The 71,065-nt window shown below is 40.3% G+C and overlaps 6 protein-coding genes and 1 long non-coding RNA gene across 7 annotated transcripts; 5 read left to right on the forward strand and 2 right to left on the reverse strand.

Moving 5' to 3' along the window:
- Window positions 1-6,745: 6,745 nt before the first annotated feature.
- LOC115012740 (cathepsin D-like) lies at window positions 6,746-11,993 on the forward strand. Its single transcript, XM_029438522.1, is given in 10 exon segments — window positions 6,746-6,935; window positions 7,286-7,371; window positions 7,374-7,438; window positions 8,309-8,432; window positions 9,027-9,145; window positions 9,450-9,649; window positions 9,879-10,001; window positions 10,512-10,656; window positions 10,818-10,916; window positions 11,276-11,993. Coding segments are annotated over 10 exon segments (1,191 nt in total). The 5' UTR covers window positions 6,746-6,867; the 3' UTR covers window positions 11,438-11,993.
- A 365-nt stretch (window positions 11,994-12,358) lies between these two features.
- Window positions 12,359-16,834, reverse strand: mief1 (mitochondrial elongation factor 1). Its single transcript, XM_029438516.1, has 5 exons — window positions 16,698-16,834; window positions 16,304-16,457; window positions 16,023-16,203; window positions 15,347-15,618; window positions 12,359-15,222 (listed from the first exon to the last, which is right to left on the reverse strand). The coding sequence occupies exons 2-5, from the start codon at window positions 16,448-16,450 to the stop codon at window positions 14,383-14,385; spliced, it is 1,440 nt and encodes a 479-aa protein (XP_029294376.1). The 5' UTR covers window positions 16,451-16,457; window positions 16,698-16,834; the 3' UTR covers window positions 12,359-14,382.
- Window positions 16,835-32,260: 15,426 nt separating this feature from the next.
- On the reverse strand, window positions 32,261-35,956 carry LOC115012761 (uncharacterized). Its single transcript, XR_003832723.1, has 3 exons — window positions 35,904-35,956; window positions 35,709-35,784; window positions 32,261-35,632 (listed from the first exon to the last, which is right to left on the reverse strand). It is a non-coding gene; the product is annotated as an uncharacterized LOC115012761 (long non-coding RNA).
- LOC115012749 (thiosulfate sulfurtransferase-like) lies at window positions 35,894-39,599 on the forward strand. The gene is made up of 2 exons (XM_029438531.1): window positions 35,894-37,333; window positions 38,887-39,599. Exons 1-2 carry the CDS (start codon window positions 36,745-36,747, stop codon window positions 39,180-39,182), a joined length of 885 nt encoding a protein of 294 aa, XP_029294391.1. The 5' UTR covers window positions 35,894-36,744; the 3' UTR covers window positions 39,183-39,599.
- A 125-nt stretch (window positions 39,600-39,724) lies between these two features.
- On the forward strand, window positions 39,725-42,269 carry mpst (mercaptopyruvate sulfurtransferase). Its single transcript, XM_029438530.1, has 2 exons — window positions 39,725-40,349; window positions 41,510-42,269. Exons 1-2 carry the CDS (start codon window positions 39,761-39,763, stop codon window positions 41,806-41,808), a joined length of 888 nt encoding a protein of 295 aa, XP_029294390.1. The 5' UTR covers window positions 39,725-39,760; the 3' UTR covers window positions 41,809-42,269.
- A 1,664-nt stretch (window positions 42,270-43,933) lies between these two features.
- Window positions 43,934-48,754, forward strand: LOC115012755 (SUMO-conjugating enzyme UBC9-like). Its single transcript, XM_029438540.1, has 7 exons — window positions 43,934-44,247; window positions 44,506-44,591; window positions 44,763-44,846; window positions 45,472-45,544; window positions 46,230-46,339; window positions 46,606-46,685; window positions 47,241-48,754. The coding sequence occupies exons 2-7, from the start codon at window positions 44,526-44,528 to the stop codon at window positions 47,302-47,304; spliced, it is 477 nt and encodes a 158-aa protein (XP_029294400.1). The 5' UTR covers window positions 43,934-44,247; window positions 44,506-44,525; the 3' UTR covers window positions 47,305-48,754.
- Window positions 48,755-56,799: 8,045 nt separating this feature from the next.
- On the forward strand, window positions 56,800-64,969 carry il2rb (interleukin 2 receptor, beta). Its single transcript, XM_029438501.1, has 10 exons — window positions 56,800-56,941; window positions 58,119-58,216; window positions 58,542-58,686; window positions 58,887-58,953; window positions 59,149-59,242; window positions 59,601-59,746; window positions 60,351-60,537; window positions 61,352-61,460; window positions 61,638-61,707; window positions 62,774-64,969. Exons 1-10 carry the CDS (start codon window positions 56,937-56,939, stop codon window positions 63,551-63,553), a joined length of 1,701 nt encoding a protein of 566 aa, XP_029294361.1. The 5' UTR covers window positions 56,800-56,936; the 3' UTR covers window positions 63,554-64,969.
- The last annotated feature ends 6,096 nt before the right edge of the window (window positions 64,970-71,065 follow it).

Here is a 71,065-nt window from a genome sequence, read left to right on the forward strand (position 1 = left end):
GTCAATCAGTCTTTATGTCAGTGTTTGTGTTTCCTGTGTTGGGGATTTCATTTAAAACTCGTCCAACGGGCCAAGTGAGTGTCTGTTTTATGATCTTGTCTGTGAATGCTTTCATGCTTTGTCATCAGCCTGCAGAAAGAGCAATGTGGTGAAAGGTGGCTTGGATGACTCATCTCATGACTTGAATTTGAATATGATTTGAAACTGTTTATCATTCATAAATGCATGTTACTACTGAGTGCTTGAGAAAGTGTATTCAGCCCCTGAGGAGAAGACTGACACCACAGGGTAAAGTGAAGCTAGAGTCAGCAGCTGGTTAGCTTAGTTTAGCATACAAACTGCAGGGAAAGAGCTAGCCTGGTTCTGTCCAAAGATAACAAAATATGTCTACAAGAACCTCTTAAGATAGATAGATAGATAGATAGATAGATAGATAGATAGATAGATAGATAGATAGATAGATAGATAGATAGATAGATAGATAGATAGATAGATAGGTCCATAAATATTTGGACATTGACACAATTTTCATAATTTTGGCTCTGTACACGACCACAATGGACTTGAAATTAAACAATAAATATGTGCTTTAAGTGCAGACTTTCAGCTTTAATTTGAGGGTATTTACATCCAAATCAGATGAATTGTCACGGCCACGCCTCCTGTCATTCCTTGTGTTTTCCCTGGGTCACCTGCTTGTTTCTCTCTCTGTGTATGTGTCTGTGTTGTGGGCGTGTCGCCCCCCTCACTCCCTTGATTGCAGTTCAGTCAACCCACCTGCTCCAAGCCTCACTCCTGCCATCCATTAACTCATCAACCCAGCAGTATATCAACCCCAGTCTTCAGCCACTTGTCGCTAGATCGTCTACTCAGCTACAGTGGTAGTTTGTGGCGCTGGCTGCTTGAATTGTGGATTCAAGTACATTTCCTTGTGTGTGTTGTATTAACTCTTACTGGTTTTTGTGCTACAGGATCCCTGGCTTCCTGTCCACCCGCCTGCCTGCTACCCACTTCACCCTCTGCCTCCACGAGCTGGATGTTCTCCGTCCCCTTTTCCTGGAAACTTCTTCAATAAACCTACCTATTGCTCCAAGTTTGTGTCCTGCGTTTGGGTCCTTCCCTTGTTGCACACGTGACGGAATGGTGTTAAAACACATTTTATACGTGGTATCCCCTTTTTAAGGGACCAAAAGTCATTGGACAAAGTAACAATCATAAATCAAATTGTCACTTTTAATATTTGGTTGCAAATCTTTTGCAGTCAGACAGCCTGAAGTCTGGAACCCATAGATGTCGCCAGACGCTGGGTTTGGTCCCTGGTGATGCTCTGCCAGGCCTTTACTGCAGCTGTCTTCACTTCCTGCTTGTTCTTTCGGCAGTTTTGTCTTCAGGAAGTGAAATTCATGCTCAATTGGTTTGGGGTTAGGTGACTGACTTGGCCATTGCAGAAAATGCCACTTCTTTGCCTTAAAAATCTCTTTGGTTGCTTTTGCAGTATGCTTTGGGTCATTGTCCATCTGCATTGTGAAGCGCCGTCCAATGAGTTCTGAAGCATTTGGCTGAATATGAGCAGATATTCCCTGAAACACTTCAGAGTTCATCCTGCTGCTTTTGTCAGCAGTCACATCAATAAATACAAGGGAACCAGTTCCATTGGCAGCCATACATGCCCACGACCATAACACTACTACCACCACCATGCTGCACTGATGAGGTGGTGTGCTTTGGATCATGAGCAGTTCCTTCCCTTCTCTATACTCTTGCATTTTAGCAAACTCTAATCTGGTCTTCCTGTTTTTGAGGCTCACCAATGGTTTACATGGTGTGGTGAACCCTCTGTATTTACTCTGAAGTCTTTTGATTGTTGACTTTGACACAGATACGCCTACCTCCTGGAGAGTGTTCTTGATCTGGCCAACTGTTGTGAAGGGCTTTTTCTTCACCAGGAGAATAATTCTTCTGTCATCCACCAGTTGTCTTCCATGGTCTTCAAGATCTTTTGGTGTTGCTGAGCTCACCAGTGCGTTCTTTCAGTTAATTTGGCCACACCTAATGTTTTTGCTTTTTCTCTGAGTTTGTTTTGATGGTTCAGCCTAATGATGGCTTGCTTCACTGATAGTGACAGCTCTTTAGACTTCATATTGAGAGTTGACAACAAATTCCAAAAGCAAATGCCACACTTGAAATGAACTCTAGACCTTTTATCTGCTCCTTTATAAATGAACTAACGAGGAAATAAACACACCTGGCCATAGAACAGCACAACAGTCAATTGTCTAATTACTTTTGGTCCCTTAAAAAGGGATACCACGTATAAAATGTGTTGTAATTCCGCCACCATTCATCTGATTTAGATGTAAATGCCCTCAAATTAAAGCTGAAAGTCTGCACTTAATTAAAGCACATATTGAGTGTTATTTATTTATTAGTCTATTGTGGTGGTGTACAGAGCCAAAATGATGAGTGTCAATGTCCAAATATGTATGGACCGAACTGTATATACAGAAAAAAAGAACAAATGTATATATATTTTTTTTTTTACCTTGACAGAATAAGAGGCAAGAAACAGGCAATACGGGAAAAGAGGAGGTATAACATGCAGCAAGGGTCCACACCTGGCCCTGTCCGGCCCGCATGAGGACAATCGTAAATTATAACTTTTTTTAAAACTGCACCCTTTTCAAAATAAAAGCAACACTATTGTATTGCGTGCATGGTGTAAATAACTAACTGTTATTTTGAAAAGTGATGCTGGCCGGCTAGCCCTCAAAATGTCCGCTCATGCCAAAATAAGAAAGATTGATACAAAATGCCACTTTTTCAAGAAGACATGGACTGTGTGGAAATCATGAATTTATCATCAAACTTAGTATTGCATGCTTATTCGTAGAATCATGAATTTATCATCAAACTTAGTATCACTTGCTCAATCTTAGATGTACACTGCACTTTTATACTTTGATTTATGTACTATACACATTACTATAATGGTGTACTTTTATATCTTGATTACATACGCATTACTATGTATGATGTTATATTCTTATACTTTTGACATCTATTGCACGTCTGTCCGTCCTGGGAGAGGGATCCCTCCTTAGTTGCTCTCCCTGAGGTTTCTTCCATTTTTCCCCATTTAATTATGAGGTTTCTTCTGGAAGTGTTTCCTTGTGCGATGCGAGGGTCTAAGGACAGAGGGTGTCTTTTCCTGTACAGTCTGTAAAGCACACTGAGACAAATGTATAATTTTTATATATATATATATATATATTAAAAATAATAATAATTAGATTTCCTCACACAGTGAGTTGAACTGTGGCACACAGGGTGCAGGGAACTAACTTTGTTTAGACTATAACCAGATAAGGGGTGGGGAGGCCCCTTCCGCTATCATAGCAGGTGTTGTGTTGAACAGCAGTATCCCAAGGCATGAGGAGACGTTGAAGATGTTATGGTAAAACTTTAGCACCCTGTGTCAGGCTGAGACACAGACCAGAGATTTACTGTTCAATATGCATGTAGTGTAAGTTCAAGCATGTATACTTAATGTAGTGTAAGTTCCCAATAAATATAAACGGGTACCAAATCAGGACATCAAAGATGAAACTGTGCCAAGAGGCATGATTACGCCTACCGCACCAACAAAGGCTACCATTGGATGGTGGCCTACAACAACCGCAGCTTCTCTCAAGCCAAATGGAGGACAACATTCTCACCCACTTGCCAACACTGAAGGAACCCACACCATCAGCTGATCACCTCCACAGGTACTCATCCATGTTAGAAGCACTGCATGGTGTGTTTTGGAGGCGATTTCAAGACTTTAAAACAGTTGAGAATTAAATGCACATGATTTTTCCTTATTTACATGCAATGTGGATGATGCACCCAGTGATGTTCAGCTTGAACTCATTGACCTGCAGTCTGACACACTTCTGTCAGAGCACTTTGGGTCAGTCTCACTGCCTGAGTTTTATTCTTCCCAGAAAGAGAACTTTCCACACATGAGGAGACATGCTCAGAAGATTCTGGTCCTCTTTGGATCTACAGTATATCTCAAAAGTGAGTACACCCTTTAGATTTTTGCAAATATTCTGTTATATCCTTTCAGGGGATAACATTATCCTACTGAAACTTTGATATAACTTAAAGTAGTCAGTGTGCTGCTTGAATAACAGTATAGATTTATTGTCCTTTGAAAATTACTCAGTACACAGCTGTTAATGTCTAAACAGCTGGCAACAAAAGTGAGTACACCCCATAGTGAACATGTCTAAATTGTGCCCAAAGTGTCAATATTTTGTGTGACCACCATTGTTATCTAGCACTGCTTTAACCCTCCTGGGCATGGAATTCACCAGAGCTGCACAGGTTGCTTCTGGAATCTTCTTCCACTCCTCCACGACGACATCACGGAGCACACGGATGTTGGACACCTTGCACTCCTCCACCTTCCTCTTGAGGATGCCCCACATGTGCTCAATTGGGTTTAGGTCTGGAGACATACTTGGCCAGTCCATCACCTTAACCTTCAGCTTCTTCAGCAAGGCCGTTGTCATCTTGGAGGTGTGTTTAGGGTCATTATCATGTTGGAAAACTGCCCTACGGCCCAGTTTCCGAAGAGAGGGGATCATGCTCTGCTGCAGGATGTCACAGTATATATTGGAATTCATGTGTCCCTCAATGAAATGCAGCTCCCCAGTGCCGGCAGCACTCATGCAGCCCCAGACCATGATGCTGCCACCACCATGCTTGACTGTAGGCAAAACACATTTGTCTTGGTACTCCTCACCAGGGTGCCGCCACACACGCCGGACACCATCTGACCCAAACAGGTTTATTTTGGTCTCATCAGACCACAGGACATGGTTCCAGTAACTCATGTTCTTGGATTCATTGTCTTCAGCAAACTGTTTACGGGCTTTCTTATGCATCGGTTTCAGAAGGGGCTTCTGTCTGGGGCGACGGCCATACAAACCGATTTGATGCAGTGTGCGGCGTATGGTCTGGGCACTGACAGGCTGACATCCCACTTCTGCAACCTCTGCAGCAATGCTGGAAGCACTCGCACGTCTATTTTTGGAAACCAACCTCTGGATATGACGCTGAGCACGTGGACTCAACTTCTTTGGTCGACCCTGGCAAGGCCTGTTCCGAGTGGAACCTGTCCTGGAAAACCGCTGTATGATCTTAGCCACTGTGCTGCAACTCATTTTCATGGTGTTGGCAATCTTCTTATAGCCAAGGCCATCTTTGTGAAGCGCAATAATCCTTTTTTTCAGCCGCTCAGAGAGTTCCTTGCCATGAGGTGCCATGTTGTCCAGCATTCAGAGAGAATTGTGCCCAAAACACCAAATTTAACAGCCCTGCTTATCATTTACACCTGAATCCTTGTAACACTAACGAGTCACATGACACCAGGGCGGGAAAACAACATCATTGGGCACAATTAGGACATGTTCACTATGGGGTGTACTCACTTTTGTTGCCAGCTGTTTAGATATTAACAGCTGTGTACTGAGTAATTTTCAAAGGACAATAAATCTATACTGTTAGTCAAGCAGCACACTGACTACTTTAAGTTATATCAAAGTTTCAGTAGGATAATGTTATCCCCTGAAAGGATATAACAGAATATTTGCAAAAATCTAAAGGGTGTACTCACTTTTGAGATATACTGTACCTACATATGTGAACAGACATTCTCAGTGATGAAGTTCAACAAATCCAGATACAGATCCTCTATCACTGATGATCAGCTGTCCTGCGCATATCCACCTCCAGACATTCAACCAGATTTCAGTGCATTTGTTCGAGCCCAAGACAGACTGGATTTTTCTTACTGAACAAATATATATAAAGTGAACTGAAAACATCAAAAGCACTTATTGCTTTTTGTATAAAGTTGATTAATTGCTTATCTTTACATACTGTAAAACACCTTTTCAGTATTGGTTTGTGAAGAATACTGATGTAATGATTGATTTGACTGTTTATTATTTCTCTAGGAGTATTTTCCTATTTGACCCACTACACAATTTCATATAGTTATTGGAAGAGAATACCCTTCTTTTGATTACCAGTAGCAGCTAATCAAAATGATGTACATCTTGGGATTTGAGGCAAATATTTTTAAAGGAGTACTCTATTGGGGGATTTTTTTTCCAGTAGCATGTGGACCCCACTGGACCCCAATTTGCAATGCAGGGTTGTTATACAAAAGTCCAAGCGAGTCACGTGACACTACTTGAGTTCTCCTACTTTTGATTAAAATACTATAATATTTTTAGAATCTGTTTCTCAGTGTCAAAATGTCAACCCTAAACCACTGGACCTCTTTAATTTAATTTAATAGGTGGAGTGGCATAGTCATTCATTAGGCTTCACCAAAAGTGCAAGATTTGATTTAGCCAAGGATAAAAATATACTGATATATATATTGTACCTTACTGAATTTATTATCTGTAAGCAGTCTGTGTGTTAGGTTTTTAGATTATCTGGGCAATGGTCTTCAGTAAACTGTTAAAAGAACATAAGAAACGTTTTTTTCTCAGCTGGAGTTTTAAACATTGACCCAATGTGCTAGTACGTGCCATTAATTTCAGTCACAGCACAACTCGTGACCCTGCAGAGACCTAGTGCACCAGTGTGTAATGCTAGCTGATGGCCATCCTCTTCCACCAATCAGAATGCCTTGCTGATTATTTTTCCTCCAATCACTAAGCCACATAACGAGAAAAACCGAGTAAATGCGGACATTGCCGAAGCGCTTTCACTTAGCGTTCTGAGTCAGTTGAAAGTTGTCTGTTTGTGCGCTCGTTAGTAGCGCAATACTGAAGTGTGAGTTATTTTAATACGAAGACAGAAATGACACGGCTAAAGATGTTTTGTATCATCGGGGCGCTGCTGATAACACAAAGCGCCGCCATCTTCAGGTAAATACTGTTTGTCAGTTGGTGTTTTGGCATCTAGAGTAAGATAATATTACGTTTCAGCCTAAATGATCACTTCATTGCAACAGTGGGCTTCATTGCATGCAGGTTAATGTATGCTCCCGCGCTTATGTTAACTTCCTTGTTTTGTTCTAGAAGCCGCACGTGTTTCAGTGTTCAAAGTGTTCTCTGTAATGATGAAATGCACTTAGAATTAGGTTTAAACATAGCTCAACTGTTTGTACAGTTACACATTTTGCTTGAAAGTGCACACGAGCGCTCTGTATCTGGAAGCTTTTGCGCGCATGACGCACGCGCATGTTTATATTTAATTTCATAGTTCCTCATTTCAGAGTTCCCCTTCATAAAACCAGAAGCCTGCGCCGCCTAATGACCGACAATGGGTTGTCTATGGAGGAGCTTCGAGCTTTATCGAGGAGCAGCGAGCTTCGGACAGCGCTCCCTCACCTGAAGTGCCCGTAGAGCGGCTGACTAACTTCATGGATGTGTGTATAATACTGTATAACCATAATTGAGGGAGGTATACGAGTTTGAAGCGACACAAGGCACTGTGGTTAATATAAGGTTAATATTTAAGTAGTATTGCCAGTGAGAAAATATTGACATGGGTTGACTTCAAATTGGGTTTTCTTTGCCTCAGTTTTTAAATATATTTGAAAGGGACATTACATGTAGGCATTGTTACATTTAAATATAGTGTAACAGATGCAGTGTGTATATAGGACTTCTAGCCTTAGCCAATTTGCAGACATCCCTGTTAATAAGGCTTTTTAGAAATAAAAACACATGATTCAACAATCTTATACAGGCATGGAAACTAACAAAACAGACAAACAGCCATTACAATACAAATGGAAAGAAGGACTTAAAATATGTATACTATTTTTAAACTCATGCATCTCAGTTTTCACAGGTTTTAAGCCATAGTTTTGCCTCAGTATTAAACGTTTTTCAAATCTGATAATGTTTCTAATTATAATGATAAATTATAATACATTTTTAACTGTAAAAGAGGAATATTGTGTTGCTGGATTGGCTTCTTATCCAATATTTTCAAAGGTTGTTTGTATAATGACATGTTTCATCAACTTGTAATGAGGTTGACATGGAATTTATACCGTTTACAGCCTTTATGTCTTTTATTCCTTTGTGTTAACTTTAGTTCTGACTTTTTATGGAGCTGAATGGACAACTTTATCGTTTCAAAGTTACAATAGGCGTTTTTCTCACCGCTCAAATGCTCCTGTTTAAACTATGTTATTAGTTACGCTGGTGAAAGTTTTTTATGTGAAAAAGTGCCTACACTTAATCTTTCTTGTGATGCAGATGTAGTGTGTTATCTGTTGTCTCCTCAGGCCCAGTACTATGGGCTGATCAGCATTGGCACCCCTCCACAAGACTTCAGTGTGCTGTTTGACACCGGCTCCTCCAACCTCTGGGTCCCCTCCATTCATTGCTCTTTCTTCGATGTGGCCTGCTGTAAGTTTGGGGACCTGACTCATTCAGCATGCTCTAGAAGTGTATTTGTGTATCTGTTTGCTACTTCCTGGAAGACATTTGCTTTATCTACCAATCGGTCGTAACTAAAATATCACACTTTTTGTTTTGACTTCTTCAGTGTAATTTTCATTAACTGTTTTTAGTAAAACTCAAGGAGTGTATAACTAACTTAACTATACTAGTCAAATCACAGTACTGTCTTCTAACGGTATGGAAGACAAGTTGTCATATGGCCAGCAAATTGAATCTGCCGTAGGGGTGGGTATAGTAACTTTTGGATGGTCCCCCCCAACACTTAAAGTGACACAGAACAACCATGTCTTGTTTTATGTCTGCTTGCAGTCCTTTTGACTTTCCAACAACAAATGTTCACTGTCACTTCATACTAACAAGCTAACAAGCAGCTAGCACCTTCTGACTCTGGCCACTCCTGAGGTCCTCCCCACAATCAGATTCCAGGTTGGCTGTGTCCCCCCTCTGGCTCTTCAAATCATGTACTATGACTAACGATCTGATTTCTAAATCCTCAAAATCTTAACATTTTCATTCTGATCGACTGTCCCCTCTCATTAGGGATTCATCATCGTTACAACTCGAAGAAGTCGAGCACATTTGTTCAGAATGGCACAGCCTTCGCCATCCGGTACGGCAGAGGCAGCTTGTCTGGCTTCATCAGCGGGGACACTGTCTCTGTGAGTTTGAGAAACACTCACTCACATTCCCTCGCTCACTCACGCAGCCCTTCTGTTTAACTGCATTCCTCAATTTAAGTGGTCACGTCGTTCCTATCATTTCATTAAAGGGAAACGTTGCTGATTTTCAACCAAGGCTTTGTATTGCATTGTGGGGGATCTGTGCAAATGAACAATGTTTGGCTTCCCTCTGTGTTACTGCCACCCGTAGTTCCACGCTTATTCCCCGACCGAGAGTCTGACCTGATGACACTGAAATCATCAAAGTTTCCCTTTCTAAAAGACTTCTCACTGCTGCTTGTAGGTTGCAGGTCTGCCTGTTCCGGGCCAGCAGTTTGGTGAAGCGGTGAAACAGCCCGGCATTACATTTGCAGTGGCACGGTTCGATGGGGTCTTGGGGATGGCCTACCCCTCCATAGCAGTAGCTAATGTCACCCCAGTGTTTGACACTGTCATGGCTGCCAAGCTGCTGCCCCAGAACATTTTCTCTTTCTACATAAGCAGGTTGGTGTCTGACAGAAGAAGCATGCATTGTATTAATAATAGTCAGCCAGCCTTCTGCTTTGGTTTAACTGTTGGTCAGAGAGACTTTGTTGTTTGTTATCAATCTTTCTCTTAACTTTGTCACTGCTGCTGCCAGTTGTTAATTCAGCCTCTGTGAGGTTTTCACAGTTGTAAAATGTAACACTAAGTTATGCTTCTGGCCACCCTGTCTTTTTCTTTTTCCTTTTAGAGACCCAAAAGCGGCAGTAGGAGGAGAGCTGATGCTGGGTGGGACAGACCCCCAGTACTACACCGGAGAGCTGCACTATGTCAATGTCACACGAAAGGCCTACTGGCAGATCGAGCTGAGCGGGTGAGAACAAACCTTTTGTGGCTTCATTGTTACAAGGAACTGAAAAAGTGCAGTGGAGGTTAACTCACTTTCTGTTCTGTGTACAATTCTCACTCTTTGGTATTCATTCCTTTTTTTTTTTTACCTGGTTTTTATATCTCACGTCGTACAGAATGATTTTTCTACATTGTTTCTACACCCAGAGCCTCCTCACAGAAAGCATGCCAAGTGTGAAGGATGCCAAGGTGTCAAAATGCTAAACCATGCCAATGCATGATCATGCATTCCTAGAATGTCTGATAAATGTCTACCGCACATAAAGCAGTTGAATGCATGAAAAGATCATTTCAAATAAAATAAATAAGGTATTTTTTGGGTAGCGTAAAATCATAATATAGTTTTAAATGAGTGTTGTCTTGGTCAGCATTAAAGTAGCATGACAACCCCTTTCTAAGCAGATGTTGGAAATAAACAAATGCCCTTTGTCTCTGCCCCATCCTGCTGCTGCGCCCTCTCTAACCCGCCCTGCAGAATTGGAGTTGGCAACCAGCTGACAGTCTGCAAAGCCGGTTGCCAGGCTATTGTCGACACAGGAACGTCCCTGATCATAGGTCCTGTGGTGGAAGTCAGAGCCCTGCAGAAAGCCATCGGAGCTCTGCCCCTGCTGATGGGAGAGGTAGAGCTGACTCGTGTGAAAACAAAGCTATTTGACAGATGTGGTGCCTTTTTAGTTGCACTCCTGTATCCCAGATGTAACTTTATTAAAACCATCACTGGAGGAATTGGGTCACTGTGGTTTCCTCTTCATCTCAGCATATTGTCCTCTCCCTCCTCTAGTACTGGATCGACTGCAAGAGGATCCCATCTCTCCCCGTCATCTCCTTCAACCTTGGAGGGAAGCTGTTTAACCTGACTGGAGAGGATTATGTCATGAAGGTACCAAAACTAACAAAGCATTGATCCTTCTATAACACAAGCAGTGAAAGTCTAATGTAGCCTTTTCCAGTGTGCCACAGAGCTCCATAAAACTCATCAATTAGTCAAACCATTGCGTTGGGTGGCAGTCTTTACTACTAATGCCACACTGGGAAAATACTGTTGCAAGTAAAAGTTACTTAAGTAAAAGTATGTACGTAGAATTGGGAAAATGTATTAAAAGTACTTCAGAAAAAATAAATAAAAGCGAGTACTTGACTGGTTACATTCCACCACCTGCATTATGATGACAGGTTCTGTCTCCCTGGTGTATGGAGATGTTGCTAAACTTAATCTATTTTCTTTTGATTTTGACACAGGAGTCCCAGATGGGTCAAACAATCTGTCTGTCAGGCTTCATGGCCATGGACGTCCCGCCTCCTGCGGGGCCCCTGTGGATCCTGGGAGATGTCTTCATCGGGAAGTACTACACTGTGTTCGACAGGAACGCCGATCGTGTGGGATTCGCCCTCGCCAAGTAGTTCACTGAACACTGTGTGAAACGTGTTGCACTTCTCATTTCTAGTGATTATTTGACTTTCACGGTCGCACCAAGCAAAGCTGAATTTCATCAGTTGCGTTATTTCCTTTGCAGCAATTTATGCATTTAATGGTTGTTGTACATCACTGCCACATGAATCTCCCACATCTGCTTAGAATAACAAGGTTTACATGCGGATGCTGCATTAGCCATTTCGCCACATTTAATGTCGTGTAGATGCTTTGTGCCACTGAACAACGGGACTGCTTCCCTCCCTTTTCTGTGGAACTGCGTTTGTGTTTGAGCGCCATCTTTTGATATGGCAGGATTCAATCACAGCTGTGTAGTTTAAATGTTTTGCAATGTAGATGCTTGGAGGGGAACAAACTAAAACTGTGTAATTTGTTAATTTGTTTAATTCCCAACAATTGAACATTTCCAGTTCCAAATGTCTTAATAGGTATAATTTAGGATTCTTAAGTACACTGACATCTCAGGATGTTTGAGTTTTTATTATCATGTCACTAAATAAAACATTAAATGTTGTCAAATTTGAATGGATGACACTGTGTTTACATTGCAATGTTAAAAAAACAACAAATCTACATTATCATTTGTAATATTTAATGGAAGTATACAAAGTGCTGCAATGTTCAACTCCAGAGCTGAACTAAAAGAGGCTGAGGGGGGGGGGGGAAATGCATAGCATGCAACAAAGCATATGGCTAGTATGAACGCCACAAGGTAGAGGTAGTCGTCTACTTTGGGTTTGTCTTTACAGTAACATTACACATGTGGCACAGTGACCCGTTCAGCAGTCGTGAGGAAGGAAGACTCTTCATCTTCAACCTGATCTCCTGTGGATTAATTTTATATCCAGAACAAAGCACTTAATGAAGCACAATAAGTGATACTTTACATGTTGACTTGAATGCAAATAATATCCAGCTCTTTATTGTTTTTGGTTAAAAATGTACAATAAATACAAAAATATTCACCTGTATCTCCGTTATCTGGATGATTAACTGAACGCATAACAGAACTATAAACCCAAATCCCTCCATATTGTACACTATACAGTGGGCTGGGGGGGTTGAGGGGGAATTGCTCCATATTACTGCATTTATTTTTCATTCTAAGGCTAAAAGTGAGAACAAAAAGCAACCATGTGATTATTGTCGGACATGTTTTGGGTAGTCATTTCAGAGTGAGACATAAGCCTCACTTGACAGTCTGGGAGCTATTGTTCTATTGACTCCACCTGCTGTCACCTGCACTGTAGCAGGCTAATCTAGCATCAGAAACTTTGGCCATCAAAGCTGCTGTTATATAACCGAGGATCTGAGAGTGGATCCCTCTCGATCAGATCACAATGTAAAAGATTAGCACCTGTAATCTATAAATATACACGTAAACTGGACAGGAGTGTCACTACAGGTCATGTACAGAACTTACATTTCCTAGTGTACTGCACTGATTCAGGTCTGGCTACCTACTCTAAGCTAGGCACCAATAAGATAAGGGTTTAATGTGGATTTAAAATGTGCACACAGACACAAATACCATGCTCTAACTGCCTTCAGAGCAGGAAGTTAATACTGAGACTAATTCACCTAAGGACAAACCGCTAGTACCATGTTTACAGCAGTGTGTTGTGGGTAATGGACTTCTCAAACTGCAGAGGGACCGTGGCTGAAAAACTGAAGTGTCCAGCCATTGGTTTTGTTAGTGTATGCAACAAATGTTGAAAAAAAAGTCAATACTGAAGGTAATGAGCGTGAGGAAAGTGGGATTTAAATGAAAGCAGAATGTCCTGAGACACTTTGGACCAACTCACTAACATTTTGACAGACAGTGCAAAATAACCTCAGGAGGTCGTAAAAGTTTCTTCTTTTCAAAACAAACAAAGAGCAGCTCTGTATTAGACAGACACACAGTCACATGGAAATAGCTTCCGTTCTCGCCAAAATAGGTGTAAGAGAAAATGGTGGCGCTGTATCGTTTTGTTTTTCATGATCACCAACAAATAAGAAACATCACATTTTCCATAAATGGTAGCATGTTCCATTTATGGACGTATATTTAGCTGTACATCATATTCATAGTTGAATGGTGCGAGTTGCAAATACAAGTTGTATATTCCCTCGTTTGATTTCTAATCAGGTAGATAACACATGCGAGCTGCACGCATTCCAGTCACAGCCCAATGTTTGTTTTTGCAGACCCCTGGAAAGCATTCAGAAATCTTGTACCCAGCCACTGTATTAATGAAGTTCTTACAAAACCTTGCTTTCAACACTAAAAGTATTTAATGTGACGACAAAAGGAGCATGAAAGGACAGTTAGCTTGTCTCTTTAGGCTGATGAACAATTTATTAGAGTCGGGTTGGCATATACACACACACACACACACACACTATCCCTTGACACAGGGGTGTGGACCCATCTCAAAACAGAGTAAACTACTTTTAACTGCATTGGACCGCCTAAAACTCCCCCAACACATTAAAAAGAGCTCGTACAGAACATCTTCACCTTCCATTTTGACATGGATCAACCAATGCGGAGTGCAATACCGCCACCCTAATGTATAACAGCAGGTCTACTCTCAACTTCATTAATACAATGGCTGAAGTGAGAGCCGTGAACTCCAATTGGCCTTCACTTTCATCTGAGATTAAAATAGCATTTGCATGATCCCACCACATACAGCTTTCATGTTGAGACTCGTACAGAGCTCAACACTTAATAACTGCTACTGTTTGTATTACATTTTCTCACTGATGGCGTTTAAGACTGAAGAGACAGAGTGTTTCAGACGATTCCATGCAGTTTTTTTTTTCTCCCCAGGAACCTCGTTATGGCTTGAAGTCACCATTGCCCACTAAACAGTGGTTGACAAGTCAACGCCACGCAGCCGTGTAGTAACATCCCATCGCGAGGTTGTCAGGGTTGGTGCGGCTGTTCCACGGCAGTTCTCAGGAGCCCCTCAGGATCAGAGAGGGCACAGTAGAGTGTGTACCCCAGCTCGTCCACTTCCTGTTCAGTCAGCTCACAGAATAAGTTAACTTTCGGGCTGAGGGCGCACGACAGCCTCCCGGCCTCTAGGTGTCCCACAAGCGCTCGTAGCAGCTGGAGGAACCGGTCGGCCAGCGCTTCCCGTGTCCAGTCGCCTTCTTTTTCGCACAGCAATAAGATGCTGTTGGTAAGCTGGCTGGCGTTGAGCCGGTTGAGGGCGGGGTTGAGCTTGCACACAGCCTTCGCCAGCTTCAGGCAGGCGCATCGGCAGCCTCCGTCCTCCTGGTCCAGGGCCCTCAGTCGTGCCGTCTCAGCTACACGGAAGCTCTGCCGCCACAGGTTTTCGTGGCGCTCTGCAGCGAGTCGATGTGGTTTGGCGATCAGTGAGGTTCCGTCTTCCATCACGAGTAATGGTAGGAAGTCTACGTACAGTTTCCGGTCCATGTCGTACTGCACCTCCAGGGTCAGTGTCTCAGAGGGAACCACAGGATGAATGATGTAGTCGAGGACGCTTCCTATGGCTGGCCAGTTGATAGAGCCCGCCACAAGCTTGTCGAAGACCTCGAGGACCGATTTAGGGGAGAGGTAGCCTCCGACCATGCAGCGGTCCCAGTAGCTGCTGTTCCGTGGGAAATACTCCAAATTCTCCCTGCGGATAAGCCAGAAACCTGGGACATTCATGATGGTGTCCTCCCCGGGGATGGACGACCACAGGTTCTTCTCCAAGATAAGAGGCACCATGAGCTGCGCGTGGTCTGCCGTCACTACCTAAAAGATGGAGGGAGAAGATAAAACTGAACTTTTACGAACCAATTATTTTTCTCAAAATGACACAAAATGAATAGTCAACTAGATCGTCTTAAAGTAGAACCAAATGTGTGCAGCGTCTTACCTGCAGGTCGTCATACAGACTGCCACTCAGGTACATCTCTCTGAGCGGCATGTCAGGCAGTTTGGCGTGAAGGAACACTCGGAGTTCTGCACAGATGTCCAGCGCTGCCCTCCTCGCCACAGCCTGCTCCTCAGCGGGGATGTTGACATTATTTTGGTAGAAGTCCCACAGATGTTCTTGCAGGGACAGACGCATACGGGCCCGCTGCAGGTCCGACTGGGTGGAACCGCTGCCTCCCAAAGCAGATCGACCCACAGCCCTCCGCAGACAGTCTGAGGAGATTAGAAGTTAAAATATACATTTGTGTGAAATGACGTTGATAGATTGAGGAAAGTTGTGTGACCTTCCCTCTTCCACCATTTCAAAATAATGACTACAAATACTAAATTAAGAGGCTTCTACAATATCTGAGAAATAACTAAAAATAATGGTTTAACTACATTCATATCAAACTAATATAAAAGCACCTGGCTGACTAACTACTGCACTACAGAGAGCCAACACCCACTGTAAAGGAAGAGCAAGAATCCTCCAAATAGGCCATCTGTCAACAGATAAATGACAGCAGGCTGAAAGTCTAAGCCGCTAAAAACTGCATAATATTATAGGAAAAAGACATACGAGACAATGACGTGGGACAGATTTAACTTCGGTCTTAAAGGTCACTTTTCCTCACCTGGTTCGAAAGCATGTGTGGAAGTGGGCAGAGACTGCAGAGACCTGCTAACTGTGGACTTCATGTCATGGTTCAGTACCCGTGGGGACGAACCCATCCAGGCGGGCTCCTCCCAGCTCCTCTTCCCCGTCTGCTCCATATTGGTGGGGCTGTTGGGAGTACTAATGGCGCGGTCGTACATCTGCGCAACAAAGAATTGTGTGAGCACATTGTTCACGTTAGTATGGATGCTTAAGTAAGTGCATTTTAAAAAATTGGGAGACAACTGGCTTCTCACTTACTCTTTTGACGGCAAGTGTTGCAATGCCGAGCATGGCTGCTCCTCCCACTCCCAGCACAAGCTTGGCATTGGAAAGCACAAAGTCAATGGCTGTGCCAATCCCATTGTCATCTTTCTTCCCTTTACGGTCTCCATTCACCCCCGCCATCCTACCACTGAATACAGAAGAGATTAAGAAAGGGTAAGACAGAGGATAGGTTCAGAAAAGGCTATTTTGCTATAGTGATTAAATATTGCCCCTAAAGAAGGAACATCTACGAGTAGCCACACCTTACATGGTCTTACTCATGACTTTTGCCCTTTATTAAAATGTACACCATCCCCCACAAAGAATGTCTCAGATCTAAACATTTTTATTGCTGACATAAAGAATATTTTCTTATTTGCAAACCTACCTGGGTGATATACCTCCAGATGACCTTTAACCCACCTCCAGATGACCCCTTCCCCCTACATAAGCCCTCCCAATCGGCTGTTGAGGAAGAACTGGCCCCTCTTCAGTGCGTCCTCCTTATCTTCAGTTATTGTCAGGGCTTGGCAGCGGCGGAACTCGCGAGCCACTGCACAACGATAGTAATTGCGGTCAGTGTACTGAAGTTGACGCCCAGCGCGGAGCAGTGCCCGGTACAGCCCCAGCACGGCACTGCGAGACCAGCCGCCCATTAGTGACCACACATGGAGAGGGGGGACACCCTGGTACCTGGGGAAAGGAGAGCAGAGGTTATGTGATGACAGGACTGACGTTAAAGAGAAACTTTGAAGATTTTTAGTCTTGTAACCTTACAATTTGGGCAGTATATGCAAATACACAATGTTTAACTTCCTTGCTCCCCAACTATTTGCCCGCAAAAGTCCACCTAATGATGTGTTTAACCGGCTCTAGGGTTGTTGTTCAACCTACAGATTGTACTTCGACATTTTGTTTTATGCCTGCCTTCACTGAGAGAGGGGAATTGTGTAATTCTTTTAATCCGAGATTCAGAGCTATTTATGAGCCAGAAATACAGTACTGAAGAAATATGGCATATGGAGGAGGAATAGGCCGCCACAGCTGAGAGTCAAGCGCCGCCAGTTGGTGAGGATAGCGTCGTAATAAGCACAGTGCATTTTGGTTGTTGTATGTTTTCTACCTTTTCAATAAAAAAGGGAATGCCACAACCCTTTTTCTCTGGTCATGTAGCACCAATTTCAAATATATTAATATATATATAAAACCATATCTATTAAACTATTAGAAAAAGTAATATGGGCCAACAATTAAATCTGGTGATCATGCTGGTTCCATGGTGGTCGAAGGATGAAGTCAATCAGAGAGCGTGGAGAGAGAGAGATTGAACAAGAGTTTGCTACTGTAGAGATTTTCATTTATCTCATCATTGTATGCATTGCACTTAGAAATCATGCAGGAGGCTTCCGGGGAAAGCTACCTGCCATTCACTCTTGGTTGATAATCACTTTAAACATAAAACACATAAACACAAAAAACATTGTCCCAGAGTTCATCTATGACCAAAGACCGAAATAGTGTTCCATCAGTCACTGGCTTGGATGTAGTAGGTCATATATTACAATTCAAATGTAAGAGCCCACCACCTTTATGCAAGAGGTCAAACAACCTGCTCCTTTGCCAGTTTATATTTAGTCTGTTAGATGGTTCACACTCAACAACAGCACTGCCTCTCAGGGGCAGCGTCAGTTTGTAGAGACTGTAGCGTTAGCAACCATCCAAATGTGACCAGTTATCTTAAAACCGTGGCTCACCGTCTCCGTGGTGACCACCTACTGTTACGTGATAATTACTTCTACCGACTGTAAAATTATGGCAATGAAATATATCGTGCTTCAATTATGTTTAGAAAATGGCTGGCTCAACGGAAAGTCACACATTCGCTCACTCTTGACTAGCAAGTTAGCTTAACACGCTAACTAGCTTTTAGGCTACGAAAGCGCTGACCTTACCTTTAGCAAGCCTTATTGACATGACATACTCGTAAAAACACGCGGAGGATATAGTGGAAGCAAAAACACAAGTACAAACAGCATAAAAGTAGAAACCGACCAACCTACGTTTCAGAAATTAGACCAAAGATATATCTTCAGACAGATACAGAGCTCTGCTCAAGCCGGGGGTCAGATTCGACAGTGACAACCGGAAACAAATAGTACTCACATACTACATCCGGGTTATTATCATGTTGTTATATTACTTAATGATTTACTTACTTATTATATGTGTAAAGGGTCATTCATTTTACGCTTGTATTCACTTTTGTATTGCTTTTTTTTTAACACTATTTCTGCACTAGCCTAAATTATTTATTTGCCCAATCATATAGATTTACATGATGCATTCAGGAATTCATGTTTGTGTGTCTCTATCATGGAAATTGTAGGACGTTACGGTTACTTCTGGTTGTTGCTATGAATCAATTAATTAAAAGTGATGGGTGGAAAAACTTAGAATGAGAGTGGTAATATAAAAAAATGTTCATTCGGAAAACAGATATATTATAATATATAATATTTTAAAAGACGTTTCCTCTCTAACCACACCTAGCAGTGTTGTCATAGGGTCCTGGTGTACACCTTTAGATCACTACAGCAAGGTGAGAAATTGAACCACTCAAGGTCAGCAAAAACAAGAATTTCAGAGGCCGTTAAGCAGTGGTGGACGATTTACTCAGATCTTTTACTTAAAAAAACTAATTTGTTTTCCGTCTTTGTTTTAGCTGTTTTAACTTATAAATGCACTGTAAGGTGACCTTGGGTGTCCTGAAAATAAATAAAATGTATCATTATTATTATTATTATTATTATTATTATTATTATTATTATTATTATTATTATTATTATTATTATTATTATTAAGTAAAAGTAGCAATACCACAGTGAAAAAATACTCTGTTACAAGTAAAAGTTAAAAATATTACTTAAGTAAAGGTACAAAAGTATTAGCATCAAAATATACTGTACAAAGAGTAAAAGTACTAATTTTGCACAATGGCCCATTTCAGAATAATATATATTATATTATTGGATTATAATTATTGATGCAATAATGTGTTCATTACTTTAATGTTGATACATTATTTGTTGATTAATTTCTTGTAATATTAATCTTGATCTTTAAAGTAGGCTAACTAAAGTTATCGAATAAATGTAGTGGAGTAAAAAGTACAATATTTGCCTCTAAAGTGTAATAGAATAGAAGTATAAAGTAGCAGGAAATGGAAATACTCAAGTAAAGTACAAGTACTTCAAAATTAGGTAAATGCACTTAGTTAAAGTCGAGTTAAAGTTACTTTTTAAATAGTTGATAAACACTGTTAAATGAGCTAGTTGTCTTTCAAATCTGGTGCCCAGAGAACATCATAAATCAATTTCTAATCTCACCCTGTGCTATCATTCATTATCTAAAATGTAAATGTTATATTTACACGTACAAATATTAGCTTTGCTATGTGCCTATGACTGTCTGAGGCCACCTTGATCAGAGACTTCTGGGAACAGGTACAACTGACCTTGACAGTAATCCATCCAGATGATGCCTGATGTTTATTTCAAAAGTCATTATAAATTCATTAAAAAGAGCAATGATACATGACCCATATGGTTTTCAGAAGATTCTTTAAATACATAAACTGTTATAGAAATATAACAAAAACAATATATTGAGGAACAATATAAAGAATTTGCTTACATAAATAATACCACATCATTTATGGACAAAGACTTAATCATATGTGTTTCTTCACCTTTTCCTTACATAGTCTGAAAAATGTCTCCATAGTCTTTATATCCTGTAACAATTTTTTTTGTCAACACCTTTACTAAGTCTTACACCAAGAAAAGATGATACAATACAATACAAGAAACCATTCAAATTGTAGTTACACTCTTTTTGTGTTAGTACTTTGCTGTGACATTGTCACTATAGCTTTACCACTAAATAAAGAACACAACTCTTCATGTTAACATTTAAGAAACAACTGCTGATTTACTTCTTCTAACTTCAAATTCAACTTTCTCTACATTAAGTTAATTTTCTGCGATGATACCTCCGATTCTGTTGCAGTGCTATAACATAACACAAGACATTTTACTTTGAAAGGGGTGTAGGAATGTTTTCTCTAGTCATGGGCAATGCATGAAAGATCATTGGTAATGATTGAAAGACACTCAAAGCTGGATGAAAGTCCCAACATCTGGATTATTGAGGCGTTTTTATGGCTAAAATGTATACTGTATATTCCTATTTGGCCCCATTATTACAAGTATTACAAATTATATCACATGTAATGTGGTCTGTAGGCACCTGGACTACTAATGATCAGGGCATGTACTTCATTCCTTTCATCCTAGGAATGATATGTAAATCTCTGATGTCATCATGCTGAAGCAGCCAACACAAGTAGCGCTCCGTCCCCATGCCCCATCCACTGGTGAGGAGTGGTTGTACTTGACGCATGTTAATGTACCATTTGTAGGACTGCTCTGGCACCCCGTGGTGCCTGAGGGCCTCCTTTACCATCTCGGAGGTGGAATGACGTTCACCAAGACCCACAGTCTCACCCAGCCCCAGGAGAAGGTCAGCAGCTTTGGCTTTGCACCGGCCAGTACCCTCCACATAGGCCTGGTAGAAGGGAACTCCTAGATGGTCCATCTCAGTCAGCCAAACAGCGCCATCATATTTCTTTATCAAGACATGCTCTCCTTTGCGTGTTAGCTTTCTGCCAAACTGCGGCTGGCCATCTTGTACCCACTCTAAGCATTCAGCAGAGGGCATCATGGGAATGGCCTGGTCAAGAGGAACTCTTGGTAGTGGGGTTTTTCCATCCAGCTTTCTGAGCATGGCTTTGACATGTGTAAGGGTCCCAGCAGTGTTGAGGATCATATCAGAGTGTTTCTTCAACATGGACTTGGTGAGATGAGCCAAGTATCCCTCTGCTGTGGAAATGGCATCGTCCATGTCACCCAACAGCTCACACTCCACGTGGTAGAACTGGTTCAAGTGTGTGGCATCAGGATCTTCCCCTCTAAAGCTGGAAGATATGTAATATGTTCCTGGCAGTTTCTCCTGGAAGCGAAGGAAGTATTCAAGTACAAATTGCATTGAGTCAGCAAGGTAGATGTCCTGGCCAAGCATGTTAACACAAACTGGTTCTGAGTCAGATCCCAAGCCCATTGGTGAAGAAATGGTGTCTGTTGTGAGAGGGGTTAGAGCATAGGAGTACTGGCAGGAACTGTGGAAATATTCCACTGTGCTGTGGAAAAGAGTGTTTTGAATCTGGAACAGGTTGCGATACCATTGGCTCTTTATGGCAAGTGTAGAGTGAGACTGAGGGTCTTGCCATGAATGAGTGGGCCTGCACTGGGTGATTTTTGAGTGGATCTTTTTAAGGGCCTCAGGGTCAGCAGCTGGGCCATTCAGAGATGACACATATCCAGGGTAGTTTTGGAAGCATTCTGGTTGCAGTTCAGCAGGCTTTGTGCCATCTGGTGAAGGTAACAGAGGGATTAGCTTGGCATGCGCATAATCAATCTCAAAGCCCTCAAAGATCAGTGCAACACCTCGAGCTCTCATCCCCTTTTCCAGTAGTTTGGCAACTTTATAAGTGGCTAAGATCAGCGCTTTGTAGTCAGCTTCCTCCAATTTGAAGATGTCACTGGTAAGTTGTTTGCGTGGCACCACAACGGTTAGTCCAGGAGTGTTTGGGTACGGTGTCAAGAAGGCAACATGCTCACTGTCTTCCCACACTCTCCACTGTTGCTGCTCTCCACGTACAATACGACTGAACAAGTTATCATTGGAAGCGTCTCCAAAAAAGTCAAAGCAAGAAGGTGCATTTGGTGTTGGCAGTCCGTTTCTAATATTGGCTTGAACCTGGGCCAGTGCCTCATCATCCCAGCGTGGGCCACTTTTTGAGGTGCAGTAGCCAGGATCATAAATGTGGAATTCCTCTTTACTTGCCACATGGGGCTGCCACTTTGGCTCCAGTCCATGAAGCGGGAGCAGTCTGATTTGTGCTGGTTTATCTGGGGTTGGATTGAAAACTAATGCACAGCGCAGCACTCCTAATCGCTCACACAGCAAGCTCGACACAGCTCTTGCTCCTTGTAGCATAGCCAAAACATCCGGTGTAGCTAACTGGAAGATGCTGCTTGCCCCGCTAAGAGTTTTTCTCTTCAGAATGGTTGAGCCAAGAATCCAGGGGTTGGGATCCAGGTAGGCAAACAACTCATCAGTTTCCCAGATTATATCAGAGAAGCTCTTGAGGGGCCTGAGGACCTCTACTCGTGAAATGCCATCTATCATTGAGGCCACAAACATCACATCAGCATTTGTTTCAATGATGGCATCACCTTTAGAATCCAGAGCAATGATTCCTGCACAGATCCCATCTAGACTTTCAGCCATCACTTCCCTACATGCCTGCCTAAGACTATAGCCTGTGTGGTGGTAGAGACTGGCTATTTTCTGAGCAACCGTGTGCCTCAGAAATACATCTCCATCTCCAGAGCAGGTAATAGCTAACTTGTCATCAGCATATATTCCTGCCCCTACTACTGCTGTATCCCCAACTCGCCCTTTCAGCTTGCCTACTAGCCCACCTGTGGACGATGCAGCAGCAATCCCACTCCAACGATCCAAGGCCACAGCACCAACTGTCTGAGGGTGATTGTTTTTTGAGGTATTTCCAACAGTGAGCTTTGCAGTTAACTGTCTGTGACGTATATCAGTGTAGAAATACTCAGGCCCAACAGGCTTCTCCTTTTCCTCCAACCCTTGCAGAAACTCCTCAGCGCCATCTCCTACAATGAGTGAATGGGAGCTTTTCTCCATGACACACCTGGCTGCTTTTATTGGGTTCTTCACATTTTGCACACAAGCAACAGATCCTGACCTCATTGCATTGCCGTCCACAATGGTTGCTTCCATTTCATTTTTGCCATCTTTGTTGAACACTGAGCCTTTACCCGCATTAAACAGAAAGCAGTCCTCCAGAGCTTCTACAGATTTCTGAACTGCATCCAGACTCCTGCCACCTTGTTGAAGCATTTGGGATCCAAGGGTTAAAGCTGTCTGTAGAGCAAACTCAATAACTCCAATCACTTCGGTGTTTAGCATCATCTCCTCTCCAGCCCCACCATGGATTACCAGAGTGTAGTCTGTGCTCATGCCGGAGGTGGAGTCATCAGTGGCTTTGCAATTGTTTGGGCTTTCTGGGCAGTGGTATGTCTCTCCATTCATTTTCTCTGTTTGACCCTGATTCAATGGACGCTCAAGGGCTCCCATTTGGTATGCAATGGCATATCTAACTGCTAGAAGCATCACTAACTTCAGGTTTATCTTCAGACTTTCTTGAAGTTTCTCCAGTTCCAGAGCAAAGCTCCCTTTCCCATTGAGGACAATGCGAACCTTGTCGCTTTTTCCAAGGTAGGTCACAGCCAGCTGATCTTGGGCATAAACATTCCCTACTCCACACTCCACACCCTCCATCAGATCTGTACCTGTGAGGTACACAGATGGACATCCAAAGGCGTCCAGGTACTTCTTCAATGGGTTGTCAGATGGCAACGATCGACGCAGGGCAGCTAGGTGGGGACCAACTCCATGACCACTTTTAGTGTTTCTGATGAGGCTCCTATGCTCCAAAAATGCAACATGGAACAAGCGTAGCAGGTCAGCAGTGTATTGGATTGTGTTATCTGAGCCGATGCAAGATGACAAGGCACTAACTAACTTGTGAGAATGCATGGTGAGTGAGTATGTGGGATCACAACGACCATGTTTGTAGTGCCGCATATGGGTAGGTGTGACAAGCATGTGCTTGGCAGCGGATTCCCCAAGAGTCTGCCTCAGGGAAAGCTGCAAAGAGAAGTTGATCCAAGCATCATACAGGCCTCTCTGCCCTTTGAGAGTAGAAAAGACATCAGGATAGGAGGACAAATCAAAAGTGAGAAGAGGGTGTGTTGCTTTTAAGTTAGGGCTCAGTTTGGGAGTATTTACTCCTTGCAAGGGGAATGTTAGGGGAGTTTGATGAACAGAATTAACATTGTTTACTGCGACAGACTCATTTACATTTACTACATCAGTATGGACAAGGTTTAAGTCAGCAGTCTCAGACAGATTGTACACATGCTCAGTCACAAGCCCAGCCACCATCCCATCTACAGCACAGTGCTCAAACACCATCCCAGCTGTGCTGTCCTTGAACACCACCAGGTTCACCACCTGTCAAAAAATAGAAAAACAAAGATTGGTCTATTTCATTAGGCCATTGAAAATCAGTGACAACTGTAACCTCTGACCACCCCTGATAGCACTAATAGCATATGCTCAATCGTTGAATTTATATATTTCTTTACTTTAAAATGTTTGCAAAAGTAACTGCAATTTCAAAAGGAAGGAAATGTATATGGTATGGATGTTAAAATGCACCTTGAACCAAGTTGCAATACTTATTTCTTAAATTCAGAAAAGGCAGCAATACGATTATAATTATTGAATACAACAGTATGAGAGAGTGTGTGTGAAAGAAGTGAAGAATCTGATCTCAGTTTGGTTGAAAATCCAGAATATATCCAATACCTTGTCATAATATCTCAAATATAGACTGCCTCTTCCTCCTCCCAGCCTCACTGCATTGAGAGTATCAGCCAGTTCAGAGGGTGCGTTGCAGTCTTCCAGACAGAGTGTCAGCACAGCACTCTCCATCAGCCTCAGTGATGCTGCTGCGTCACCTCCTTGCCCAAGGATCTCTTCCCTGGTGGCAGCCCAGACTTTGCGCTCCAGAGCCGAGAGGCTGCAAATGGCAGAGGGATCATTCTGTTTTCTTGCTCTGGGCTGATCCATCAACTGAGCCAGTTGGTTGTAGATGTCAATAAACGGTCGAGCAGAAACTGGACCACCAGTGCAGGGACGCTCCAGTATGTCAACAGGGAACACTCCTCCAGCACAGGTGATGATGGCATGGAGGCTATCTGGGTAGACCTGGAGATAACAAAGCTACAGATTAGAAATAGAGCAGACCTCTCATATTGGTAATTAAAAAGCCCTAACTTTTAATTTTGCTTTGATACATTTTACCGGTTGTGCTCTACCAGTAATCTCACCTTAATCTCATCTTGACTCTTGCCAGGAATCCGGCTAGCTGCGAATACCTCAGACTGCTGTGTGCTCTCCATCGGCACATTGCCCTCCAGTAACATAGGCTCACTGTACAGCTTTGCTGCTGCCCAGAGCAGAGCAGCTGCCCTCCCCAGCTGGGTACATGTATTTGCTTTGGAAGGAAGAAGAACAACAGGGAGGGCAGTGGAGGTGGGCAGGGGGTCATCACAAGACAGCAGACCTCTCTTGAACTGCTCCGTCACCCAGTTCTCTTGGCCTGTAGCTTTAGTTGCAATTCTTTGCTGGGCCTCTTGAAGGAGCTCCCTCTGCTGTTCCAGCGTATTTTTGAACTCTGGGTAAAGGTCAGGACTTAAAGTGAGCTGTAGGACACGGCTCACTTCCTTCAAGGTAACATCCAACTGTGGAACAGGGTAGTTGAGGAGGGTCATCCTGTTAATATAGAGGAAGCTTGACAGAGAAGGAGAAAAAGAGAGAAAGAATGAATGGCGATGCCAGGTACTTGTTCTTTGATTGGTTATTGCATTGTAGTTGCAACAGAATTAGAAGCATATGGAGAACACAGAAAAAGACAATCATGCACCTGCATGTAAAGTATATAGCATAACAGCTGTTTTACTTGTATAGCCTACAATCTCAGCAAACAAATGTATTTAGCCTTTACAAAGAAATGGCACTTGAATACAAGCAGAAACAAAATGTCTGTACAAAGAATAGAAGCAGTATATTAGAGCGAGTGAATAATTATTTTTGAGGTTCCCTTCTTTTGTGAAATGTTAAATATTAGGATATTGCCATGAAATTTGGCACAGACATTCCTGCTCCCCCAGAATGAGTTTTAACAACCGATTGGTCATCCGTTAACTTTTCATGTAGCGCCATCTTTAGGTCAAAATTAGTATTTGTCCAATAATTAAATGTGATCAAATACCTGCAAAACTAATGGCATTTCCATCAGCCTCAACAGTGCTTTGTGTTTAGTGGTAATTAGCAAATGGTAGTATCATGGGTGGGGATGGCCTTTGGTACTGCTACCAAATACAACTCCAGATGGTTGTGTGTTCAATACCAGGGCTGTCACCATTGAGCCCCTGAGCAAGGTACTTAACCCCAAGTTGCTCCAGGGAGACTGTCCCTGTAGTTAGTTCACTGTAAGTCGCTCTGGATAAGAGCGTCTGCTAAATTACCTGTAATGTAAAAAAGCATGCTAACGTGCTAATGTAGTTATAGTAGGCCTAACTAAGATGGTGAATTGCTTATCTGCTGCATGTTAGCATTGTCATTGTGAGCATGTTAGCATGCAGACATTAGCATTTAGCTCGAAGCATCACTGTGCCTACAGCCTCATGGGTTTACTGAAATATAGTAGCCTACGTCTAAATACACCCACAATCACATGATGTCCAACCTTTCTCCCATTAGAGGAACCAATAATTCAATTATCTGAATCTTGGTAAGGGACAGCTGAGTCTAACACAGGTCACAGGAGTAATGACTGATAACTAATCCCATCTGCTCTCACGTGAAATCAGTTACACCCTTTTCAGCACGCCTCTGTATAAAACTAAAGCATGTTGTGTTGCTAGTTGTCAAGGGAATGCGTCCCTTGCTGTATGACTGTTGGGAAATTAGATTTGTCCTGATTTGTCTCACCAGTTCAAGTCCTCCACACAATGCTGGCTGTCAGTTTTCTATCTGAGGATGGATTCAGGTTCTGCAAGGATACTGGTCTTGTGATTCCAATTGTTCATTTACTGAATACAAGCAGTCCTACCAGTACAATTACTACGATGTATGACATAATATATATTTGTTCAATGTAACACTACAGGACATTTGGCTTATATTCCATAAGATTCAAATTATCAGATTTTATGGACAATAAAATTATATATTTTTTCAAACCAGGCAAAATGAAAAAAGCACAAAACATTATTCAAGAAATGTGATCTTTCTTACTTAAAGGACCAGTTTACCCAAATTGTATGAACAGATTATCTCATTTAACCCCAGTGATATCAGGCCTCGCAGATCATGCTAAGATATCCGTCTCTGAGATTTATGTCATTGCAATACATTAAATAGAGTAAATTGAATTTTTGCAACATTTCTTTCAAGGAACAACGTCCCAATTACTTGGGATAAGCCACAGAAATGGTTGTCAACAGTTTACATTTGTGAAAAAACTTTCTGCCAAAGACATAGTACCGATGAAATCTGTTCGCAGTGAGGTCTGTGGATTAACAATAGTTACTGGGTCTTCTTTTTAATATCAATCTTAATGAAAGAAAATGCACTTTTCTTGTAAAAAAAAAAAAAAAAGACAATTAAAGAACTGTGTATAATTATAAAGACAACAATATTATGTGTAAATTGTGATCATGACCTTTTGTGTTTGGGGACATATTTATACTTCCATTTTATTCAACTATTCTCAAGACCCCCAAAGCTTCCAAAAAGCAACCAAAGTCACAGAAAACTACTTTTATTTTGTACTTTTTACACCTACAGTACAAAAACAACAAGACCTTCTAAAATTTCTGATTTATCATACTTCACATGTGAGTACATCATTATAAATCTATCTTCTCTTTTCTATATTATTCACATGTTATTCACATTTATTTCAGAGAGAAAATCATCTTACCTCTGTGTGGAAATGTCTCAAAGGTCTGGCCAGTTGGTCTGATGGAAGAACAGTGGGAGGAAAACCGGGTCTGACTACAAAATCAAGGGTTTGCTGATAATATAGATGCAGTGACTCCAATTAAGCAATTCAATGTATTGCCTCTCCCTCTCTCTCTCTCTCTGTCTCTCTCTCTCTCTCTCTGTCTCTCTCTCTCTCTCTCTCTCTCTCTCTCTGTCTCTGTCTCTCTGTCTCTGTCTATCTGTCTATCTGTCTCTCACTGTCTCTCGCTCTCTCTCTCGCTCTCTCTGTCTGTCTCTCTGTCTCTCTCTCTCCCTTTCTCTCGCTCTCTCTCTCTCTCGCTCTCTCTCGCTCTCCCTTTCTCTCTCTCTCTCTCTCTCTCTCTCTCTCTCTCTCTCTCTCTCCCCCTCTCTCTCTCTCTCTCTGTTTTATACACCATTGCATGTCTGTTGCACATTCTAACTTCTCACAATCATCATGTTTAAGGCAACATTTAGACATAATACCAGGGAGTGTTGTCATGGTAAAATCTTCAACTTTATTTATATAGCACACTTATAGGAGTGAAATAACACTTACACAGAGATAAAATAGTTTAAACAAGAACGTTTTAAAAGGAGATATAAGTGAAAGATTGAAGCTAATCTCAGCAGGTAAATTGTTCCAGAGTTTGGGAAAACTGCAAAGTCACAGCTAGTAGAGCTGCATGAACAAAAATGTGATTGGAGATCCAACTAAGGCTGCAATGTGATAGTCTATATATGTTTCAAGGGTGAAGACATGCCATACTAAAACATACAGAACTTACTTTGATACATTCGATCGACAGAGGAAGCTGATTACAGCTGTTAGGGTATATATGATGCAAAAGAAAATGCACACTGTTTTGTAATCTCGGGGAAAATCATTTCAGCATATTCTCATCATCGTCTATACTTCCCCTTGCTCATGTCTTATGTATCTGATGTAGAAAAACAGGTTATCAGGTGAATCAGTGTCCTCGACCATAGACCATTGTTGGTTAAATCACCAAATCACTTCCTGAAATGCAACTCATTGTACAAAGATTCACATACTGATATGAGGAGCAGTTTGAGACCCAGTGACAAAAGGACAGGGGAAAAAAGACAAAAAATATCAATACAAAAATCCAGAGTGATAAAAGTAAAACCGCAAATATCCTCTAGTTAAATATAATTTAAATCATTTTCACAAGGCAGACATATATTTCACCCTATTATCCTATTTGCAATTAAGAATCACGTAAGACTTCCCATTCATTTCCACCATAATGGGGTAGCCACAGAAATGTATAAACAAATATAATAAATTGCCAAATAGCCCAAACCAGCGTTGGGAGTATCAAAAATAAAACAACCACTTTCCGAGTTTTATTATTGTATTATTATTATTATTATTATTATTATTATTATTATTATTATTATTATTATTATTATTATTATTATTATTATTATTATTATTATCATTACTGATGCATTAAAGGGCCTACGAAATGATAAACATGTGTTTCTACTGATGATAGTAAATGCTATTTGTGTTGTAAAATGATATGTTATTTATGACACAATGATCGCAGTATTTAATAAATCATGATTTAGTATGTCGACCACCGATGTTTACATTGCCAGCTACCGGAAACATCCGACGCCGTGTTCTGACGTCACAAGTAGAACACAGTCCACCAGTTGAATACACAGACAGCACGGCAGCACGGCAGACGTGGCGATATCGGACTCTGGCTCGGCTATTTCCACAGAATCGAGTGACAGTGAGTCGTCAATAGACTCGTTGCACCTTCAAGAAGAGGAGTTAATTGAAGAAGATGCCGGTGTCGTGGATGGAGACACAGACTGGAACATGCGGATGATAGTGACGGTGATCCTGGATTTGGCGGAGATCCTGTGCGGCAACAGAACACAGACAGGTATATACATTTGACTATAGTTCATAGAACTTCTCAATAAATAGTAAATACATCATAATAAAACGTAACATTATCCTCGATCGTAAATAGATCGCAAGCTATCCTATATCGAGTCGATAGCTTGGTTTCCTTGAATTGTTATGAATGTTATCTTACCATTCTTCTTTTGTACATTTAGGTGTACATGTGAAAACTGTACAATTATGGAAGCAATTGAAGAGCTGCTGCCAAGAAAAGGATGTCATGGAGGAACTCAATGAATATGAGGGACATGGTGCAAACATAACCTGCATAACAGATCACCCAGAATTCAAATCAAAGTGTCTGGATGTTTGGGTGTTGCAGACAGCCTACCAAAGGTATTCGAAGAGGGACAGACAACAAGCAGGTGATCAGCCACATAATGAGGAAGTTACTTGTGTGCACAAATGTGTAGAGCTCAGAAACGTTGATGTATTTATGGGAAGTCGAATGGTCACTCTGGCACAGTCACAGAATAAATAGATAAATAAGGTTGAAGTGATGACCGTTGACATGTATTATCTTGTATGTTACAGAATGTATCACTATGTGGCATACCGCCAGCTGGATGAGATTGTGCTGGGGAATACTTGGTAAGAACCACAGAAGGCCATCATGTGCCATTCAAAAGATCTGTACTACGTTTCCATCTGACAACTACACGTCGTTCAAGTATCAGCACTTTATTAGAGTCAATAACAAAACACAATGTCAGTTCAGTGATTGAATCTGCTTCTATACAGCACAACAGCATCCCCTCTTGTTTAGGTTCTTCCACCGACTGCTGAGTGGATCTGTGACTTCGAAAGGTTCCTCATCAACATTGAGTCTTGAGCATTGAGTCTCGATCAAGAGTTCAGTAACACACTCTGCAAAAAAGATGTTTTATAATTAAGCATTATATATATATATATATGTATGTGTGTGTGTATATATATATATATATATATATATATATATATATATATATATATATATATATATATATTATGATGCTGACCTTTGGAACAACCAACATGGATTGGAACTTGCAGTCTAGCTGACCTGACACGTAGCGCCTGCATGGACTTGTGGTGTGTCCGTGGAGGGGGATCCGTCTGCACAGCAATTTCTTTCTGACATGTCTGAAATGCACAAAACACAACTTTACTAATAAATCCTTCAAACCAGCTTGAAGTTGTATTGCATGTTTATACATGTCTGCGTAAAGAAAATATCTAATAACATTCATAATAAAAGATGTGGTTGAAGTGATTGAGAGAGCAATGATATCAAATTAAACAAATATATGAATGATGTACATGCATGTGGTGATTGTATGTTTAACACGTCATGTGCAGGTCTACTGGTACTACAACTGTAATGTACAGATGACGTACAGTCTGTATACTTACTGGTGTACACACAGCTTCCTCCCCAGTGTGGATGTCGCTGATCATACAGGTATCCTCAGTTCTGTCTGTGGCTTCATTCACCAATGTTTCAATACCTCTGTAATAATAGGGTGATAGTTAAAAGTTAAATAGACTCACGCTTTTACTCAAACTACAGAATAAAATGGGGAAGCCTGTTATAAACATTGAATCTATACTTAATTAAGCTAATGAAGTGTAATTAGCTAAAGTTATTAATACTACAAACAATAACACACCGATATTGGCTAGGGCCTGGTGTAAACTCGTTACATACAGTAGGCCTAGACCGATTATGGCTTTATGCTTGTGACAATAAATACATTAAACAAGTAGCACGGCTTACCTTCGCTCTCTCCCCTTTGGCGAATGCATTTCGTCGTCTCTTTGGTGGAGGACTCTGCACCGGTGGACGTGTTTGAGTCGGCGTGCTGGCTTGTGCTGGCTGGGGTCTCAGCAGTATTGTAGGCACAGCTTCTGCGTTCAGTTTTAAATTCTTTTTGAATCTCATTTCCTTTGGCGAGCATAGTTTGTTCGAAACACGATCTCTCAAAGTGCTGCCCACAAATCATCAGTTTCATCGACGCACTTGTCTTGTCCATAAACGCGACATTTTATCATCTTTTGGCCATAGAAAGCTAGATTTGGAGAAGGCCACACATCCCCATACAACACATCGCTTCACGATTATCCTTGACGAAGACGAACACTGGCGGCGACTGTACTTGTGACGTCATCGCCCGAACATTGCCGAAGTGGATGCTCCTGGCGCAGCGATCGATTGTTGTTAGCGGAAGTTATTTTTATGCTGTTATGATCGTGATTTATTACGAATACATCAATATTAAAAATATATATATGGCACATTTCACAATAGAAATGCAACCTCTATCATATACCAAGGCCAATAACACTGACAAAATATCAGTTTGTAGGACATAGGCAACATTTTACTGTTTCAGCTGGTGAAAGAGGAGCTATATCTAAATACTGTATGTACTGTCAGATAGTTTAATCTGCAACAGAGCAACATAGTTTATAAGGTTATTATGTTCTGGGGATGAAAATCTAATCTTTAAAATACCTATCAAATAAATGAAGTACTTGTGTGAAGTACAAATGCAAGAAAATGGTACTGTTTATCGTTATAGCTAGATATCAAAATATAATTTGGGTGAGACTGCCTTTTCTGAAAGTATGAATTTGGCTATAGGCTACATATAACGTATAACGTACGATTTTAACAATAATTACCGCCTCGCTGTTGTATGCACCCAGTAACATTGCAGTTTACATCCATGTCTGTCCAACATGTAATTTCTTCATAATTTTATCCCATTAGACAATTGTGTGAAGTTGTCATAATGAGCGTATGTATTCTGTTTTGTGAGGTAACAGTGACCTTGACCTTTAACCTTTTTCAAATTGAAATTCATTCAAATTTAAAGAAGTTCCATCAAGGCGTTCCTGAGATATCGCGTTAACATAACATGGGACGGACGGACAACCCAAAAACATTTATTCAATGAGCACTGCTCTCACATGATGCATGCTGCTACATTTTAATTAATTGGTTCCTTGAGGCAGACAGTGGGTGGTACGTGCAGCAGCACACTTACTATTAATAGTAAAACGTAATGTTTTTGTAATCTCTGACTTTGAGCTTTGACATTTATTCAGATTGTGCCTTTACAAACACATGGTTATAGTCAGGGACACCATTAATATGAGTGGATTGGAAATGTTTGCTAACTTATGAAAGGACGGGTTGTATTACAGTTAAAGAAAATCAGAAGTTATGACTGAGTTAGAAATGTATACCTAGCTGAATTGTAATTAGTGATGTTTTTTTATTTTACTTGCAGTATAATACCTTCTTTTTAGCCATAATATAAGTAATTTCTTACTTAGTTTTAATGAAATTTGAAAAGAATATTGGGTAAAAGGGCGTTTCTTATACTTTTGGCTGCTGTAACTACCACTATAGCACAAAGAAACGCGCAACAAACTTCTAGCGACTAGATCATGGCTGGCTCGACCAAGTGACGGCTGTGTTGCCAGATTGGGCTGCTTTCCACGCTATTGGGCAACTTCTGATAGTGTTTGGCTAGGAAGATGAAATTTGGGATGATTTGGCGGGGTTTTGAAATGATCGTGAAAACAAAATGACCAATTAAGCTGTCGTGTTATGGTCAAAAGCACAGATACAAAATTCAGCCGATGAACAAGATGTATGAATTCAAATACCTGGTTATATGTTTATATATATATATATATAAATATACATGGAAAATACATGTTAAAAAAACTAAAGATTTATTAATCTATTACGAGCTGTGGCTGGATGCGACTGGGGGGCAGACAAACAGGCATTAACTGACATTCATAGGGCAATTATTAGGTCAACAATAGACTATGGGTGTATAATATATAGAGCGGCGGCAAAAACATCCCTGCAAAAAGTGGATAGACTACAATTTAAAGCATCACGTTTATGTATTGGAGCTATTAAGTCCACCGCTATTAATGCAGTACTAATAGAAGCAGGAGAGACACCGCTGGAGTTAAGAAGTGAGAAACTCACACTTCCGTACTGGGTCAGGTTAAAAGGAAGAGAGGAAGAACACGTTACAAACAAAAAGCTACACGATTGTTGGGAATATTCCAAGTTCAAGAGGCGTGGGTTTGGGTCGACGAGGGAAGAAAAAACAAGGACATATGGAAAGGAGAACTTAGAGTTCACAGCTCTTCCCAGAAGCAAATATACTGTATACGTGAGTATTGTAGAAAAGGGAATGGCAAATTAATGAAGTGGGAATCAAAACAAATATGAACCTGAGGAAGAGTTATTACAATTATCTCAAAATCTACACAGATGGTACAAACAAGAGTGTGTGGGAGTTGGGCTGTATTTAAATGTGTATCTCCAAAAGAGCGTCAAACCAGTTTTCTGTATATAGAGCAGAAATGCTGGCAGCTATAACTGGGTTACAATGAGGTCAGACCTGATAAGGTCCTGGTATGCACAGACTCAATTTTGAAAGCCTACAGTAAACAACAACCCTCGGAGAAGATCTACTTATTGAGTTTAACCATAGTTTGCTAAGACTTCACAGAGGTGGTGTGGATGTACAGTTCTGCTGGGTGAAGGCACATGAGAGGGTAAAAGGGAACGAGTGTGCTGATAAACTAGCAAAAAGTGCATTGCAAAAGGAAATAACACGACCAGTTCCACTTGGAAAAGGAGGAGGAAAAGCAGTGATTAAGAAGAAAGGAATGTAAATATGGCAGAAAAGGAAGCAGGTACCACAACAGTCAGTCATAACGAAGAACTATAAAGAAAGGGAGAGAAGGGAGGAAATGATCATAACTAGACTTGCATCAAACAGGACTAAATTGCACTATGTACGTACTGTACTAAAATGTTACCCTGTAAGAGAGAGCTCGAATAAACCATCTGCGATACTCGTCTATCATCAGGATAAGTGAAGCAGATCGTGTCCCTGAAGTACTTGAGCAGAAGGACTTTTGTACGTCTGTTATCGATGTGGTTATCTATGTCCAAGTTATCATTGACTAGATCACGAATGTGGGTAACACTGTAGCTGCTATTTTTAAAATTGAAACTATCAAACACACGTTTGCAATTTAAGTCAATTGTGGCTGCCTGGTTTGATCGCTCGATATTTTCAAACAATGCATCGACTTGTCTTCTATATTTTAGCAAGTACTGTCGCAAGCAGTTCGCATGATACAAGACATCTGCAGCAAACACATCACCAGCTGTATCCAGAAAAACACATCTAGTCTTAACTTCATGGTTATTAAAGTTTAAAGCATCTACAAACAATGCTGCTCTGTCAGACTCCGAGATGCGATACAATACCCGGTACACACTTCCGTTCTGTGCCCATGCCGCTAGACATACTCTTCTTCCGCCTTTTTGGAGCCTTATAACTATCACCTGTTTCTCCCTCTTCCATATCCACAGGTGGTTCTGGCTCACTATTAGTTTTTTCCGATCTCTTCGACTTCAGAATGTAGGAGGAATAACAGGCTTTCGGGTTTTGATGATACTTAAATGTGTTGGTGCACATGTTGATCCTTGAGATAACGTCCTTATCATTCAGTTGTTCTGCTGCCATCTGGATTTTAGCACGACCATCAGTCAGTTCCTGAAAAAGGAAGGATACTGTCGTTCATACTGATACTGTTTTTGTTCAAACGGACCTAATGGTGAAATTTATTTACCAATTAACTTTCCTGATGCAGTGTTACATATTACACATGTGGTCCCATCATAAGCACTCGAGAACACCAAGGTTTCCTGTAAAAAGATGTTTTTGCATGATAAATGTTTCAACATGGTTGATATCTAATTAAATGTGCAGGATAGAATATCCAATAATAGAAATGTGTCTAAGATATGACTATTCAAAGACTTACCATGTTTTCGTCTGTAAACAAGAATCTAAGGACACATTGGACAACACATCAACACGTCACACTATCAGCTGAAATTGAAATTGAAATTGAAATTAAATGTTCTACCCCATCCTGAAGCAACAATGAAGAATTCACATCTAGCAACTACTGCTAGACTGTTCAGGGGAATCAATACATGTAACTATAGTAACAGCAACAATTTTCCTACAATTGTAGTGCACGAATAATATGCCAAATACAGATTTTTGTAAATATCTTAAAAACTATTCAAAATGGGCAATCAAAATGTATTACTGACCCCCCATAATCTGTCCATTGCGCACATTTTGAGTAGTCAAGCAACCTCCTAGGTCAAACGGTCTCGGAGATACCGCTTTGGCAATATATTCGTCCGCATTTTGGCAATTTCACCCTGTCTGTGAAATATGTCACCAACCAAATAAAGTTCCCAGACCTTCAATTAGTACATTCCTGAAGAGTTTAGCTCTGGACATAGAAGTGCATACAAAACCACCATGAGCTACTCTAGTATGGTGGAAAGGAACAGGGAAAAGTGTGAGAACTGTGGAGTTAAAATGTGGAACAGTCCATATTACATTGCACCATGTATAAAACAGAAAGAGAACAGCTAAATGACAAATACCAGCCAAGCACTATTTACTTTCTTAAGTGACACACAGTTTGTGAGAAGAATTCCAACTAGGTTAAATCATGGATGTGACATCCATGGGTTAAATAGTAAATTGACATGATGTTACACACTCTTGCACCGTAGATGGCGGTATGCGCCCTAAAGTTGTTTGCAATTTGACTGCTAAATTACATAACCTTAGTTGAAGACATGGGGTTGCAAGCTCCAACACTTGTTACTGCTAAATGGCTCGCAAACTTGGTCAAGAGCAATCTTGTCGGACCGCGTCTGCGGATCCTGGACACGTCCTGGTACCTACCGATGATGAAACGAGACGCCAAGAAGGAATTCGCACAATCTCACGTCCCGGGAGCGTCTTTTTTTGACATCGACGAGTGCTCGGATAGGGACTCAAAATACGATCATATGCTCCCCAGCGAGCAGTTTTTCGCCGACTACGTAGGGAATCTGGGCATAGGAAATGATAGCCATGTAGTTGTTTACGATGCCAGTGACTTTGGAGCTTTTTCCTGCACCAGGGTCTGGTGGATGTTCAGGTTGTTCGGCCACCCTCAAGTGTCCGTGCTGAACGGGGGGTTTAGGGACTGGCTCAAGAAGGGTTACACAGCAACAGGCACGTACACTAGGCCTGAAGCAGCCACCTTCACCGCCACCATGAACCGCTCCTGGGTCAGGTCTTTTGAGGACATCACTGACAACATTGCAACACAGCAGTTCCAGGTGGTGGATGTCAGGCCCCATGAAAGGTTTTGCGGGAAAGCACCAGAACCAAGAGAGGGTAGGCTACGTGTACTTTGATGTGTACTATTTGCACTCAAGTATTCTTTATTTTTAAGACTTTTTGTGAACTTATGGGAATGTATTTGTGGGTCTTGTGTTTTGTTATGTGTGGAAATCATGAATTTATCATCAAACTTATATATAAGTATCACTTGCTCAATCTTAGATGTACACTGCACTTTTATACTTTGATTTATGTACTATACACATTACTATATCCGTGTACTTTTATACCTTGATTAAAGTACCATACGCATTACTATGTATGATGTTATATTCTTATACTTTTGATCAGAATTATATGCATGTCCATGATTTAAAAGAGTACTCACACAAAGTGATTTGATCTGTGGCACACAGGGTGCAGGGAGCTAGCTTTGTCTAGACTATAACCAGATAAGGTATGCCTAAGAAAAGATGCCCATTCCGCTATCATAGTAGGTGTTGTGTTGAACGGCAGTAACCCATGGCCTTGAGAGTTCCGTGTCAGGCTCAGACACGAATCAGAGATTTACTGTTCAGCATGTTTACATAATGTAGTGTACGTTCAAGCATGTATACTTAATGTAGTGTAAGTGTAAATTCAAATATGTATACTTAATGTAGTGTAAGTTCCCAATAAATGTAAACAGGTACAAAATCAGGACACCAAATTTGAAACTGTGCCAAGAGGCATGATCACGCCCACCGCACCAACAAAGGCCACCATCTACAGCAACCAATAAGAAGAAGGGATACTCATATATTGCTAGTGTGTATATACTGTATGTGAATGGTCATTCGGGGCCTTTTTGTGAAACTGGGAGACAGCTAACTGCATTTCTGTGGTCTGTGGAACAGTACCCTCATGAGTATAATTTGATGTTTTGTTTTGTTTTTTCTGTAAAAGAGATGGACCAGGAATCTTTGGGTTATAATATCAAGTTATTTATTCAAACAATAGTGCAACAAAACATCAAATTATACTCATGAGGACCGATCGGCTTCACTGTTCCACAGACATAACATATGCAACCATTGTGAATCCATGTGTAATTGTGTTGTTAGAATTTATTTTGTTCAAAGTAATGTTTTTCAAATCGAAATCAAATGTCGATTTTGATTTCTAGCACTCTATTGTGATGTTACTTATAAACCAGACTTAATTTAAAGCCCCTGAAAACTTGGTTTCAAGTGATTTTCTTCAAAATCCCATAGTTATCACTAAATAGACAGACAAATTATGTTAGTTATTTTTTGAGAGTTCAACAGTGAAACATGTGTTTGCCTTATCAGGCCTGTGTGGGTTTGGTTTGATAAGATTTAATTGACAGTCGTCTCTCAACAGATGCAAACTGCCACACAACTGTCATCAGATTCTGATTCAAATGTTGCTAAATCATGATTGGTGCACGGAAATAGGTGACATGTTTTTACGGCGAGAAGAGTGCACGCCAAAAAACAAAATATCCCACAGAAAGGTTGCACATGAAGTAACAAAAACAAGGGCCTTTTTAACATGTGTATACTTTATTGTCCAAAGAGGTAAACCACTATGTCATTGTCCCACAGGTGTCAAACCGGGTCACATCCCTGGCTCCAAATGCATGCCTTTCCTGGAGTTTCTCGATGATGATGGCATGATGCTGTCCAAAGAGAAGCTGAAGAAATTCTTTGAGGAGTCGAAGGTGGACCTGAATAAGCCAATCTGTGGATCGTGTGGCTCCGGTGTGACCGCCTGTCACATGGTGCTGGCTGCCCACCTGTGTGGCGCCCCTGGGGCGACTGTGTATGATGGATCCTGGTATGAGTGGTTCAGCAAGGCTCCGTCTGAGCATGTCGTCTCCGAGGTTAAAAGAAAGCTTTAATTGACAAATCAGCCGTTTGAATTAACACTTTTATGATACTGATCAACTGTAATCACAAATATTTAAACCTCCAGAAATCAGCAGAAACTATAAAATCTTAAATCTATGCTGTGTGTGCTTGTTAGAGGATCTATATATATATCTATGTCTATATTGGAATGTGAAACCTCCTACTATAGCGCCTGCCCTCTGGACTTTTAAAGAAATGTATCCACATGGTACAGCCTGCTGGTGCTTTGGGGGAAGTGCACTTGGAAAACTGAATTCCAGTTTGTATGTCATAGCCTCTACTTCACAGTTATGAACTGCCTTAGAAAAAGGACATATGCAAGTAATTACATTTGTTCCAATGAGTTTTGATATGTGATTTAAAATGAATCTATATTTTTTCCATGTCAATAAAATCAAGTGTAAGAATGTGTGCATCATTTTTATTTGGTTGTACAAAAAAAAAGCTACTGTGTTGTACATTTTGGATATCAAAAGTTCAACGCGTACATCTTTCCCGTGTTTTCCTTTATAAAGCACAGTCCATGTCCCTCTAGCGCTCGGAGCTTGTATAATCTCAGCGGATCGTCATGGCGGCACAGACCCGTGCTCTGGTGTCCTGTCAGTGGCTGGTAGACGCTGTCAAAAACAATCTCGTCGGGCCCAAACTTCGCTTGCTCGATGCTTCATGGTACCTACCGAAAACGAAGCGGAACCCGCGGGCCGAATTTGCGCAGAAGCACATCCCGGGATCCTCGTTCTTTGACATAGACGACTGCTGTGACAAGACCTCTGCGTTGGATCATATGCTGCCAACTTCCAGCCACTTCTCCCAGTATGTAGGAGATCTGGGCATCGGGAACGACACGCACGTAGTTGTGTATGACACCAGCGACTTTGGGTCGTTCGGCGCCCCGCGGCTGTGGTGGATGTTCCGGCTGTTCGGACACAGTTCGGTGTCGGTGCTGGACGGGGGCTTCAGGAACTGGCTGGCTGAGGGCTATCCGGTGACATCTGACTACTCCAAGCCGGAGTGTAGAGAGTTCAAGGCGACTGTGAATCAGTCGTGGGTGAAGAGCTATGAAGACATTCTGGAGAACATCAGCACCAAGCAGGTCCAGGTTGTGGATGCCAGGTCAGCAGGAAGGTTCAGGGGGACTGAGCCGGAGCCCAGAGACGGTGAGTAGGATGTTTAAACCAGTGAGCAAAAGTTTGAAATGTCCTTGCCTAAAAGGTCCATAGCTTAAAGATATGCTATAAGTGCACAGTTTAGAAAGTTGCATGAAAATCATACCGTTTTAGCAATGAATTAAGCAACTTCCGGGTACAAATGTGGTTTAGTATAGCCTACACTACATGATGGTTTTCTTATGTGTGTAATGAATATAATGTGTCATTATTGTTGACATGTTATGGTCTTGTGATGAATTAAAATAACTGCTCATATAAAAATGTATTAATGAAGTGTCATTTCAAATGCATAGTTTTTTTAATGTGTTGCTGTGCAGTTATCAAACACAAAGTCAAGCTTGTAGTAATAGAAGAATGATGCAGATATTTTACTTAAGTAAAAGTGTAAAGAGTTTAAAGATACTCTGTAGCAAGTAGAAATCCTGAATTGGCAAGCTTAAGTAAAAGTGCATAAGTATTAGCATCAAAATATGGCATGCAGAATGGCCCTTTTCAGAATAATATATATTATATCTCTGGGTTATAAATATTGATGCATTAATGTGTTCATCACTTTAATGTTGTAGTTGTTAAAGCTGGAGCTCATTTCAACTACTTTATATACTTCCGGGTAACTTAAAACATAATAATATATCATAATGTTATATTTATATTTAGTTGTATTTATCTGAATCTGCAAAGTAACCAGTAGTCTCCCTAACATGATCAAATAAATGTTGTGGAGTAAAAAGTATAATACTGGCTTCCAAAATGTATTTAAGTATACATAAGTAATATAAGAAGTGCAGTACTTGAGTCAATGCATTTAGTTAAATTCACCCACTGAGAACTACTAGTTTGACAAAAATAAAATCTTTACTCAAGGACAACTTACTAGAATTATTTTTCAGCCACACCTCATGGTCTTCATCAGCAGAGTTTGCTCAATTATCATAGAGATGGTTTAACTGTCATGGATACCAACTGAACCATCTCCATGACAACTAAGCATCTGTTGATGATTGCCATTAGATGTGGTTGAAAGCTTGAGAAGAAATCTAGTAAGTAAACCTTGAGTAAAAATATATCTTTTTTTTTTTTTTTTTAGTCATTTCATTATTGCCCCAGATTTTCACAATGTTTCTCACTCTTCTGTCTCACCCTCACAGACACGCTGCCGGGCCATTTCCCTGGTACAATCAACATGCCGTTCACTTCTTTCCTAGACGCCTCTGGAAAGGCGCTTGGGACTGAAGGCCTGTCCAAACTGTTCAGCCAGGCAGGGGTGGACCTGGAGCAGCCGCTCTGGGCTACCTGTGGGTCCGGTGTCACAGCGTGTCATGTTGTCCTGGCCGCTCACCTGCTCGGGCACCCTGGGGTGTGTGTTTATGACGGCTCCTGGTCTGAATGGTTTAAGAGGGCATCTCTAGAGCACATTATCTCAGAGGGAGAGGGAAAGAAGGTATGACTACAAGCAAGGCTGTGATCTTAGTTTTACAAGGGAAAGCAGAATGTTTGCTGCCAACAAGAGTTCTAGATAAAGACTAGAAAACTAGCCTCATATTGTACTTTCTACTAATCCTAGGAGAAAGTAAAATGATGTATGCACGCTTAATAACTAATTTAACAGTTGCAAGTCAGCAGCTGTCAAAAACATGTAATTAAAATCTCTTCTACTCATGCAAATTATTCAACTTTCCTAATTTGCATATTTACATGTATATTTATAGAATGGCCTTAAATAACATGATGGTTTTGTTAGTCACTTTTATGTCTCAACATATGGTAGCTATGGGACTCTAGATTGTATTAAGATGTGGGATCTTTTTCTTGGAATAAGTGCACTTTCATGATAGGAGGACATAATGTGAAGTATAGAGATGAGTTATTTTACAACATGTGAAAATAAATGGTTTTGTTATATATGGATACAGTGTCATCTCTTTTTACCCTTTAAAAGATTTCTAGCTCATAACATGGAGGAAAAACTCCTTTAATCAGTAACCAGAAATGTAAATATTTGGCTTTGTTATAGGGCCATGGAAGACAGAAGGGCAAAATAAATTTGTGGAAGAAATATTGATTGTCTCCCTCCCAATCCATGGGATCATAAGAAACTATTTTCTTTTCTTCTAGTCTGATTTTGATGCAACTCAAAATATTCATCTATTGTTTTTTTTCACTTCATAACATTATACTAAAATGTAACTAGGTGTGAACCCAGAAAATAAAAGTAATAATGAAACAGATAATAGGCCCACAAAAAGACTGCAGCTTTTGCTGGAACGCGATACAAAAAAAAGAAATTGGGATGCTGACGCAGAGGAAATCAAAACCAGTTCAGTCCGGTTCCTGCGCTTGAATTGAGGTGTCTGGCAATATGCCCGATTTTTAGAACAAAGTTTATGTATTCTAGTTTTATTACACCATGATGGTACTATGTGCAACTGTACAATATACAGTATTTAACTCGCATGGGACCAGAAATGTGTACTAACATGAAAAATAATTTATAAATTGCTGAACATGAGTCCCATTTTGAGTGTGGCTTTGAAGATTGCTGTGCACTTATGCCAACCTGTATCATTGTCTTTTGTTACAGGAGATGTGGCTTTGTCATCTTTGTTAAACATGGCAAGTAATGACTTATATTAACCATTACTTATGATGTCAGCTGTTGCTATGTTCCATTGGGGTAAAAAGGAAAAACAGAAGAACAAAAGAGCATTACCACTGGGGAAAAGAGAGCGAACAACACTTTTTGAACAATTCTTCTCGAGCTGTGGACTTTGCTTACTGAATCTGCAGAGGTACCTATTGCTTCAAATAAATCAACCCCCCTCCCCTATTTCCCTATTTATATCCATTTGGCTTAGGTCAGCTTAACATATACATAGCGTGATGGCATAAACTGACAATCATATATTGACATTATGATAATGTAAGCCCTGCACGCAAATTTCTAAAGTTTTAATTGATTCATCATAGGTCTACATTCACAAACAGAAACGTAGCAATACAAAAGTAGGCTGATGGTGAATGATGGAGCTGCTACTGATCTTCTGACAGTCTCAAGATAAAACGTGTAGGTAAGGTGTTTGGTAAAGGTACTGCTGCAGTATTAATTTGGACTGATTTGTGGCATTGTATTTTTTCTGAAACCTTTACTACACATAATTATGGTAATTTTTTTTGAAAGTATACATTAGTTAGGTAACCCCTAACCCAATATCTAAAAAAAAAAAAAGACTAGACAACGTTTTGCATGACCTGACACTGAACTTGACTTCCCATCTATTTAAATAACATTTAATAAAAGTGCACAAGCATAATGTATACTACCCAGATAGTATAGATACAAGAGGGGTTGATGTCAAAAAAAGTGTTTTATATAAAAAGCGGCTCGCTTTTAAAAAATGTACAAACAAATAAAAAACAGGAAGGTGATTCGTTTAGGGGGAATGACTCAAAATGAGTGAATCATCCGAAGCCGTGAACTACCCAGAACGAATGCCACAACAAAGATGGCCGACCGTCTCTGACGTGTGTCACTCAGGTGTCCTGACAACTGCCTGAAGGTCCTCACGAAATAAACAAATTGGGGTCCTTTCTTGCGAAAGGCTAGCTGTCGAAACGGTGTTACGAGTCACATTGTTTTACACAACTGTGATAAATTGTCAAAAATAACACCAATATATGTCGATTAGATTGTTTGGGGAATGTTAAAAAAATCGAAGTTTCTCTCGGTTTCGTTATTTACGCCCTAACTGGCCCAGTAGTTTTGTTTTTGAACGTCGAAGGGTGTGTTTTTTTCGTTCGCCGTCAACAGCAGTAGCGTTAGCGAAGCATTCAAGCTAGCGTTGTAAAAACCCACGTAATTCTGACATTTAGCCAAACAAAATAAGAGGTAAGTTTAGCTGAAATTATGTCATGCATCGTTTAGTAACGTTGGATATGTTTCCCTTTTAATGGGAATACAATGGCTAAATGTACCTTGTAGTTTCTACTAACGTTAGTCTCATAAACAACGTCAATCAATGTCGATGATATCTCGTAAACGGCCAGCATGTACTGCAATTTTCAGAAGAAACAATTGGGGCTACGGTACTAGGCTTTGGAGAGTTTTAATTGAATAATTAATCTGTTTTGGGTTGTTTTTCCACAGGGAGGCGTTGATGAGCAGCAATGTCTGGCATCGCTCTTAGCAGACTGTCCCAGGAGCGCAAAGCCTGGAGAAAAGACCACCCATTTGTAAGAAGCAGCATGTTGATCCTTATCCAATATCAACGTTTTGCCCTATTTCTTAAATGTCATAGTTTTTTTTTATAACGTATACTACTGACACAAAATAGATTACAATTTAGTAAATTAGCACTCAGGTTGCCCAGTGATTCGGTTTTGTGTATCTTTTAAACCATACAGGGTTTCGTTGCTGTGCCCACTAAGAATCCTGATGGAACCATGAACCTGATGAACTGGGAGTGTGCCATCCCAGGGAAGAAAGGAGTAAGTTGGCTACAGTTGCATATCAAAGTGGACCAGCTACTCATGTGTCTCCACAATGATCAGCAGTAGACACTTTCAATACATTCAAATGTGGAATACTTTTGCAAACGGCACATGTTTTGACCGCCATTTGCAATCAGAATCACTTCAATGGCAGATTGTTACAGGATTGTCCTTTTTATTATGGTATACATGGGTAATATGTAGGTAATTCTGCACGTTAAACAACATGCATTACAGCCCATTCTTTAATATCTGTGTCACGCATGTGTAATTAGGACCAGATCATGTGGCAAGCAAAAGTATTGTAAGTTATGGAACCAGCTTATTGCCTACTTCTTGTTTACACCCAGCCAAGCACAACATACAAATATGACACTAAAATAACAGACATACGCAGAAGAATTATTATGAACATGTAACATGAAGCTCATTTTATCTTTTAAACCTTGCACTAGAAAAATGTTTCCTTTGTTTTTAAGCAAAGTGTGCAGGATGTTTGCAAAACAAAAAATGCCAATGTTTCCGACGGTCATTCTTGTATCTTTACTTTAGTCCTTTACAGTTGTTTTTAATATCCTTTTATGTTTACTAAAGCGGTTATTATCTCCTCATCATTCATTAGACCTTGTGGGAGGGAGGACTCTATAAACTCAGAATGCTGTTCAAAGATGACTACCCTTCCTCACCACCCAAATGTGAGTACCACTCCACACCTGCTGCATAGTTTAAAACATTTGCATGCAGAAATGTATTCAAAATAAATGAGGAAAAGCTCAGGAAACAAGTGTTTTGGCCACAAAGTCAGTAAACCAGGTTTAGTCGGTACGTCAGCACCTTGTGTAAACAATGAACCCCGAGCAAAAGTTGACGGTATTTTTAAATGTACATTATATATTTTTGTGATCCATGCAAAAATGTCATTTTTTAAATCACTACATTTGGATTTTGTGAATGTGGAAAGCTAATTTTAAAAATAATACATTTATATGCCAGTGAAAATATTAGACATTCCACAATTCCCTGGGATGATGGTGCTTTCAATTTCAATATATTGTTGTATATTGTATGCTAAAATTGTGTAAAACTTTGTATTTAATACTCTGTCTGGGAAAGTTAATGAAAGCTTTACTGAGCTACATCTCCAGTAGGACACAAATGTCCCTATTAGTAAAGTGCAGGATATTCAGAATAGATGTTGAACATGTTAAATATTATTTAATAAGTGATTGTAGCAGAAAGATGTGAGGAAAAATTATTTTGTCATGTGACTTTCACAGATCCGCTTGTGTTTTAGAGATTTTCTACAACGACAATATCATACGATATAATAAAAGTTTTCTGTTTTCAAGCTTTACTTTCTTTTCGATTACTTCCTCTCAGGCAAGTTTGAGCCCCCAATATTCCACCCAAATGTCTACCCATCCGGCACTGTGTGTCTGTCCATCCTGGAGGAGGACAAAGACTGGAGGCCTGCCATCACCATCAAACAGGTCTGAACACGCCACAGTCTCTCTCTGACTCGTATCAACAGTGCAGTTGGAGCTTTTCTAACCTGTTAACCATCAGGCTTTATGCAATTGTGTCCATTTGCCTCGTGATTAGGGACTTCTAATTGAACGGTGCAGTGACTGAACGCAGCGTTTTGTGTATTGCGTTAGTCCAGTTGGGGTAACTACTGTGAAGAAATGAATGCACAGGTACACACACACTATCACACAGTGCACTCTGTCTGAACCATTGTTGACTGTATTTTCAGATCCTGTTGGGTATCCAGGAGCTGCTGAATGAGCCCAACATCCAAGACCCAGCACAAGCAGAGGCATACACAATTTACTGGTGAGTGTGTTGGCTTTGATGACCACACACACACACACACACACACACACACACACACACACACACACACACACACACACACACACACACACACACACACACACAATAGCCTGCAATTGAAGCCTGAATGAAAGTTTGGAACGTGTCCCTTGCTGCATGGCACAAATTGTATTTTCAGTAAGCAAAGGGCAATACTCAGGGATGGTGTTTGGTCAAATCTGAATCCAGTTCCGAATCAATTATCAAATATTTTTGGTGGCAAATTAAGACACAGACACTTGAAGTCAATTCTATCTTCAAGTTAATTTGAGGATATTAAAGGCACTCATTCAAAAAGAATCCCTCTCAATCATCACTCATGAAGCACTAGAAGTGTGTGGCAGTACTCCTCTCCTGAGAGACGTCATGTCACAGATCTTTGGAGACGAACGCCAAGTCATAACACCAAAGAAGAAAGGATTTTATATTCTGATATGATATCCTGGAAATGGGACCTTTTTTTTTATATATATATATATAAACGTGTGACTAACATTATATCTCTTTGTGTTTCAGTCAGAACAGGATGGACTACGAGAAGCGGGTAAGGGCGCAGGCTAAGAAGTTTGCCCCCACATAGAGAGGAGCGCCGGCCTCTATCCCGCCTGAGCTGACGGAGGTTACAAACAGGAGGCAGGCAGCACCTGATGGACCACTCCAATAAGAATCCAGTTTTGAGTATTCTCATACTACTACACGGGCGACACGAGAGCCTGGTTTTTCTTTTTTTCTTTCTTTTTTTCTTTTTTTTTTAAACAACAAGCTCAATAAGGTCATAATTTTACCCTCTTCAATAAATATTTATGCATTTTTAATGCATAGCTGATGATCCTAGAACTCTGCTGTCAACACGACGTTTGTTATTTGTAACTTGTATAATCCATATCTCCAGTTTTGTCATGAGTGACGTTAAGCTCACTCACGCCTCCATTAATTCTGTAATAATGTATCAACAGAGCTGTAGAAATAAGATGTCCAAACCACTCTGTGTGTAGTTCAGTCGGGTGTGGCAGAGGAGGAGATTTCGTTTATTGTTAAACTTCCAGTTTTTTTTGTGTTTTTTTTCTTCTTCTTTTTTTCTTTTTTTTTTCTATATCAAACCCCCAGAAGTATTGTAGATAGTGTTTCACGATTACGGGCATGAACTGGGACAAAGCAGTCAGACGCACGGTGGAAGTCAAACCTCCCATTGTTCTCCTGACGCCTTCTTCTGTTCCTATCACATATCCCTCACATCTGAGTTTCCAGGAAAAGCGTCAAAAGAATACAGTCAACACGTCAAATTCAGGTAAAAGACAATCCTGGCCCTTGTGTGATGGTTGTAAGCTAAATCGTGGCAATTATGTTGGCAGGAAGTGGTGCTCTGTCCACTCAGAGAAGGGAAGCGTTACAGGAGGGAAACGGGTCAGGGCCTCGCTTCTACCAATGTCTTTAAATCATCCTTTCATTGCAGCGGAGCGAAGATAACTTTAGTGTCCGGATTCTGTTTGTGAAGCCAACTGGGAGAGAAACTATTAGTCGGTTACATTGTTGGACGTCATGAACATTCAACACCAATGCTCCATCTGCTTCCCAACCTGCTATAGTACGAGACAGAGTTGCATTGTAAAAGTAACAAAAACGGTTGCTACGCGTGTTCGTTTCGGCGCTCGATCCGTTTAAAAATAGCAACACTTTGGGTTATTTTCTCCCACAATGAATACAAAGTCGAATACAAACCTGTACAAATCAAAAAGCTGTTAAATCTTCAAGTCGATCTGGCGTCAGAAGCTGAAGGATCCTCATTGGAATGGCCTCTCAACCAGCAAGGAAGACAAATGAAAGTGCACTTGAGAGTAAGCGAAGGCCTGAGAATTGTTTTGCCTCTAAATATACGAGTGCATGTACATAATATAAATACTGAAAAAAATTGTGGAAGTTATGTTTTATATTGTTTTAGCCAGTTGACATTTGTGTGTGGTATTATGACAAAGAACACAATAAATGGCATAAAGTTGTGAAATAAAGTTGAATAAAAGAAGCAAATGTTACTGTGGATTTCTTTTCAACATAACGAGGTTTTCATGGCAAATGTTTGGATTACGTGGGAGGCTTTGCTTCCCCAAAAGAGCACATTTTGATTTTGAATCTGGTTTTGCCTTGGAAGAACTGACACATAACTATCAGCATTTCCAATGTCAGCATGCACTGCACCTCGCATATCTGTCCTGCACAATGTGTGTATTCGCAAACTCTTGGCATTTCAGTTTTCACTGTCGAGTATCAAAAGAAGCCATTTTTCTTTGGTGACTTGAAAGTCTGCGTTTTAAAGACTGACCTTTCAGCCTGCACGGCATCTGACAAACCTTCTAAATGTGTCCTTGATTTCTACGCTTGCCATTGTTCTCAAAGGTAAAGTGTACGGCTCTGAATAGAGAAGGACATCATTGTGCAAACTAAAATAGTGTGTGCACTTCACAGTTTTTGTTTAGTTTCTATTATTTGTGTTCTAGTCCAGAGGTGAAACCTGATGTAATGTTCTCGGGTTTCGACATTCTTCAGAAATTTAACACCTTTTGTTTTTGACTCCCCCCTCCTGCGGATTATTACCTCAGTATGACCTCAATTTGTAAAATAACAATGTGTTGTTGTGAGTTATGATTTCCTCTGAAGACGCGGTGTTGTAGGTGAGGGCCGCAGAGAGCCCTCAGGTGCCGTCCCTGTCGCTGCCTCACTGTTGATCCCGGATCAGCCTTTTTGTACAGCTATCACAGTTTGGGCCAATGTCTTCGCACCAACATATTTCCAGGTCTGTACATCAATGTCCAGTCTATTTTAAAATGTTTGTATTCTACAAAAGACCTTCAATATATTCAAACAACCATGGGTGTGAGTGGGTGCACAATACGACTTATTATTCAATACTCTGCTGTCAATAAGTTGTCAGGCCAACATGACATTTTACAGATTGTTAATAAATCAAGGGGATTCCTGAAAACAGTTACAACACGATCTGTTATCCTGCTAAATTCTGCTAATGCTGTGAATGTTGCCATGTGCACTGAGTGTCGTGCTAACGTACTCTCCCTCACTGCATGCAGAGTTTTGTAAGTTGTTGTTTGGCTAAATCTAGGTCATTTTGAAAGAAGAAATAACCGACTCTTCCTCCCGAACACTACTTGTAGTTGTTTTATGTTGCTGTATGTTTTATTTTACATATTAATTATACATATCTAAATTATTTTCCCTAGTTGGAAAGTTTTAATGGCTCTTAGTATTTGTATAATGGTTTTAACCGGTTTTTCAATCTCTTTGTTGTTTTTTCCCTCTTTTCTTTGTTTTTGTAATTTGATTTGACTCGACCCTCAATGATCTCTTGAGTTTTAATAAAAGTTGAATGAACGAATACACTCAGAGGTTTTGTTGCTATAGACTTCCTTAGTCTGGTGTGACCAGTAGTGTATGGTGGCTAATGATGGCAAGCCATTCAACCCTGTTACTTTACGCAACCCTGTTACTCTAATTTCAACCCTGTTACTGTATCATTTTCTGTTAAAATAACCTTAAATCATTTTCTCAGCTCACAAAAGTTTAAACTAATGTCCTTTTAATAGCTTGATTAATTATATGCATAATGTATTTGAGCAAATATTTCAAATTAAATACTGAAATTGGTAAAAAGAAACGTGTGACAATTGAAAAGTTGGGCAAGATTGATTTAAAAAGATACATAAATTAACATTAAACCAGTTTTATCCAAAACTACATGAGTATTTAAAATAAATGTGACTTTCTTTACTTAATAGTAAAGAGTTTTATTGAATGTTTTTAAAAATACCCTTTTCTGCTTAATGAGTATGTGTCACAGGGTTGCACAAAACATGGCACACAACAAATAAAACATCTAATAAAAAGTGTACATTTGATGCCTTTGCTGGCCAAATCACTTTTTTTGATTGTTTATTATTTGTTTTTCCTAAATACATAACAAAAAAGAATAAAATAAAAGGTTCATTTTTCAAACGTGTTGATGTCTAAATTGTCCTCCAATTCTGGAATGACCCAGCTACATAGGGTGCGTTCCAATACCCTTAGCACCATACTATGTAGTATGCTCACTCACTTCCATCTTTTGAGATCAGTAAACACTCATGACCCCTGAAGATGAGTTCAACTTTCATCTAGCACGATCATCATACCAAAATATTAATTTGTCCAATACTTGGGTTTACAACCTGCAAAACATTTGACCTTCCCGTCAGTCTCAGCAAACTTTATGTTTAGTTCTAATCAGCAAATGTTACCATGCTAACTAACGTCATAAACATGAGCATATTAGCTTATAGGTAGTGTGCAAACACGTGACAAAACTGTGTGACGTATGTGTGCGACTCCATGTTGGTTGGATAACAAATGGCGTCTAAAGCGAACAACAACAACTACGACTTCTTCAAAGTATTGTGACTCTCTGGAGTCCTCTGCAAAGGCAAGTTTCAGAGGAAAAAGTCCAAATTTGCAGCCGTGACCCGTACACGCTAAAGCCGTCAGATTATATTGAGGATTTAGATTCATTACCGCCGATTGAATATCCGGATATTGTGAACTACCTTGTGCTACAAACATCGTGGGCAACCAACGCACAAATGAAGGCGTACAAGAGCTTAGATGCTTATAATGTCTTTGTTTCTGGCTGGGTTGGTAGTCTTCTTACCAAACCCCTGAAAGATGACAGGGTGCTCGTCCATGCCCGTGTGAATCACTCTCAAAGAGCTCGAGATACACCGCTCAAGCCGTGGTTTGTGAGTGAGAAGAGCGGCGATGTTATCCTCGCACACTGTGATTGTATGGCTGGATTAAGCGAAGCATGTTCTCACATTGATGCTTTGCTTTTCGCAAGGGAAGTAGTCTCAAGAATAAGCAAAACAAAAACATGCACAGAAGAAAAGAGCAAATGGCTGCCATCACATGTAAAGAAAGTGCCTTATTTACCAGTCAGCGATATGGAGAAGTAAGGTCTTACAGTGTTCGGGTATAAGCACAAATGTTTAACGTAAACCTTGAAAACATAGCTTTAGCATGAGCTCTTACCAGATATAAAGTGGACGCCACACACACACAGGTGAATTGTGCTTTGTCTTCTGTTAAATCCTCACGAGTTATGTTTCTAAACCAGCTTATGCCGTTCGGTAGACAGTAATTCATCCCTCTTTTGTGGATCGTTGTTTTTGATGATTTTAGGAAATCTAAAGAAGCGTTTCTCTGGGTCACGAGTAGCGTTATGACCACAATTATACACTGCGCACAAGGTTGGCATTTTCTTTCAATCTTAGACGTTTAAATACAAAGAAAATTATGAAGCGTTGCAGCAACTCCCACGTGAACGGGCGCCGTCTTGGTTGTGTATTCCAACCAACATGGCTGACTTACGGGTTGGGAAATAAGCGTGACGTCACATGCACACGATCTATTGAGCACGTTAGCATGCTGACGCTAGCAATTAGCGCAAAGTATTTGTGTCTTAGTGCAGACTCACAGATTCACCTGCATTGCTGTAAATTGTAAGTACATTTTATTTAATTTTTCACACTTTTTATTCTTCGTTTTTTTATGCTTCGTTATCATGGAAATCCCTCTTCAGGGACTCCTACGTTAGCCACCCTCCGACAGCCTGGCCTGCCGACCCCCACCTCTGGTATGGCCACAAGACGGATGAAATGGGTACTCTGTTTGTTCTCCTGTTCCTCTCTCTATTTATCTTTCATTGTTCTGGTCTGTTTCTTTCTGATATACTTTAAAAAAATATCTTTCTCTGTTCATAACATGCATTTCTATGGCTCGTCTGCAGTCCAGTGGACAGAGAGAAACATCATGAACCAGAAACTCGACAAGTTACTGACGAAAATGAAAGAAAAGGGCACCGCAACATGAGGTCCTGCTTCATACCCTGAGACCACAACACATACTGTGCCCTTGTGAGTCACACTTTGGGTTTCTTTGGAAATGTTATGATAAAGTGTGATGTGCACCATACTTGTTGTTAGCTTGTTGCTTAACAATAAACTAATAAGAGGAGGGCTATGTCAGAGATGAAATACCACTGAAAAGGATTATTATTGGTTTATACAAAGGATATCTGTGATAACAACCAACCAAACTGTAATCATTTGGGAGCTATCGCACTGCAGCGACAACATTGTGTGTGCATTTATTTAGATACATTTTAAAACGTTAACATTTAAAACTTCATTTTTCACCTCAAGATATTGATATTGAACACACATGCGCCTATAAAACGTCCCTCCTCAAACTGAAGGACCTGAACTAGTGAATGCTAGCAGCAGCTGAATGGGCTGCGTGTCTCTGTGTGATGTGTAAAGGCAGCAGAATGGAGGTGGTTTCAACAAAAACCACCGAAACTTGCTTTTTTGTCAAACCTGCTGCCTTTCCTCCCATGCCAGACCTACTATATGATGAGTATCTGTAGAAGTAATCTGATCCGTTCTTTACTACACAGAGAAAAGGAGGTTGAGGGTAGTTGTTTGAAGTTGCATACAATGATTCAACAACATAATAATAATAATAATAATAATAATAATAATAATAATAATAATAATAATAAGCTTTATTTGTATAGCACCTTTCATACAAGAATTGCAGCCCAAAGTGCTTCACAGTAAAAACATAGTACAAGATTAGACAGAGCATTTACAGTACAGTAATCACGGTGTTGATATAAACGAGTGTGAAGTAGCATTAAAAATAGTATAAAGATAGCAGAATTAAAATAGTATAAAATAACATTGGAAATCATGCCTAGTTTCCCTATTTGTTCATCACACCATTCTTGTAAATGTTTTAAACTATCAGAGCCATATTTTGAAAGCATGAGATCAACAATGGGCCCCTGTGGCCCTTCAACTGGTTTACTCCCTTTGCTACCCTTTCTTGGTCATCTTAAATCTATCGGTTAAAGCCCGTTTTTCTCCAATGCATACACGTACAACATACAATAAACTGACAAAACTGAGTCAGCACTGATCTACATAGTACTGACTATGGGTTTAAACTCATGTTACTCACATGAAGCCAATGATGGGTGTAGTTAGTTTGAAGCTACATCATGTCAAATGACCTATATAAGGGTATTGAAAAATAGCCAACACTTCACTATTCAGAATTATGCGTCATAGTCTTAATTTGCCTGTTACACATTAGTAAACCAAAATGTCAACTTTGTCAATGTCAATGTTAGCTTAATATGTTTTAGTTCCACAGGTTAGCTTAATCAAGGTAAGCTACATAGTATGATTATCAGCGCCAGGCATAACACTGGAGAGGCTCATATATGAAATCTGAATTTTTATCCAGTATATGGTCAAAACATGTAATTTGTCCAATACTTTACTACTTCTAATTCCCATCAGCCTCAACTATACTTGTGTTTTGTGCTAATTACCTATTGTTAGCATGCCAACACACTAAACTAAAATGGTGAATGTGGTAAACATTATACCTGATAAACATTGGCATGTTAGCATGTTAGCACGCTGACATTAGCATGTAGCTCAAAGCACCACTGTGCAACCACAAGAACAAACTCACAGGATATTGAGCTTAGTCATTTCTGGCCCCAATTTACAGGAATTATTCATACTTTAGAGTTTGACATCGCCACTAAATGAGTGTTAAACTAGAGAAAGCAGATTTAGTCTTTTAAAATGTCTATGTATTAACTGTAACACCTTTGTTTTTGTTCTCACTATCTCTAACCCCACCCTCCCCATGTCTTTGTGGTCTGTGGATGGAGATCGTTTTGTTGTTGACTTCCGAGCACAAACCATCATTATAGCCTTCTCAGCAGCTTCCCGCCTTCAGACAACAGCGGACTTTGACCTTTCGGCGAGAGATGTACGCTATCCTTCCTCTTGCACGTCCTCTGCACGCTTCAACTCTCCCCTGGTCATGTCTCTCCTGTTACCGCTGCAAGCTGATGCTGACACCTAAGTAAGTGCAGGAACTGGTGGTGGGGTGGGGGTGCATCAGACTACCCTCTGGCCCACTGTAGGCCTGAAACTCACTCAGGCACCTAAACCAGGCGCCTGCTGACTGCTGAGTTCAAACATATTGTGTTGCAACAGTTGTTGTATGCGTGAATGCATTGTGGTTTGTTGGCCTATGCAGCCTACAGCGTGGATGAGTGTTGCACAATGGCCCTTTATTGAACTTTAAGACTGAGATGAACACTTGTAGATACGACAACATTGATCTTACTTATTCTGTTTGCTGTCCCACTTACTGCACTCACATTTTTGCACATGACTATAAAGGTTTGAATGTAAGTGGGTGAAAATATACTCTTACAGAATGTTTCACCATCCCTTTTTCTTCCCTCTCCACCTGCAACATGATTACTTTATATATTGAGTTTGATTGACATTCAATTGCATGGATCATTTTTGTTAATCACAATCTCAAATCAGCATGCATGAGTCTTTATATTATATTATATATTGTTGCACCACGGAGGCACTGGCATGATAAAAAAAAGCCTGTTGGTCATAATTAGGAACTGTATTAAACTTATTGGGGTGGGAAAGGGGGTGAACTTGATCAAGATACTCCTCAGGCATATTAATATTTGGTTTGGACCCTCCCTTTTACTTAAAAGAAATTGCATCTGATTGGTTATCTATTTAAGCAAAGTGGATAACCAATCGTGCAGTCATATCTTGGAGAGTTTCTGTATAAGAAACTAAGAGTTACAATACAAGATGCATAACACCCCAGATTTATCAACTTAACCCCGATTTCAAGCTTAATATGTTAATATAACAATAAATCTTAAATAGCCCAAATTACACACTAGGAGTGGAATGAACATTTGGAAGAGTTATGGTAACCATTACAAACGGTGCGTGTGTTTACTGAGCTGCTTTCTATATTTGAAGTTACTACCACTGTGACTGAATAAGCAATAGAAGCAAACACAAGGAATGTTTTCGAGTAACTGTTAGGGTGTAACTAATCAATCTTTTTTTTTTTTTTTTAAGCAACTATAGGGAGAAAAGGGTAAAATAAAATATTTTAAAAATCTGACTACCGTCCATTAAGCTAAAAGAATAAATATAAATAACTTCTTGGCTAATAGTTTTTATAAAGCCATACATTAGTCCCCTCTTGCGACAACGGCAGGTTGATTTAACAGATAGCAACAGACAAACAAACAAACAAACAATCTGTTGAGGAAATCTTTGGAGGCCTGTGGCTACAGAAATGAAATGTTTGGTGACGTTTGAACGGAGAGCAGGCTGCAGCTGTAACTTTCAGCCTCCTTTCCTCTTTCCCTCTGTAGAAGCACACGAGTAGTATATCTCTGTCTGCAGTGGTTGTGGCTGTGACAGCAGCGGTTTTGACGCTGTGCAACTTTTGTGTGTGTTTGTATCTTAAATAGCCCCCATGGTTCTAAAGCTGGTAGCTTTAGCCACTTTAGTGCTCTGAATATTCAGTTTAAGTTTCATTGGCACAAACCACTTCATAGGACAAAGTGCGATTCTCCCTTCATGCAACCCACTTTATGTTGTGATTGAAACAGGATGTGGTGCGCTTTGTATTTCTTCATTTCAGTGCAATTATCATCTTAAAGGCGTCCAGGTAGCTGCAGGAGGAGGAGCTCTGCTCGAACAGTCCCCTTCCCTCCCCCTCCACCACCACCACCACCCGGCCTCTCACACCATCACACACAGCTTCATGAGGCTTCCTGTTAGCCCCAAACACAGGCTGCGGTTACGAGTCAAAGAAGAGAGAGGGGCGAGAATGAGGAAACAGAGGGATGAACGACAGAAAGAGAGAGAGAGAGAGAGAGAGAGAGAGAGAGAGAGAGAGGAGAGAGAGAGGGGGGTGTGGGAGATGAGTATAGAGGAGACGAGGAAGATAACTTCTCGCGCTCGAGTGATGTCGCTTTTTGGGTTTTTCTTCGCGACCGCGCGCTCTCTCTCTATCTCTATCGCTCGCGCATCATCCCTCGTTCTTTCTCGCTCTCCCCTCTCCCTCTTTCGTTCGTACTCGCTCGCTCCGCCCTTTTTTTGAGGAAGAGAGATTGCACCAGAAAGTGAGACAGTGATGTGCGAGGGAGACAGAAGAGAAAGAAAATCTTCTGAACTCGTCAGTCCAGCAGAGAAACCAACAATGTGAGTCCTCTCAGGGACGCTCTGCTACCCTTACTGACCAAGGCTCATGAGGTACTGTATCACTTTAAACAATATCTTTTTAATGTTGAAATGTCAAGAATAATGTGTTACAACTTTATTCTAGAAATTCTAGAAAGTGTCTTTTGGCACTTTCTCTTGAAAAAATAACATTTTTAGATTTAATAATAAATGTATTAATGTTGTTTATGTCTATGTGATTCACTGTGTTTGAGTAAGGTGAATAACTGATTGAATCTCTCTTGTCATGAGGTCAGCATTGTTTAACTGATGATATATAAGACAAGACCCTCTGAAAGTCCTTCAGAGAACAGCTGTTCGAGTCTTCTCTCCATGCTGCCAGAAGTAAAGAGACTTAAATCATCACACCGATCACACACACATCTTAAGAGAACTAGCAGTAGTGTACCTGATCTGCTGTTATTATTAAGTGTTTTTAGTTTCACTTATACATGAGATTATAATAGACGGTGATGCATCTGCACGTTTTGCATGAAGTCATTTACAGTGCTGGTAAGTTCAGGCTTTGACGGAAAAAACAACGCCCGATGACTAAATGAGCGACGTTGACGTTCTTTGATTCATATAATCATAATATATTAATTGATATAAATTCACAGAATACTTTTGTGTGTCATTCTATTCTTCACTGTTTTATCAGCTGATAATCACGTGAAACTACACAGAGTGTAAAAAGTTCAACTAAATGAAACTAGACATTGAATAAATGAAGTATGACACTTAATAATGATCAGTATGGACAATAAGAAGCTATTACTGTAGCACGCAGTTAATGTATTCTGTGTAGTGCAACCAGCACAGGTGCCAGTGTTCTCAGTCGAGTTTCACTAACTGCTCAGGATGAGTATTTTTGCTGAGTGTGGATCTAGTATTGTTTTCTCACTCTCAAAACTACGCAGAACTCCGCTGACGCATTTTCAGAAATGAGTTTCTTTCCATAAAATCATACAGAGGTAAAAGCTTGTTTGGGTAAATGTTCTCAATTACTATGTTGTCATAACCACCACTTTGTCTGAGTGGGAGAAAAAAAAGTTTCAAGTTTAAACATATATTCCCAAATGTATTTAGATATACTGTACGTGCTGCTTTTGGATTAAACATGTATTCCACTGTCATATGTGAAAAATGTTCTTCTTAACACTATTGATTCACATTCTCGCTGTGATGTATTGATCCTCTCTGTTCACAGTTATATTGGGGTCCCCACCATGGAGATCCTGGTGTCCCTGTACGTCTTGGTGGTTCTGTTTTCGGTGAATGCGGCCCACTTTCACAATGGCTCGCAAGGTATAACTGAGGACGGTTGTAACTGAAACGGTCTCGATGTCACTGTGGTTTGGGCACGAGGGATAGTAAAGAACACAACTTTCTTTGATAAAAAACATCTTTCATTGAGCTTGAATTTGTCTTCAGAGTGAATGTAGGCAAAGTAAAGCGAGTTAATCATAACATATATTCATTTATATCAAATAGTTTATAATTTATTTAGCAAAAACCCATCAAAAGGGAATTTTACTGATTACACTATTACCTTGCAGCTGCGACTCAAATATGCACATGAGGTCCAAGGACACTGATGGAGAGAATCATTATTATGTCTCTGTCTCTCAAGGACTCTCCTGCGTAAATGACTTTGTCAACAATGTCAGCTGTACATGGGACAGCTCTCCAGTGGCTCCCGGCGTGGACTGCTGGATCGTTGGTGTGAGGACAACCCGGATCCGAGAGAACGGCAAGACACGTCAGGGAACAATTATGTAAGATGTTAGGGATATAATAACCATTACTGCTTGACAAAATACTAATGATGGAAAATATTTGCTTGTTTTCATGAAGAAAAAAAAGCTTATTTTTAAATATATATATATATTGGGCTTTGGAGATGACAACTTGATACCAGCAGTTGGTTAATTTGTGCAGCAGTTTGTGGTGAATTTTCTCTTGTTTTCTTACTTAGTCGGAGCTGCAAGCTGAAACAACTAACACACTCTCCCCCAGGCTGCAGTTTTGTCTTTGAAAATTATGTAAGTAACTAACATATCATTCGGAAGAAAATGTAAACTATAACTTACCCTGTTGAATAAATATTATGTTATTTTTATTATATTTATCAGCCTTCACCTTAGAAATGTTGCACTGAAATAAAGAATACATCCATAACAATAATTAAAGTGTTTAAGTCTGTACTGTTTAATTGGTTATATTATGTGTCCCTCCAGGAATTCAACCCTTTTAAAGACATGCCCTACATCCGCGTGGAGTGTAACGGCACGTTGATGGAGAACATCACAAACTACTCACCATTCAATCACAGTGAGTGGCTTTGACTTCCAGTGACACGAACCTGTTGCATTTCTTAATTGCTCCTGAAAAGTTATTTACAAATCTGGTACCTGGTATGACATTTGACATAATTTATCATTCATTTCAAGATAAAGTTTTAAAAGTCAAGAAGAAAACTTCCCTAGTGTAACGTGTTTAGTCGACCTTCTGAAACACATTATTCTAAAAACAAGTGAAGCTTCTGTTAATTCTTTTATTGGTGGATATAAAAAAGTGTTATAATTGGTCAACTTTTTTCAAACATCTGGAATGAATTAATTGTGTGTGTGTGTGTGTGTGTGTGTGTGTGTGTGTGTGTGTGTGTGTGTGTGTGTGTGTGCACATACAGTCAAAATGCATCCTCCAGATGTTCCCAATGTCAGCAGCACAGCCAATGAGACGAGGATATCATGGAGTCCAGGAAGTCCTCCCTCAGACTACTTCAAAGCGTTTCACTTCCACGCTGAGATCAAACAGAAAACCAAGACATGGCGTGTGAGTGTCTATGTACATGCATGAATGAATGGGCATTTATTTTGGGACAGCAGGCTGTCAGACAAACAGGCTTTTGGTCCAATGGGACATTTTTTAGGATTGTTGGGGTTTCAGAACAATGAGCAGTCCCCATCCAATCGTAGCGCTTGAATGCTATAGCGGTGGGATTTATAATAACACGTCAAGCACAGTTGTGCTGTAAGCTAATTGCGAACATGCTTACAGTGAAAATGCTAACATTCTGATATTTAGCAAGTGTAATGTTTACCATGTAAAGCATCTTAATTTAGTATGTTCGCATGCAAACATTTGCGTATTAGCACTAAACACAAAGTAAAGCTGAGGCTGACCTGTTAGTATGACTAGGTGCTTCATCATAAACTTTATCATAGACAATGTCCTGATGGCGCTGGATGAAAAGTTAAACCTGCAATAACAGTTATAACAGTTATAATAACAGTTGCACGTTTACGTATATTTTGGTTAAATACAGCAGTGCTTGGTTCCACACAAAAGTAAATGCTGTAGAACTGATGATGCTGATGTTTTAAATCCCTTTATTTTTATAGTCCCCCTTATTTTTGATATTTTCATCTGTTATCAGGAAGCCCTCACTCTGTCCACACAAGAACGAGAGCTAAGGATACTTGCTTACAAGCTAAAGGGGCACTGCCAGGTCAGAGTGAGAGTCAAACCCACCTTACAACCACACAGTAGCCAATGGAGCAACTGGAGTCCAACAGCATCCTGGGAGGGAGCGACAGACGTGGTGGCAACATCACAGGGTCACGGTAACTACACTTTGCAGTTCCAGGTTGTTTGAATGACAACTAAAACAGCTCGCAGTTCTCATTTTACCTAGGAAATAGATGTACTTTCTGGAGTCTCAAAAATGATCCCAGACCGGTTGGGAAATGTAGTCCAGTCGGATTTAAGTTTTCACCAAGCACGGGCGAAAGAATCTCTGTGCTCTAGTAGGGATCTGGTCAAATGTTGTACCTGTGAGTGAATTGACAGGGGTGAATCAGACACTGAAGTTTTATGAGTTTATTGCATTTGAAACTCATGATAAAATATTTTTGAAGAACCATTTATACCCAACATCTTCCCCTTAAGAGGCACACTGGGCAGAAAAGGCAAGTTTGAACAAGTAGCAATAGTGAGACCCTGGAAATGAATGAGCAGATTGTCACGTCTGATAGATGCAGGAACGGCAGGTAGATTACAGGCAAACAAACCTCGATGCAGCAACGAAGACAGACTGACAAAGAACAAAGGAACATATAGTAACTGACTTAATGTGGAAGTGGGAACAAGTGAGCGGAGGGTCTGGTGACTGCAGGGCTAACGAGGGACAGCTGAAACTAATCAGGGCGGGGCAGGCAATTAATGCTGGCGGGAAAATACAGAAAGGCAGGAAGTGAAGTGATCTGAACAAGAGGAGAGGTGAGTAACAAAATAAAACAGGAAACAGAAAAAAATAGAAAACCTAACCTTTGAGCAGGGCAGATTATGACCCTGATATTATAGATCTGCAAGGAATACAAAATGATTTACTTGTATGTGCATTTTTTTACACATTGTAATGTCAGCTCTCTGTTTCAGAGTGGCTTCTGGGTCAGACGTCACTGATAATTCAGGTTGTGATGTTGATCTTCAGCTTGGGTCTCATCATTGTAATGCTGGTACTTTATAGGAGCTGTGCCGGTAAAGGGTGAGTGTAATACTGGCTTGTGTGTGTGTGTGTGTGTGTGTGTGTGTGTGTGTGTGTGTGTGTGTGTGTGTGTGTGTGTGCGTGTGCGTGTGTGCGTGTGTGCGTGCGTGCGTGCGTGCGTGTGTGTGTGTTTGAGTGCAGTATGTCTAATGTAATGGCTCCTTTTTGCCGTTTTAGGCTCCTCAAAAGTAAGCCAGTACCAAACCCTTCGAAATACTTCCACACTGTCCACGGAGGAAATCTAAAGGTAAAAACTCAAAGAACACATGGAAAGCGCAGACCTCCGCAAATGCCATGCATCTCTCAATGTCAACAAAAGTGAACAATTATTTGTGTATCCGCCCCGTTGTTTGTGCAAAGGTTTAATGTGGTCTTCCTTTGCTCATGCTACACACTTCTATCAATGTCATGAACATCAGGCCAGTCGTTTTTCCATATTTCTGCAGACAAACAAACAAAACAAACCGAACCCAGAACATAACTTCCTTGGCGGAGGTAATAAATGTTCTCACCAAACATCAAGCATTATTACCACTATGTCTTACCACATAGAACATTTGACAGATGTGCTTCACATACTGCAGGTGTTACCACACAATTTCATGAACTATTTATACACACAGGTACCATAACTTGCAACATTCAAAAATGATTAACTCTTCACTTCGATTTCTTCTTGAATTTCTTTCCAGCTTCTAGATACAATGAATAAACTTGTTAGGCCTTCTATTTTTGATCTGTCATTTATCCTTCGACATTCATCAGTAGGCATTAATTAATTTCTCGGTTTTGAATCTGCTCACAAGTACTAATGTTAGGCTAAAACGAAACATTTTTTGGTAATGTTAGCAGCTCAAGACTGCGATTCACAGGCACAACAAATGCATTTAAGTTTTGCACGCAGTCCTGTCAATGGGCTGCGGCATAGGGTTGGGAACTCCAATGTCTCATCTCTCCTAATTGGAGTACCCCAGGGTCAATGCTGGGACCAATTTTATTCTCACTATATTTTCTTAATTCTTGTACAACAGAGATCCTTATCATTCATCTGCATTCACAAATCCAGTCTTGCTTTGGTCTGTTTAATAGGCATTGAGGAGTACTACTTGGCCTGTGAAAACAATGTTTATTTATAACAGAAAGCCTGTGTTACAAACAGCATGTGTGTAGGTTGTAAAATGTACTGCGCAGGGGGGTATAAGGAAAGTTAATTATTGCATAATGGGCTTTTTTTTTTTTACTGCAAAAGAACATGCCTGGTGTCATTCTTTGAGTTTATTTCTGAATCTAAATCTCTCTTTCTTTTTCCATAGAAATGGTTGAATCCTCTGTCAGTTTCTGATTCATTTTTCACTGCTCAGCCGTGCGACAGCATCTCCCGGGTTGAGGTGTGTGAAAGCTGGGATGTGGTCTCCTCCACCTCTCCCTCCTGCAGCTCCACCAGCGCCCTGCTTCACTTCAACAGCTACCCATCAGCTGACTCAGACACCAGCGGGGTCGTTGACAATTCCTCCTCCACTTCTTCATCCTTCTTCTCTAACATGGGCTACTTCATTTCCAACTCCTCTGGTAGCTCAGCTCGAACTGACCCCAACCCTGCCTACTTCACCTATCAGGAGGATTTCCACCACCTGCACAAGAGCCACAATCTTCACCTCTCCCTCTGCTCCTCCCTAGACACCTCTCTGACCTATGAGAGGTTGAAGAAGGAGCCCCAGAGCCCAGACTCTGGCTTTGGCTTCGGAAAGGAAGATGAAGAAGGCAAGCAAGATAAAAGGGTAGTGTATGTAGAAGGGGAAGAGGATTCAGATGATCACCAGAGCCCTCCTCTTCTCATTCTTCCTCTCCATCTTCCTTCCTGGATGTGCCCCGCCTCCCCTGCTCCACCCCCTCCGAACGCTCCCAGTCTGACTCTGATATCCTCTGATGGCCAGCAGCTGGGTGAACCTGTTGCAGCTGCTAGTGACAGCCAAGCGGCCTGGCCTACGGCTGGTGCCATGTGCAGGTCTTCCTCCATGCCTGTGGAGCCCTGTAAAACAGGGTATATGACTCTAAAAGAGCTGCAGACAACATTCAGCAATAAATCCATCTGAAAACTTGTATCTGGAAGAATCCCTGTGCGACTATTTCAATTGTTTTGTGTGTCGACAACACAAGCAACCGGACTCATGGTATGTTCTAATCCGATTGTTGAAGCGAGCAAATGTCACAGAATATATGGAGTGTTCTTGGAAAATAATTGCATTTCTACAAAGTCCATGTCCATTTTTATGCTTTAAACCTGCATTGATTCATGTTTTGGTCACGTGGGGGAAGCAGAACAAGTTACATTCAATGGCCAGAATTCCAAAGACATTAGCCAATTTCGCTAAAATGCTGATAAAGATAATTCTGTGCTGGTACGTCTCATTGAGCGACCTCTTACACATATTGATCAGTTGTTAATACAAAAAGAATGATTGGAGCAGCTTTAAAATTAACTTCTGAATTTTGCTGTAATTGTTTTTATATTTACTGTAAATCGACATTCAATTTACTTTGCTTATTAAGAGCAATGGTTGTACAGGAATTTGTCTTCATGACATTGGTATAAGATTTATACAGTTTATGTAAAAACAGAGTTTCAAGGGAGAGTCTGCAGGACGCAGTTACAGAACAACTTTGAAGTCAATCCTGTGATAGAGCCAGAAATATGAGGCCGAGCACAAACCAACCAGTTATGTAAACTGTTTATAGACGTACTGCTGGGACTGCTGGGTCATTATTTAGCTGATATATAGCGTGTGTAGAATGGTGTACAATACCTCATTGTTGAATGTGTACAATACTCTGGGACTTTAAGCTATCCTTTTGTTTTTGTTTCAATTTTCAGGCTTTTTTTTTAATTAGTGTTAAAATACCTATAAAATAGTATTGCATAGCAAAGCATGAAAGTATACATTACTTTAAACTAAATACTACTGCCAGTTATTAATGACTGTACTTTAAAACCACTTGTATTCCTGCAGGCAGATCTGGAATTTGGAAAGCAGTGTGACGTGGTTTAAATGTATTTTGATTATGTAAATAGTCATACATTACTTTTAATAAACGACATATGAGCGTTGGTTTAAAGTCAAATTGGCGAAGACATTGAAACTGACAGCAACATTTAAGTATCAAATTCATTGATTTGAATCTATCTACTCTGAAACATGGCAGCTGGTTTGCCGCTGATGTTTTTGTTTGTACATCTTTATAAATGATTTCATGCTGTTAGGAGATCAAAACTACACCTTATTAATCATCATTAATCATTAACTACCTGGTAAAGTTAACTATCTACAATAAAGAATTGTGTTAGTGCATACAGGCATTAGTATAATATTTATTAGATTGCTTTTTTTCATGTAAATCATTGAGGTCAGTGGTAAATGTTGCTGCTCTTGTCTCACATGCAGTATATTTCCGTTGCACTCGGTGACATCTGTGCAGAGACCAAACAAAATAAAGCTTCTGGTAGAAATGGGTCACCCTTTGACTTCCTGTGTCGTTGTGGAATGAAGTCTGAGGGGTGGGCATGTTTGTTGACGTGAGAAAGAGTGTGAGAGACAGCTTGAGGTGTGTGTGTGTGTGTGTGTGTGTGTGTGTGTGTGTGTGTGTGCGTGTGCGTGTGCGTGTGTGTGTGTGTGTGAGTGTTTACATGTCCTGTCAGCTGGTCCTGGCGGTGTGTGTGAGAGTGAACGTGTGTATTAGAGTGTGGTTTGACATTTAGCTCTGACACAACCAGCGACATCCGTTCACCTCACAGAGAATTTACGATATTTAGCCACGTCAGTAAGAAACAACACAAGATGTTGCTTTTCAACCGTGTTTCTACGCCTCTTCTTTCCATGTCACGAGAGCTTAACCTGTTAAATCTCATCATACCCAAGTCATGCCAAGCCACACTGAACCACAGAAGTAATGATATTTGTAATAAAGAGAGCACTTTTATGCACCTGTTTTCATGCAGTGCCTTCTTACTCATAACATATTTGTTGGCCCATTATGCTGACCCAAATAGAAAGAAATATAAGCAAAATTGGGTGACACTTCATACAAATGCAAGTTATTAATGTACAATTATACACATTAAAACAACTGGGTCACCAATCAAAACAAAGACAATAGGTTATTTTGACCCATTACCTTGTGTCATGGATGCATTGTGAGAAAACTGTGTATGTGACATCATCAAAACTGTAAAGTCTACACATATTGTCAACAATCAACACAAACAACACAACAGTAATATAAAAACCAGCACAAACACCGGTTCAAAATAACTTGTGTCTTGGACAGTGTGAGAAGAAGTACTCAGATCTTTTACTAAAGTAAAAGTAGTAATACTACAGTAAGAAATACTCTGTTACAAGTAAAACATTCTGAAAGAACGTCCCATTACAGAATAATGTGTAATATATTATGTGATTCTCATAATTAATGCATTAATGTTTACATCCCTTTAATGCTACAGGAAGTAAAGCTGGAGATAGTTTTCATTATTTTATATACTTCTTGGTAGCGTGTGAATTTTCCCTCACAGATTAATAAAGTCTTATTTCATTTTAAATGAACCTATTATAATACATCGTAATGTATTTGTTGATTATATTTTGTATTTTCAATGTAAATTTGCAAAGTAACTAAAGTTGTTAAATAGAGGTGGGGGAGTAAACAATACTTGCCTCTGAGTTCTAGTGGACTTTCATGACCCAATGGCGTTCTGCCGATGGGTACAGGGTGATATTGCAGTATTGCGTCTGTGCAGTCAGTTTTGATCCAGTGATTTTCAGTGTGAAGGACATTTCTCATTAATGTCCCAGAATAGATTTAAGTATCTTTGATGCACTGTGCTCCTTCTGCCACTAGGGGACATTAGAAAACTGAACAAAAATGAATGAGGGAGTCACCTCTTCTTCTTCCTCCTTTGTGAGCTGTTTAGTGTCTCTGTTGTCTTGTCTATACAACAAAGAACAACTCGCTCCTCATCTATCATATGCCCTGATTCAAAGACAATTATCTTAATCTGCTGAGTGTGCTGGCAGCTTTGTAGTCTCAGCATGTTTAAATTTCCTCAGCATGTTTGCTCTGTCAATCACAGAGGAAGTTTTGACCCAGCTGGCCAGAAGAGATGGAGAGAGACTAGCAGACAGAACATAAAACAGAGAGAGAATTCATTAAAAACATACCTTGTAAATTCTGTTGAAAAGCCACAGGGCTTGTTTTGGATCTAACCCACAGTGAAATGGGAGGATGTGGGGTTCAGGCTGACCGCGATTCACCCTCTTTATGTGGAGTAGAAACAGAAAGCCAGACAACTGCTGTCAGGAGGAGGAAACACAGTCACAACCCATACAGGGTTCACATGGAACAATAAACGTGGTATAATTGATCAGGCTAGTAAAATACCTTGTTTGTCTTTTTTATAATGTAGATTTTAATAAATGTTTACCTTAACATTGGACATTAAACAACACAGTGCTCTTTACATTCTCAGATATAACAAAAATAAATAAAATCAAATAATAATAATAGGCTTCCATTTTTATCTGGAAGATCTATGCAATGAAAACAGCGACTAGGAATCTGAAAGAAAATGTTTTGTATCTTGTCGTTTCAATGAAAATAAATCTATATCAGGTTCTCACCTTTGAACAGAATAACGGGCTTGAAGGTACCAAAATAATTGTGTTGAAGCTGCTGTAAGGTAATCAGTGAATTGCCCCGGTATAAATCTCCAATACGTTGGATGCCTTTTGTATGCCGTACATCAAAAACAATTTGTAACTCCGAGGAGGAAACTCTTCATTCTTAGTAAGTGGTATTAATGCACATGATCTAATGTTTTTACACAGATGTTTTGTCGTAGCTCGCTTTGATAGTATTGCGATAAAAGGATTATCTTTCATTTTAGGGATTGTTTATTTTCCGGAATAGTTTTACCTAACAGGGAGATGGAAGTGGGGAAACATTCGTCTCTGCCTGTGTCGGATTTTAAATGAGACGGTAAGCATTTCCCAAACTATGTCAAAAATCTTAAAAACTATGATTTGTCAGATTCTGAATTGCTAACCAACTGTCCTTGCTCTTCGTTTATCCTGAGCCGGACCACAAGAATGTTTTGAGGGCTGAAATTTAAACTCATTTCTGGTTTTCAACTTTAAATGCAGTGTCCCATAATTATGTCAGCTACTAACAATATGTTTTGGCTGCTGGGAAAAATGGGAGTGAGGTTGTGGGGGGCAAGTACAATTCTGCTTTGAGCCCTAAAAGTCCCCAATGTTTATTAGCACAGGGGAGAGCAAATATCTGGTCAGCAGTCGCCACTCCCAGGAGAACAAATGGTTCACATGGAAGGTCAAAGGTCATGTGATTTTTCATTACTCTGCTGTAGCTCATAAAATAGATCCCAAACAGAGAGATAAAGGAGACTTGTGATTTACGACTGTGATGCTTCCAAATAAAATACAACCTGAAAGAACACCAGAGGAGGATTACTGGGGTCCGACAGGCGGAGGGGGAAGAATTATGAGCTTCACTGGAAAATAGGCGTCTGATTCATAAAGACGACAGATAGTAAATGCTTACAGGAAGATAGCATCAGGTGGTTACGGACGAGTCTCGTAATAGTTTACATTGGCTGAAAAAAGCCAGAGGAATGTTCTCCTGATGTAACAGCAGAACAGCCTATGAAACCTCAACCCGACCCAGAGGCAGTAATGTTCAACAGCTGTGCTCATGTTACACGTGTGCACGAGTTCTGCCTCGCTGTCCTCTGACAGGACTGTGTTCTATATGCAAACAACTGCAACACGGGGTCGTAAAATACATCGATGGAGTTAGTTTAGCCATCTCTGCATCCGCTATAATGTTCTTCAATAAGAAGACAATGAATGTTCATATGTATATATTTATGGTAATTGCTATTTTTCATTTTATTGTGAAATACTGGATAGTTTTATCTCTTTGAACGGCGCTGCTTTCTTTCTGATACTCAGATGAGAAGATTAATACCATTACGGTAAATGTGAAGCTAAAGCCAGCAGCCAGTTAGCTTAGCTTAGCACAAAGACTAGAAACAAGGGGTAACAGCCAGCCTGACTCTGAAAAGTGAAGCCAATGCTAAAGTGCCTTAAACCTGCATTATTTCAAATGACCAGCAGGAGGCAACTCCACTGGTTGCAAAAATTAATCAGATTGTATAGAAGTCTATGAGGAAATTACCCTTCTTATTGATTTATTACTTACGTAAACCTTTTCCTAATGAGTTTAAAGTCGTCCTCAAAACAGCATGGTGTTCATTTAGTAAATTATGCTCTCATTTAGAGTAAATTAGACGATAAAGAAGGGTATGTTTTAGGGCGTGGCTACTTTGAGATTGACGCAAGGCTTCGTCAGGGTGACTACGTCCACTTCTCGTATAAAGTCTATATACCAGACTAAAGAGTGATATCAACCTTCATATTTCTCAGCACGAAAACTGATAAGTGTATTTCCCAAAATGTTGAACTATTCCTTTAAATGGCCAAAAGCCAAAAAGATTGAGAGGCACTGCCTTAAAACGTGGTAAACGTGGCCCATTTAGCAGTAAGATTCCGCAGATTAAAAATGAAAGTGTACGACAGGAAAACAAACCCGCCTGCTTCATTTGCTTTGGCTTTTGATCCAGAACTTCAGCATGTTGTTCTTTATATCTATGAAGCCAAGTGGTCCAACAACCAAGGCATTATCCTTTCATCTGCTAAGAGTGCCATGGCTGGAACATGTGGATGCCTTTGGTGTCCATGTGAGAGAATCATTATCAAAAGGATAATCTCATCATACCCTGCCACTCTAGCCATAGCCTCTCTCTCTCTCTCTGTCTCTCTCCCTCTCCCTCTCTGTCTCTCTCTCTGTCTCTCTTCTCTCTTGCTCTCCTCTCTCTCTCTCATATCTCTTGCATTCTCCCTATCTCTCTCACGAGAGCTCTCTAGATCTATCGCTCCCTATCTCTCTCTAGAGGACATATCTACGCTATCCATGATAGATCATATTATATATCTATTATCTGGTCTATAGATATAGATAGCTATCATCGAAAAAATCACTCAAATATAACTCTCCAATCTTGTGTATATTCTCTCTCTCTCTCTCTCTCTATCGGTCAAGATTCTCTGTAGATACTCTTATCTCAATTAACTATCAAATATATAAAATCTGATATATGTATATCTCTTGATCTCCATCTCTACTATATAGTCTTCTTGATCTCTCTCTCTCGGCTTTCTCTCTACATCTCTCTCTATATCCTCATTTCTCTCTCTATTATCCTGCTCTCGTCTCTCTCTTGCTCTCGCCCTCTCCCTCTCCTCTCTCTCTCTCTCTCTCTCTCTAGCTTCCCTAACTCTCTCTAGCTCTCTCTATCTCTATCTCTCTTTTCTCTAGCTCTCGAGTAGTCTGAGCGGGATATAGCTAGGGCGATGTATATCTCTCTGATCTACAATCCATATCTATCATTGATTCTCTTCTATCTAGCGCAATACTATATAGATCCGAGCACCTCGCTCTTCTCATGTCTCTCTATATCTCTCGCTAAAAGAACTCTTGTGCAGAAGGTAAGGTGAGGGGATGAGAGCTGATCGCCCTATTCTCGCGCTATAGGGCTAGCGTCGGAGAGAGAGAAAGGGAAGAGCGAGAGAGAGAAAGAGATGAGAGAGAGAAAGGATAATATATAGATGATAGGGTGGTGAGATAGAATATAGAGATATAGAGAAAGAAAATATATAGATAGATATAGATCTCTATAGATATATATTATATATTAGATTCGTGATATGATAGTAGAATGTATATTGTCATATATATATGTCATATGTATCTGTATATATAGTCTGATATAACTATATTATATCTCTTGCTCTCTCTATATCTAGATAAATATATATATATATCTATATATATATATATATAAATAGATATAATATAAGGTATGTCTATATATATCTATATATATATCTATAATGCTCTACTATATATATATATATACACTACTCTACAAATATCGTATATATCTCTATATATATATGTAAAGATATATATATAATCCTCTATCTTGATCTATCTATCCCTCTCCCTTTACTCTACAATATAAAATCTGTCTATGTTTATAGTACTCTCTATTGCTATACATATATATATTATTTTGATATATATCTATATATATATCTTCTCCATATCTCTCTCGTATTCATGTCTCAGTCTCCTATGTCTATCTCATCTCTATCTGTATCTATATTGATATCACTATCTCTATCTCATTGATAATCTCTATCGATCTATATATCTAAATATATCTTATACAATCTCTGTATATTCTGTCTATGTCTTCTCGTGCTCTATTCTCACTCTCATCTGTAATCTCTTGTTCACTCTATCTTACAAGCTGTTGTGACAAAACCAACACGAAGGAAGGTATAACATGGCTCTCTCTCTCTCTCTCTCTCTCTCTCTCTCTCTCCCTCTCTGTCTCTGTCTCTGTCTCTGTCTCTCTCTCTCCCTCTCCGTCTCCGTCTCTGTCTCTCTTGCTCTCTCTCTCTCTCTCT

This window comes from Cottoperca gobio, chromosome 8 (assembly GCF_900634415.1).
Source record: "Cottoperca gobio chromosome 8, fCotGob3.1, whole genome shotgun sequence".
Lineage (NCBI taxonomy): Eukaryota > Metazoa > Chordata > Actinopteri > Perciformes > Bovichtidae > Cottoperca > Cottoperca gobio.

What these genes read in the sequence shown, in the direction of transcription:
- mief1 (XM_029438516.1), bottom strand. Translation starts at nt 16,450, where the DNA reads ATGGCGGGGGTGAATGGAGACCGTAAAGGGAAGAAAGATGACAATGGG. An exon ending in CACACATGCTTTCGAACCAG is followed by an intron (nt 15,619 to 16,022) that starts GTGAGGAAAAGT and finishes TAATCTCCTCAG; the next exon opens with ACTGTCTGCGGAGGGCTGTG. An exon ending in GTCTGTATGACGACCTGCAG is followed by an intron (nt 15,223 to 15,346) that starts GTAAGACGCTGC and finishes TCCATCTTTTAG; the next exon opens with GTAGTGACGGCAGACCACGC.
- LOC115012749 (XM_029438531.1), top strand. Translation starts at nt 36,745, where the DNA reads ATGGGGTTGCAAGCTCCAACACTTGTTACTGCTAAATGGCTCGCAAAC. An exon ending in AGCACCAGAACCAAGAGAGG is followed by an intron (nt 37,334 to 38,886) that starts GTAGGCTACGTG and finishes ATTGTCCCACAG; the next exon opens with GTGTCAAACCGGGTCACATC.
- mpst (XM_029438530.1), top strand. Translation starts at nt 39,761, where the DNA reads ATGGCGGCACAGACCCGTGCTCTGGTGTCCTGTCAGTGGCTGGTAGAC. An exon ending in TGAGCCGGAGCCCAGAGACG is followed by an intron (nt 40,350 to 41,509) that starts GTGAGTAGGATG and finishes TCACCCTCACAG; the next exon opens with ACACGCTGCCGGGCCATTTC.
- LOC115012755 (XM_029438540.1), top strand. Translation starts at nt 44,526, where the DNA reads ATGTCTGGCATCGCTCTTAGCAGACTGTCCCAGGAGCGCAAAGCCTGG. An exon ending in GGAGAAAAGACCACCCATTT is followed by an intron (nt 44,592 to 44,762) that starts GTAAGAAGCAGC and finishes TAAACCATACAG; the next exon opens with GGTTTCGTTGCTGTGCCCAC. An exon ending in CCCTTCCTCACCACCCAAAT is followed by an intron (nt 45,545 to 46,229) that starts GTGAGTACCACT and finishes ACTTCCTCTCAG; the next exon opens with GCAAGTTTGAGCCCCCAATA.
- il2rb (XM_029438501.1), top strand. An exon ending in CTTTCACAATGGCTCGCAAG is followed by an intron (nt 58,217 to 58,541) that starts GTATAACTGAGG and finishes CTGTCTCTCAAG; the next exon opens with GACTCTCCTGCGTAAATGAC. An exon ending in CTACTCACCATTCAATCACA is followed by an intron (nt 59,243 to 59,600) that starts GTGAGTGGCTTT and finishes GTGCACATACAG; the next exon opens with TCAAAATGCATCCTCCAGAT.